The sequence below is a fragment of the Homo sapiens genome, chromosome 5, assembly GCF_000001405.40.
Source record: "Homo sapiens chromosome 5, GRCh38.p14 Primary Assembly".
Taxonomy (NCBI): domain Eukaryota; kingdom Metazoa; phylum Chordata; class Mammalia; order Primates; family Hominidae; genus Homo; species Homo sapiens.
The window spans coordinates 85,989,590-86,061,678 of record NC_000005.10 but is presented as its reverse complement, the minus strand read 5'-3'; the positions used below and the strand labels follow the sequence as shown (position 1 = coordinate 86,061,678).

Genomic DNA, 72,089 nt, shown 5'->3' with positions numbered 1-72,089 from the left:
CCTATGTCCTGAACGGTACTGCCTAGCTTTTATTCTACAATTTTTATGGTGTTAGGTCTTACATTTAAGTCTTTAATCTATCTCGAGTTAATTTTTGTATATGGTGTAAGGAAGGGATCCAATTTCAGTTTTCTACTTATGGCTACTTACGGCTAGCCAGTTTTCTCAGCACAATTTATTAAATAGGGAATCCTTTCCACATTTCTTGTTTTTGTCAGATTTGTCAAAGATCAGACAGTTATAGATATGTGGTGTTATTTCTAAGGCCTCTGTTCTATTCCATTGGTCTATATATCTGTTTTGGTACCAGTACCGTGCTCTTTTGGTTGCTGTAGCCTTGTAGTATAGTTTGAAGTCAGGTAGCACAATGCCTTCAGCTTTGTTCTTTTGGCTTAGGCTTGCCTTGACTTTGCAGGCTTTTTTTTGGTTCCATATGAATTTTAAGGTAGTTTTTTTCGAATTCTGTGAAGACAGTCAGTGGTAGCTTGATGGGGATAGCACTGAATCTACAAATTACTTTGGGCAGTATGGCCATTTTCATGATATTGATTCTTCCTATCCATGAGCATGGAATGTTCTTCCATTTGTCTGTGTCCTCTTTGATTTCATTGAGCAGTGGTTTGTAGTACTCCTTGAAGAGGTCCTTCCATCCCTTGTAAGTTGGATTCTTATTTTATTCTCTTTTAGTAATTGTGAATGGGAGTTCACTCATGATTTGGCTCTCTATTATTGGTGTATAGGAATGCTTGTGATTTTTGCACATTGATTTTATATCCTGAGACTTTGCTGAAGTTGCTTATCAGCTTAAGGAGGTTTTGGGCTGAGATGATGGGGTTTTCTAAATATACAATCATATAATCTGCAAACAGAGACAATTTGGCTTCCTCTTTTCCTAATTGAATATCATTTATTTCTTTCTCTTGCCTGATTGCCCTGGCCAGAACTTCCAACCCTATGTTGAATAGGAGTGGTGAGAGAGTGCATCCTTGTCTTGTGCCAGTTTTCAAAGGAAATGCTCACAGTTTTTGTCCATTTAGTGTGATACTGGCTGTGGGTTTGTCATAAATAGCTCCTGTTATTTTGAGATACATTCCATCAATACTTAGTTTATTGAGAGTTTTTAGCATGAAGGGCTGTTGAATTTTGTCAAAGGTATTTTCTGCATCTTTTGAGATAATCATGTGATTTTTGTTGTTGGTTCTGTTTACATGATGGATTATGTTTATTGATTTACATATGTTGAACAAGCCTTGCATCCCAGGGATGAAGCCAACTTGATCATGGTGGATAAGATTTTTGATGTGCTGATGGATTTGGTTTGCCAGTATTTTATTAAGGATTTTTGCTTCAATGTTCATCATGAATATTGGCTAGAGTTCCTTTTTTTGTTGTGTCTCCACCAGGGTTTGGTATCAGGATGATGCTAGCCTCATAAAATGAGTTAGGGAGGATTCCCTCTTTTTCTATTGATTGAAATAATTTCAGAAGGAATGGTACCAGCTCCTTTTTGTACCTCTGGTAGAATTCGGCTGTTAATTCGTCTGGTCCTGGACTTTTTTTGGTTGGTAGGCTATTAATTATTGCCTCAATTGAAACACTTTTTTCTAAGATAATAGAAGATTATAGAACATAGATGTGATCACTCCTTTCTGTGGTATAAGCTCTATAAAAGCAAAGACTATATTTGTCTGTTCAATGTTACTCCATTAGTAAGCTCAATTTTCTTGAAAATAATATATTATAAATAAACATTTCTTAGAATCTTGGGCAAATCAATGATTGAACTCAAAAATATTTCCTTGCTTAGAATACTTTTCTTTTATTTCAACTATTAGCAGGGTTGATTTTTTTGTTGTGTATGTGAGTACATTCTGAGCAAAAAACAAAAACAACAAACAAACAAACAAAACCCAGGGAAAAACTAAAAATTTTACTAGTTGCAAAAAAGTAAAAATTTTTGCAAAGCCTGACCTAGTCTCAGAAGTAAAAGACTTCCATCTCCATAGTAATCTACTAGTAGGACAGATCATCTTTGTGTAGTGTGGGAGGGAGCTACACAATGGTGTGAACACCAGAAAGTTGGCAGAATTGGGAGCCACCATGGTGGCTGTTTCATTACTACAGCTAAAAGTTTATTTCTATGCTAATTGTAAAAAGGATTTTTTTTTTTGCATTTTATATACTATCTTTTTTCTCATTGAGCTTGCATGATAGAAATTAGTCACTTAAAATGTATTAGTGCGGAAAAATCAAAATCTGTTGGTTGATTAGAAAAAAGAAAAAAAACTATGGTAGCTATCTGATACCCTTACAGCCAAGATATTTTTACATTTAAATTAACATCAGAAATAAAGTTATTGTATGCTATCATTTGATATGAAAACATTTACTGTGCTTACCCGAAATTGATTCTACTTGATGCTGACTATAAAATCATGCAAGAATCAACAGACACAGAAGCAACACCAAGGGACCCCATAGGAGTCATTATTGTCATCCTCCAGGGGCTTTTTTCCTCTTCTCAGAGGTGAAAGAAAGAACTAAGAGAAGTGCAGGAACCAACACAGTGGCCTCTTGACAATACTTTTCTTTCTGCCTTCATCCCCAGTATGTCAACATCCTCTCCTGTTTTTACCCAGCCCCATTCACACTTAGGGACTCTCCAAACCAAACCAAAACAAACCGAACCAAACCAAAACAAAAAACAACCTTCTCATTATCGATTTAGAATCCTTACACTGGGCGGATGTTGTTTTCTCCCATAACCTGTCCTGAGAAGTGCTGCTCCTCGAGCAGGAGTTTGTAACTTGCTCCCCTAACCTCATAAGTATGGAACGTCAGCATACAACAGATCTTATTCTTGCCACAGTAGAAGGAATCTTTTAGACATCTCTACTTGCAGCATATTTCTTACAAAAGGAAGTGTTATGAAATAATCTTTAGGTCTTTTTTTAAAATCCAAATATTTGGATTATATTTGCCGATTTCAGAACATAAAAATTTTAGCAACATTATCTTGATCAGAACCGCATTCCAATTTCTAAACATCAGACTTGCAAACTTTCCAGCACAACTCAGTCATTAATTGAGAACATTTTGCAATATAATTGGTCACCCAACTGATAATGTAAAATTAAAGATGATAACATGAATTTTAAATATTGGAGTAATATTTAGCATAATGCTTTGTGAGAGAACAACTATTGAAGTTAAAATCATTTTGGGGGTGGAAAATCATGTACATAAGATAATCAGCTTACTCAAAATCATTATTTCTATTCATATATATATGTATTTTGTAGAGAGAAAGGTTCATGGCTTTTCTCACATCTGTTCACACTGAATTAAGGTTTCAGGGTACAGGTTTTGGCATTTTCAGTTATTTTGTAACATATAAACTTCGAGTTATCCACGAAAACATAACTCCATTTATTCATGCTTAAAGTTACAAATCTTATCCTAACCTACCTCTGATATGTCTGTAAGTTTTCTTGAAACTAAAATTTTTTAAAAATTTAAAAATGATTCTATGTAATCAAATTCAAGTCTAGAGAGTTTCTTTTAATAGTAGCAATTTAAATGAATGTTGCCTCTCTCCAAACATGTTCTCCATTTTATATCTGTGTTTTTGAATTAAGATTATTATTGATTATTCTAATTTTCATATTTTAGTGCATACATTGAAAGAAAAAATCTTTCTTATTTTACATGACATAATTATGTGATAGAATGTTCCAGTTTCTTGCATCTGTCTCAAAAGACATGCAAAAGAACGGAGAGTATCATACTTCCCTTTGACTGATGGATTTTTGGCTTTCAATCTCCCTGATAAGCAACTGTGATATTCCAATGAGCTGATCAGGGAAACTTGTCATTTCAGTAATTTTCTAGAGACTGTCATGGACAGCAGACTCAAAAACAGGTTTACAATTAATGAAGCAGAAGGCTATCGTAAGGAAGAACCTGAGGAGCTACTTCAGTAGCTGTCATGGGCAAAAAATTCATATTGGATTGATTAGCCTGACTCTCATTCAGCTAGCAGAAGATTATGTAGTGAGATCGCCAGACAGTATTTGAAATGCTCATGCCTGTAAACTCCAGAGGGATACTGCTTATCTACATGTTCCACTCCTTAAAGCTAGTCTCTAAGGAAAAGAAAGTCATCTTAATGTCATATCTAGTACTTTATACAGTCCTCTATTTCATTAGAATAGGCTGATGTCACATCATTCAAAACAGTTTCTTCAAAGTCATTACATTCTGTAGGCATCTTTTTTTTTTCTCTAAGTTGGCCATTCATTCAGAGAAAATACTTAAAAGGAAGAATTAACAGTCTCTTCCAATCACTATCTCAAAGTGTTCTTGAATCAAAGTGATATTAACATAATATTGACATTGAATCTCTTTCATCAAATGCAAAGATGTATATAGTGAATATGAATTGAAAATATTCCATAATTAAAGTGTCATTGATTCCTTCATTAACAAAAACATGCTGAGTATTTCCCGAGCACTGGGGAGAATACACAGAACAAGGTAAATCTACTCATTTATTTTATTATGCTTGGAGTCTAATAAATAATATACCAAAAAGTTAACACTAAGGTATTAGTCAATTTTCACACTGCTATAATGAAATACCCAAGACTGGGTAATTTATAAAGGAAAGAGGTTTAACTGACTCACTGTTCCTCATGGCTGAGGAGGCCTCAGGAAACTTAAAATCCTGGTGGAAAGTGAAAGGGAAGCAGGCACCTTCTTCACAAGGCAGCAGGAAGAGAAGAGAATGTGTAGGAGGAAACTGTCAAACACTCATAAAACCATCAGATCTTGTGGCAACTCATTTACTATCACAAGAACAGCATGGGGGAATCTCACCCCATGATCCTATCACCTCCCTCACTCTACGTGTGGGGATTACAATTTGAGATAAAATTTGGGTAGGGACACAGAGCCAAACCATATCTAAAAACAACACACAGTTGAAAAAACAATTGTAGACTTCTGGTTTCTAGTCTGTCTTGTAGGAAGCTTGGAAGTCATCATTCCCATTTTGTGGTAAGAAAAAATCTGAACAAACTAAAAATTAACAACTCTTCTTAGGTCAACCAGAGAATTATGATGGTCAGACCAACTGGTATTCCAAAATTTGAGAGTTAAACTGGAGAAGACCGAGAATGCCAACTTTCTGGAGCAGGAGCCCAAGAGCAGAAACCATCCTGGGAAACGGTAACAGGGTAAAGTAAATGAAAACTCATTGACAAATCGTTGGAATGGGATTATAGAAGGAGAAGAGAGAAAGAAAGAGAGTGTTTGCAATACTAATGTCTGAGGATTTTCCAACATTAATGATAGACACAAAACAGCAGACAAAAGTAAGATAAAAATTTAAAAGTTTATGACTAAACATATTACACTCAAACTGCAGAAAATCAAAGAGACAATCCTAAAAGAAATGAGAAGGGAAAATATTAAATCGGGGAAAACCATATCTGTAGAGAAGCAACGATTAGAATGACATCAGATTTCTCTTTAGGAACCATATAAGCAAGAGACAGTAGAATGAAATACTTAAAGTTTTGAAAGAAAAAATATTAATCTAGATATCTCTAAACAGTGAAATTGTCTTTCAAAAATGTGGGGAAAATACAGACTTGCTCAAACAAACAAAAATTGAGAGACTTCATTGCCAGTAGACTTGTTTTGCCAGACATTTTAAAAGAAGTTATTCAGAAAGTGAGAAGATGAGATAGATATGCCTAATGAAGAGTGACAAAGAGGAAATAAATAACAGTAAAATACAATATTTTATTGTTCCTATTCTTAATTTATATAGGAAAATGTTCAAAATAATAATAGCAACAATGTACTCAGAGATTAAAACTTATGGATAAGTGAAATAAATCATAGCAATGTTATAGGAATTGGAAAAGGGGAATTGAGAATATTCTGTTATTAGGTATTGGCCCTACCCATGGCATATTATAGTGTTATTTAAAGGTTAACTTGGATTAGTAGTAAATATATATATCATATATAATATATATAGAAATATATAGTATATATAATATATATACTATATATTATATATACTATATATATACTATATATATACTATATATATAGTATATATATATATAGTATATATAATATATAGAAATATATAGAATATATATAATATATATAGAAATATATAGAATATATATAATATATAGAAATATATAGAATATATATAGAGAATATATATAGAAATATATAGAGAGAATATATATAGAAATATATATAGAGAATATATATAGAAATATATAGAGAGAATATATATATAATATAGAGAGAGAATATATAGAGAGAATATATATAGAAGGTATATATATAAAACAAGCCTAAAATCAACCCGTAAAATATTATAAAGAATTATAATTGATATCTTAAGAGAGAAGAAAATTTCAAATCATATAAAATACTCAATTAAATCCAAAGAAGGCAACAAAAGAGTAGGATATTAAATAAAACAACAACATGGGAGGGAGGCTGAGACACAAGAACTGTTTCAACCCAGGAGACAGAGGTTGCAGTGAACCAATATTGCACCACTGCACTCCAGCCTGTGTGACAAAATGAGACTGTCTCAAAAAAAAAAAAGAGATAACGACAACAAAGTGATGAAAATAATAAATTCAGTAGGTATTAATCTAAATACATGAAAAACCCCTTTAACATCAATAGTCTAAATATACCTATGGAAGATGGAGACATTCAAAGTAGATAAAACACCAAGACCCAACTACATGTTTTCCACAAGAAGCCTATTTTAATATTAAGATATGGATATATTAAAATCAGTGGGATAGAGACAGATATATCATGCTAACACTGCATGAAATTAAAAAGCTGAAATAAGGCTGGGCATGGTGACTCACGCCTGTAATCCCAGCACTTTGAGAGGCCGAGGCTGAGGCGAGTGGATCACGAGGTCAGGGGATAGAGACCATCCTGGCTAACATGGCGAAACCCCAACCCTACTAAAAATACAGAAAAATTAGCCGGGCATGGTGGTGGGCACCTGTAGTCCCAGCTACTTGGGAGGCTGAGGCAGGAGAATGGCGTGAACCCAGGAGGCGGAGCTTGCAGTGAGCCGAGATCATGCCACTGCATTCGATCCTGGGCGACAGAGCAAGACTCCGTTCCCTGCAAAAAAAAAAAAAAAAAAAAAAAAAAAAGCTGAAATAGCTATATTGATTTTAGATAAAATAGACTTCAGAGCATGAAAATTATCAACAATAAAGTGGGTCGTTACATAATGATAATGAAGTCAATTCCATAAGAAGACAAAATAATCTTTAATGAGTATGTGCCTAATGATAGTGTCAAAATATTTTGGCAAAAATATATTAAAATGCAAGAAGAAATGAACAAATGCACCAGTAAAGTTGGAGACCCCAAAATCCCCCATCAATAATTGACAGTGACAGAGCGAGACTCCGTCTCAAAAAATAATAATAATAATAATTGACAGCTACCACAGGCGGAAAAATCAGTAAATAAATAGTTGAATTGAACAAAATCACCAATCAACTGGATATTCAGTAGAATTAAACAAAACACTTCATCCAACGACAGCAAAATACACATTGTTGTCAAGCTCACATCAAACATTCATCAAGATAGATCACATTCTGTTGAACAAAATATACCTTAACAAATATAAAATAATGCATATCATATAAAGTAAGCTCATAGGTCACAAAAACTGTATATTTGAAAAGTGTAAAGACCAGTGATACTGGAGAACAATAGGTGGAAGGAAGAGGAATGAGGTGAGGCTATAGAACATAACAGAGCTAGATCAGTAGTGTCTTGCAGGCCATGTTAAAATATCAAGTACAAGCAGAAGTCATTGAAGAACTCTTACAGGGTACTGTCAAAATTTAATTTACATTTAAGAATATCACTGTGTTTAGAGACTTGAGTGGAGGAAAGAGACAGAGGAAGGCAGATAATCAGTTAGTTACTTGTATTTTAGAGATGGAATTGAGTGAGAGTTGAAAGTAGGAAACATCAAAGATTTCTGCTTGGTACTAGAATTTTTCTTAAAGCTGTTTTATTGGGTTGGTATATTGGAGGGTAAGCTAATGCTTATTTAGTATGTCATATAGTAAAGATATTTCTTAGTTGTTATATTATCATTTCAAAAATGATATTAATTTTTATTTGTATTTATGCATTAGGAAAATACATATTAGAAGTTAAGCAACTTTCCTAAGATCACTTATAAAGTGTCAGTTTGGCCTTTGACATGCATCATTGTCTTAGTTCCTTTAGTGTCATTATAATAGAATAATTGAGACTAGGTCGTTTATAAAGGAAAGAGGTTTAGCTTCTGGTGGCTGGGAAGTTCAAGGTTGGGCATCTGCATCTGTTGAGGGCTTCAGGGTGCAACAACTCAAAACAGAAAGCAGAAGGGGAGCTGTCCTCTGCAAAGATATCATATGGCAAGAAAACTAGAGGTGGGAGGGGGAGGTGCCAACCTTTTTTTTTTTTTTTTTCCCAACAATCAGCTCTTGCAGGAAATAAAAGAATAAGAAGTCACTCACCCCTTAGGGAGGCCATTAATCTATTCATGAGGGATCTGTCCCCATGACCCAAACACCTCCCACCATACCCTATCTGCCAGTGTTGCCACATTAGAGATCATATTTCAAAATGAAGTTTGCAGAGGACAAACATCCAAACCATAGCAATCACCCTGCCCCACCAGCTTTTAAAGCTTAGTGGGGTCCAGCTAGAAAGTCATATGAGTCCTTCCCACTTTCAGCAGTAGAACGTTGCCTCCTCATCATCAGCATCAAGAAATTCCTCCTAAGGACCTTGCTGACCTTCAAAGCACTTTCAACTAATTTATCAATCTCTGACTCATCTAATAAAATCTCCTGAAGAAGTAAGGACATTTACTAAAAAGGAAATGCTAATGTCGACTCAGTAACTTGTACTTTGGGACTTGAATCAGAAACTGCCCCCAAAGCAAAAAAGAATTTCTTTACAAAATGAAATAAAGAAGGAATTGTTTTACAAAACAAAATAAAAAATAAAACAGTAATAAAAGGAAAGGGGATGTTGCTCATCTAATTGACGTTAGAGAAAGGGGAAAATCTACAAAAATAAATTAGTTAAAATTACAATAAATTTTCTTTATTCTAATAGTATTTGTTATTTTAATAATGTAATTATATGATGAAATACTTTTTATTTTGTCTTTACTTTCCCGAAGTACAGCCAAATTGGTTATGACAATATTAATAGGTCTGGAGCAAGTTCACACTGGCAGACAAAATAGTTATAAGATATTTTATGTTTTCTAATATATTTCCATATGTAAACGTATCTAATGTCTGAATTTAAAATCATATAATCATATTTGGTTCTGAAAAGAAAATGGTTGTTACTATATGAAAGTAGTAAAATCTTATCTTTTGTTTTGTATATCCCTTTCTTCTTTTCTTTTCATCTCTGAAAAGTTATATGACATTTAGAGCATCATCACTGTCAATTAAAATTAATTTGAATTTCAGAATGTCATTTTACTTTTTGAAATAAATGGGGGCACTCAATTTCTGGATTACTGCTGTGAATTTTCTTGTAATTATCATACATGTCTGATTTTAATTAGAACATTCTGGCATTACAAAGTCTGATTTTGAGGAGACAGCGTAGAGTGGTGAGAAAAGCTTGATGTTTGAAATCAGATAAAACTGAGTTTGAATTCTAGCTGTAACTTTTTTGGCTAAATTCTCAGTTTGACAAAACTGCTTTGTCTCTCAGTCTCAATGTTCCTATCATCAATCTATCTTTTGCTGCCAGGATTAAAATAATTTTATATCCAAATTACTTAGAACAATTCCTGGCACATAGTAAGTTTCATGTTTTGAGTTAATGTTATTCCAGGAGGAATTAATCTTTAAAGAAAAAGAAAAAAATATTAAAAATGCCTAATTTTTCATTTATGTTTAATGTCTGCCATTTTTTCAATAAATATCTGTTTTAAAATAAATGATGAATACAAAGTCATGTGGTTTTTCAGAATTTATTCACAAAGCCAGTTTGGTAATAATAATTTTCCAGCTCTCATTTATCCTCTCTTTATGTCTGTATGTGAATCTCGTTTATGATCTTCTTCTATCTTTTATATTGTTATCTCCCATCAATCCTTATCTCTTACGTACTATTTTACTATCATTCAGACATATCAGAGCTGGGTTATTCTAAGTAAGTTAAGACAGCATTCAAGATATCACATGATTTGGTTTACAACTCATTTACTGAATTAGAAACTTCACTTTGCTTTCCAACTATTCCAACTAAATGTAACCAATTAACAACGTTTCCTCAGAAAAATGTAAGTAATAGGGAAGTAGCCTAGAATCCAGTTTGCCAATTATATTAAATCCAACGGTCACACATACAAAAAATACATATAGCTAAGGGTGCCATGCTACTATAGAAAATTTAGCAAAGGACTTGAAAATCCTGACACAAGGAAAATAAAGGAGATATTAATCACATTGTCTTATCAAAGAGATTTTTGACACTTTTTTTCCTAATTGTTCATTACTGATATTATTATTTCAAAATAGCAATGTTTGCAAATTTTCAGAACATGACAGGGAATGTTCATAGTATAAAGCTTTGTTCCTGAAAATAATCCTCAGAGTATCAACACTGAAGTATAAAATGAATCACAAACATAAATAGGTACAACATTCTAACTATGCAATCATCAAGTAACATATGTCACACTTGCCACAAGCTAGATAACATTCATTTGCATTATTAAACATGAAACACAACTTTTCTTGCTTTTAAATTTTGTTTCTCTTGCCTCTTTACAGTTTCTTTATTCCCATTCTGTATTCTTATTCTACTCTCTGCGATTTAGGCTGGTATTTCCTTTGTCATAGTGAGCCAATTCACTGGAAAGCAGAAAAAACTCTTTAACATGGTGACTTCTAAATAAGATATTATATTATAAAAATGGCCTTATTGTTTATCCCTTGAGTAACCAAAGATTTCACGTTGACTATTCCTTCAAGGATGACAGAACTCCAAGGCAAAACTATGCATTTTGTCAGACAGAAAGTCCCATCTACTTAAATATGATAAAGTATGTGGAATTTGCAGTTGATACTACCAGAATTTACAGTTAATACTACCATATTTTCCAATATACCATTTTCTAGTATATTGGAAAATTGAATCTGTAAATTATTTTTACTAGAAACAAAGCCAGATTTGTATAGAATAATTATTTAGTTTGAAAATAAAATCATCAAAATTTAAAAGCGAATAAATGTTAAAATGTTATTTATTATATAATTTTATGTAAATCTGAAAATACATGGAGCAGTTAGGTTGCTTTTAGCAAGTTGTAATGAAATACTAAATGAGGTATAGATTTCTTTATAATTCAATATAAATACCAATTTATCTTTTAATTACTACACGTTATCTCAGTTACCAGGCAAATGCAGTTCCCCTTGATAAATAACTATCAGCTTCAGTAAATATGTTATTCTTTAATTCACTTGTAACAAATAAAAGGATTTTTTCCATTTGAATTGATTAACAATGGTGAGAGTGAACCATGCCTTTGAAAACTCCATCTTTTATGTAGTGTAGCAGGTCCTTGTAAATAGTTATCATTATCTGGAAAAAAATTGCTATATTAAAAATGTGAATGAATTTAATTGTTAAAGTTGAGAACAGCTTTCATGTAAGTCAAAGATTCTATCCCTTGAAGACATCAATAAATATGCCAAAATTCATCAATGTTATACCTGACTTCAGGAAGAACATGTTGACGTAGATCTAATTTATTGCTTTACTAAGAGTGTCAGCTTTACTATAGACTGCTTGCATTTTTTAAAAAAATTATATTTATATTTATATTTTTTAATTTTTTTATTATTATTATACTTTAAGTTTTAGGGTACATGTGCACAATGTGCAGGTTAGTTACATATGTATACATGTGCCATGCTGGTGTGCTGCACCCATTAACTCGTCATTTACATTAGGTATATCTCCTAATGCTATCCCTCCCCACTCCCCCCACCCCACAACAGTCCCCAGAGTGTGATGTTCCCCTTCCTGTGTCCATGTGTTCTCATTGTTCAATTCCCACCTATGAGTGAGAACAGGCGGTGTTTGGTTTTTTGTCCTTGCGATAGTTTACTGAGAATGATGATTTCCAATTTCATCCATGTCCCTACAAAGGACATGCACTCATCATTTTTTATGGCTGCATGGTATTCCATGGTGTATATGTGCCACATTTTCTTAATCCAGTCTATCATTGTTGGACATTTGGGTTGGTTTCAAGTCTTTGCTATTGTGAATAGTGCCACAATAAACATACGTGTGCATGTGTCTTCATAGCAGCATGATTTATTGTCCTTTGGGTATATACCCAGTGATGGGATGGCTGGGTCAAATGGTATTTCTAGTTCTAGATCCCTGAGGAATCGCCACACTGACTTCCACCACGGTTGAACTAGTTTACAGTCCCACCAACAGTGTAAAAGTGTTCCTATTTCTCCACATCCTCTCCAGCACCTGTTGTTTCCTGACTTTTTAATGATTGCCATTCTAACTGGTGGGAGATGGTATCTCATTGCGGTTTTGATTTGCATTTCTCTGATGGCCAGTGATGGTGGGCATTGAATCTACAATGAACTCAAACAAATTTACAAGAAAAAAACAAACAACCCCATCAAAAAGTGGGCGAAGGACATGAACAGACACTTCTCAAAAGAAGACATTTATGCAGCCAAAAAACACATAGACCGTTTGCTTTAACAGGAATCAATTTTTTGTTTTGTTTCTTCCCTTTCAGAAGAAGTTTGTTAACTTTAAAGTTAGCGGAAGATGATTCAAGACAGTACTCCAAATAACTCCTAATTATATAACTTCACTTTATGTTATCATTTTATTATTTTAGGCTTTTTTATATAAAAGTAATACTTGATAAAAGTGACTTCTAATAATTGGTATATAAACGTGTGTTTAATTGCACTCTAAGATAATTGAGGAGAAAAGCAGTGATGCATTAATTGAGAGTTTAAGATCTGTTTTCTTCTCATGGAGATTAGACTGTATCAGTTCTCCTGGGAAGGTGATCCTGAAAGCTGAGAGTTGAGAAATAAAAAGATGTTTGCTTAGCTGTAATATTATTTAGGCCTTCTCAAACAGCATTTTTAATCATTTAATTTCCCCAAAAAACAGAGAGTATGAATCAGACTCTATATTTGCAAAGTAACATAGAAAATTGAGTTAATTATAAGTAAATTTAGAAAGAAAACAAAAGGTTTTTTCTATTCCAACTACCTAAATATTTGTTTTTAAAATGTGTATGGGATGTGTGTGTGTGTGTGTGTATGTGTTGGTCTTAAACAAACATCTTTATTTTGTTACTTAAATTTACAAAAGAAATGTCTTAACTCATATGTAACCTAAGTAATACAGTCAAATTTTTCTATTCAATCTACATATATTGTGTTGACTAAATGTGTGTATTATTACATTTGTACATGTGAATAAAATAAATCAGTTTTACAGTCTACCACCTTATCGATCATGAATACATAGAACATTTACTCACGTTATATTTGTAAATGTATTTTTAGACTTTATAAAACACATTTGACCTTTTAAAATCTTTTCTAATTTTCTTTACTTGCCTCTATAGAAACACTTAACAAGAAGACTTTTCTCTTTGAATCATATTTTTTGTTTGAAATAAGCATAGTGTTATCTTTTCTAATTTAATTTATGCACATTTTCAAGCTGTGTATCTTGAAAATTTTCATATTTATACTCTACTAACACATTTTCCAATGACAACCACATCGATATTTTAGATATTTTATGGAATAAATATTATTGAGTGTATTATTCATAGGGTTTATGCTCAACAGCACCCTATTTTGACAACAATTAATTTCCTTGAATCTAAGACCCATTTAATAAAAGAGATTACCAGAGAAGTACAGATACTTCTAATTATATTATGCTCAAAGCATTAAACTAATGAAAAACAACCACTCAGATAGCAGCTTGACTTTTGAATAAAATACATTAATCAAATTTGTGTTTCTAGAGTGAGACAGAAACTCAAACAGAGTATAGTACTTGGAGCTCTCTGATTCTAAATCTTTCTTCAATATGAGGTTCTCCTCACTGAGAGATAATGTAAAATTATGTCTTCTTCGTGAATATTTAAATCATCTTCAAAGCATATGTCTCTATTTAAATTCTATAGAATTACAAATATCTTATATATTTGTTAAGTTTTATAAGCAGTATAGATAAAGTTGTTTTATGCATAGGGAATAGTCTATAACAATTTCCTTAACAAAAATTTAAATTCTATCTAATAAACTTTATAATAAATATCTAAAATTGATTAAATAATTTGAAATGTTACCTGGTATTGAAAAAGAAAATATGATTCACAGTTCAAAGCCACATTAATTTTGTTGTGGGCAAGAAGGGGAGAGAGAAGTAGATTTGTATTTGTATTGCAAGTTATAGTGATTAAGTAGTTAATCCTGTGAATGTTGTATTTCATTCAATTCTCTAATGCAACATTCAGTAAGCACTTACTTTGTAGAAGCAATATGCTAAATGTTAACAAAAAAGATAATCAAATATAGCCATTGCATTTATTGTTTTGCCATAAAATGAAACACCTAAACAATAAATAATTAATAACAATTAATTAATATATGTACAGTTTATATAAAGTACTATAGAAACATAAAAAGAGATGTGCCTTTGTTTTGCATTGATAGGGCTAGAAAGATTTCGAGGAAAGTTACAAAGTGAAAGTTTTATTTTTGGATCATAAGGAATAAAGATAATTTGTTTTTTTTCTGGGTGGGGGACGGAGTCTCGCTCTGTCGCCCAGGCTGGAGTGCAGTGGCGCGATCTCGGCTCACTGCAAGCTCCACCTCCCGGGTACAAGCCATTCTCCTGCCTCAGCCTGCCGAGTAGCTGGGACTACAGGCGCCCGCCACCACGCCCCGCTAATTTTTTGTATTTTTAGTAGAGACGGGGTTTCACCGTGTTAGCCAGGATGGCCTCCATCTCCTGACCTTGTGATCCGCCCGCCTCGGCCACCCAAAGTGCTGGGATTACAGGCGTGAGCCACATCGCCCGGCTGGAATAAAGATAATTTTTACGATATTGAAAACAACAATGTCGCCAATGATGGCGGTAGGCTGGTGGAGATAATTCCACAAGAAAAAAATGACCATGAGATGAAATGTTGTTGTGATGTAAAAAGTTTATGAGTATGGGAATGACAGGGTGAAGTCTTTTCTGAAGAAAAATCTGTTGACATAGGAAAGAATATAAGGGAGTGGAAGGGCATGAAAACCATCAGATAATCTAAGGGCCTATTATTGCAAGACCTTCCACCTCCATAAATTCCACATCCTAAACATTTTTAAAAAGTAATCATAGTTCTATACCTACCAATATAGCTGAGGAAATTATCTAGAATTATTCTCTTTTTTTCAAAATATTATACTAATCTAAAACTAATCTAAATGTTATTATGCGCATCCTAACAGGTAACAGTGTCAACTAAGAACATTTTTTATGAAAAAGAGTGATTTCTTCACTGATTACGCCTGGACAAAAAATACCTATATAAATTATTAGTATTTTAAAATAATATAATGTGATAATACATTCGGTTACTAATGAATTTTCTACTCAAAATGTTAGAGCAGATTAAAAAAGTCTTCCTGAAGATCTTACAGTTTTATATTATAGTACTTTAAGGAATTATGGCATGGAAGATATATTTTAGAAAAATGTATAAATTACTAGAATCCAAATTTATTGGGTACGATTAAATCCAGTTGATACCCAAGGACATTTTATCTTAATGAACTTAAGTAATAACAGTTACTATCTTTTATCTAAAAGAAAAGGTTGAACAAATTTTCACCAAAATGAGTATGAAAATAATTAAGAGCCAATTTTTTAATGCTCATCTTTTGTTGTTGTTTTCTGATGGAATTATAGAAAACCATAACCATTGTGACTCTTGGATATATTGTATGCCAAGTTATGTATTATGGCATACATTAGGAAGAATTTCACAAAGCATTTTATGACAGTTGATTAGAAAATTAAAAGGAAGGCTATATGACCCATTTTCAATGGAAGAAAAAGGCCCAGGGATTTTTGATTCACCCTTTTTCCATCCACAGCAAAATTATGTACAACATAATATAAAGATACATACGTGGATATGCTATGCAATGTAAAAAAGCAAAGTGTTAGCCCGTAAGAATAGCTGATGAATGCCAGAAGTGAAGTCAATAACTGATTTATCTTATTCTACTGGAAAGACAATTACTTTAAGAAAAATATCTTTAAAATATCTGTGATTTCATTTAAGAGAATAACATTAGGCACAATTCCTGGAACTATGGTAGCCATATAAATTATTCCTATTCTTCACAATTTACAATCAATATCAATTGATAATGCATGCTGTGGTAAAAGATAATCTCTCCCTCCCTCTCTCTCTCTCTCTCAATATATATGTGTATATATATATATATGTATATATATATGACTACATATAAGAATATATATGAATATATATACACACATACCAGCATATCAGCACATCAGCTAAGATTATACATATGTATAATTGAGTTGTGTTTTGTTTTTCTAAGAGGTGTTTATCTTTCTTATCATTAAGGATTTTTTAAAAATTTTCTCTTAGGCAATGTTTTTTTCTTCTTTAAGTAATGTCATAGATGAATAACCCACTTACCAAATTCTGTCTACCATTTTAATGTAATTTATAATATTAGAGTCAAATCAATAAGAAGAACTAGATTTACGCACTTTGTTGGCAAATTTTATTTCATTTCTGCTTCTCCTTCTATGTTGAGAACAAAATTGAAGACCATAATTCTTTATAAATTCTTATTACTTTATTTCATTTTCTGGTCTGCTACTATGCTATTTATTTTTATTTATTTATTTATTTTTGGCTTTGTGCTTACTCTTAAATCTTGCTCCTATATTGGCAATTGTTAAAGGTGTTTTTTTTTCACCTTTACTTTTTCTTCAAGTCATTTTGCACTAAGGAACTTGCTACCCCTTCTTCAACTCTTCTAAGAATCTATATATTCTAAAATGATTAGTGCTCCATAGATCTCTCTAGAGTCATCTGAGGTTACATGAAACAGTTTATAAAATATGCATGATTATGAATGGAAACAACAAAAATAATCTCTCAAACTGTTAATCTTAGAGGAAAAAAATAACCCACAGAGGAGAATAGATATTTTAGTTTGGTGTTTATAAACAGTGGTCAGAAGTTCATAAAGACAATAGGGCATAGGCATCAAGAAAGAGCATTAACAGCCAGCTGTGTTTTCAGCAGAAATAGTGAAAATATGGAGGTGTACACAGCACAGTCAGCAATTCCCACACATGACCACAGGTAGGCAAGTTTGGGAAATACATGGTAGGGGTGGCCATAGTCTCAGAGGAATGATTGTACATTTGTCCTCTGAAGTTCTAGACCCACTACCAGGGAGACCTTTGATGACTATAGAGATCTGGACCTACTCTGCCCTGGGAAAAAATGAGGATAAGGGACAGCACATATGAGCCTCAGGGACTGGTGGAGTGGGCTGGCAGTCGTGGCACTTGGGACACAGGGTGATAACTACTACCTACCAGAAGAGAAATAATTTAATAGAATTATTTTTAGTGAGGGAAACAGCAAGACAACAAAAAACATTGCTGCAGGTCCACTCGTGTTGTTCTACTGTTTTTCCCCTTAATAATTATTCATTGAAATAATTTCTTAGAGACCAATATTACATCTTGTAATACAAGTCCAGTTATTGGAACCGCTGCTATTTATTTTTACAGCAAATACTTTGTCTTGATTCTCTAAAGATGACCTTCTTTGTATCCTTCAACTCATTATGAGCCAATTAGGTATTTTATGTCGTTATTCCTTCTATTTCTAGCAATTAGAAACAGAATTTATCACATAATCTAGAAACAAATCTTATTTCTTCCATTTCTAGTATTTAAAGAGAAAATTTGTCACAGAATCTATATCAGAGCTAAATTGCATGGCTCCATTTGTAAACATATCATTAAGATAGGGATTATAGAGCTAAAGGTATGTTTTAGGAAAATATCTAAATTCTGGATGATACCTAGATAGCCTAACATATTGTGCCCTTTAGGTAAGGCCCTCTTGATCATTTCTCCAAGCCCGCTCAATGACTTTGACCTGCAAAGTGTCAAGAACTTACTGTTCCAGGATGGAGCAAAGGTGGGACGAGAGAGTGAAATCTTTAGAAAACAGTTACCTCCTTATAAGCGTCAATATTTTAGAGAAGGAGAAGACTATCAAAAGAAACCTACCCTTGTGATCACAGGATTTTTATTTCATTTTTACCACAATCTCCTACTTCCTCTGAGATACAGAGGCATCCTAAGAGGAGCTGAATGTATTATCAGGAATTGGCTTGAACTGGATCTGGCATATTTGTGGTTTTCTCTATTCTGCAAAAGGTATGGACTCATGGTGCTCCCTCAGAGTACCCATCAACCATGTCTTCTCTTCTCTTCTGATTGTCAGCTCCCCCAACCCTTAATTGGAAATATCTCCACCAATAAACAAACTCCCCAGAATTTATAGGAAAAAAGATACTTGTTGATTTTAAAGAGATTTCATACGGGATTTAAAGTGCTTTCTTATAATTTATGTTAACAATGGCTGTTACTCTTCGCAAAATGACCTATAGTGTAATAACTTGAAATTATAATTACTGATTGAACAATAAAAATATTGGTTGGCACCTTGTATATAATAAATTGCTATATTGGGACGATATATTTTGTTTTGATCTTTTAAAAAGTCAAGTATAGGAAAAATATAACTACCTTGTGATGTATACTCATTCTTCTATATTATAAACTTTATTAAGTACCTATTACATGTGAGGCACGGTAATGAGTGTTGGAAATGCAAACACAATTAAGACAGGAATTTATCTTCTATTGGCAGATAAAAACTAATAATATGGTTTGATACATGTTATTGAAAATTATCTAGAAGTTAACACAGAAGGGCAAAGGCCAAAGCAAATATTGAATAGAATGGGTCACCAAGGGCATAATGTAAAAGTTGGGCCCTAGAAAATTGGGATTTCATAAACTAGAGGAATGAGAAAGAGCACATCTGGTAGTATGAACACAGTAACCACATTAAGACACAAAAGAACATGGCAGGCCTGTGTACCAATGACTCAGTTCCTATACGAGGAGCATGTTATTTTAAAAAATCAAAACTGAAAATAAAAATACAGTACTACATTAAAACTAATTCCAATTCTGGTCTTTTTAAGGACACAGTGTGGCCACATTAAACAAACAAACAAACATATATAGGCAGGAATCAGCTCCATGACAAGTGGAAAATTCTACAGAAATGACAGTGTAGGTGAAGGGAAAGGGCAAGATTTAGGAGATGTTTATAATAAAGAAATGATGGGGCCAGGCACGGTGGCTCACGCCTGTAATCCCAGCACTTTGGGAGGCCGAGGCAGGCAGATCACGAGGTCAGAAGATGGAGACTATCCTGGCTAGCACGGTGAAACCCTGTCTCTACTAAAAATACAAAAAGATTAGCCAGGCGTGGTGGTGGGTGCCTGTAGTCCCAGCTTCTCAGGAGGCTGAGGCCTCCTGAATGGCGTGAACCCGGGAGGCGGAGCTTGCAGCGAGCCGAGATGGCGCCACCACACTCCAGCGTGAGGGACAGAGTGAGACTCCGTCTCAAAAAAAAAAAAAAAAAAAAAAGAGAAATGATAGGACGTCATGTGTGAAGGGTAGTGATGAAAAGCAAGGAGTAGTTAGCTCCAAGCTGGATTGCTTTGTCTGGGTAAGTGATAATGTCACTAATTGAGTTAGGAAATACAGGACAAAAAACAAGTGCATACATTTTGAGAAGACTAAATGATAATCAGAATTTCTTGAAAATAACTATAAAGTTTTTTTTTCTGGTGAAAATCAGACAAAAGACAAAAATTAAGGAGTAGAAAATTCAAAAAAAAAATGTAAAAGGTAGTAGTGCGTGTGCTGTGATTGAGATCTTAAGAAGAGATGGGTCTTGATTTGGTATCCACCAGAAACCAGATGCAGAATCAAAAGCATTGGGGCAACAATCTTTCTGGGAAGTGACCCCAGGAAGTACTGGTGAGATGCCAGGGATATTGAGGCAAGGAGGGAGGAAAGGCCTATAAATTGTACATTATTGAACTCACTGCTAACAAGGGGGTTTTGATCAGCAGAGAACTGCCTTGAAAAATTGTGCACCCTTCAGAGGAAAGGCTGAGCATTTCTTTACAGACAATCATCTTCCCATTGGATGAGGGTTGACTCTCAGTGAATTAATCTCTACTTCATTACTTCTTGACTGAGCTTCAAGAAGAACCCTGAGGTACGAAAGCAGGGAGACACTTGGCAGAAGATTGAGATAGGAGTCAGAGTACATGAAATTAAACATCAGTTCCTAATAAACCTAAAATTTTCAAGGTGACCATGATAAACATTTGGAAATATCTCAAAATTGATTAATAGGCATATTTCAACTACAATGGATATCAATAATTTTTTGCACATTGATTTATTTGTAAACCGAATGAGGTGTTTTAGCTTATTATCATCAGTTGTTTTTTTCAAATGTATTCTACCGTCAATTCATTTTTCTCTTTTTTCTAGAGGCTCTTATATAGAATTGTCGTTTATCTTATTAATATGTATATATTTCATGTTTTCTTTATAAAATTCTTACATTTTTTATTCATTCTGTGAAGCTTCCTTGACAATATCTGCCTGATTTTTGCAACTACTATATTCACTCTGTAACTTGATTCACCTATTTACTTAATTTTTAAGTAAATAGGTTGGCAGATGAAATCCCCTGTCCTCTTTTCCTCCTAATGAGTTGGCATCTGTGTGTGTATTGAGGAAAAGCAAAGATATCCCCGAAAAGCCTAGTGTGGTATTCTGGGCTGAAAAAACTTGGGTTTCACATAATCTGGCAATTCTATCCCTCAAGGAATCTCTCTGTATGACTTTTCAGAGCAATGCTATTTATGTAAAGCTTACTCTCTAAGGTTGTAATGATTTACCTCACAGAGTGAAATAAAAAAGTGGGGGTGAGATGGGACCTGATTATTTGCACTCACCTCTTGTTTTCTGTTTCCCATCCCAGCCTGACTTTTGTTATGTCTTAGGTTATCTTGTTTTCTCTAACTGCAGATACATTGATTCCGAGCCAGGGCTCCTGGATTGTTTTGATTTTGTTTTTGTTTTGTGGTGCCCTTGGGGCTGGAAATGATCTTCCTGGGAAAATGTAAGAGAAGGAAAGGGTACAAGTTACAGTTAAAATGTCTGTCTCTGGCATCTGCCTTATTTCTACTTATGGCTGCTATTCCACCTCCCCAGACATCAGACCTACCCACTATATATCAGTTTTGTAAGATATTTCTCACAGGAATTAAGGGAAGTTCAGGGATACATCAACTTTCCTTTTCTTTCTGTTGAATCTCTTAAGCTGTTACATCTACTTAAAACATACTGAATTATGATAGATGTGAGTAGTTATGACTTTTATCCAGTCATCATTAAATTATAGAAAAATATTCCAATGCCTTTTTTCAAATACATGGCCTGTGACACTTGATTCTTGCTTTTCTCAGTCACCAGCAATTTATTTTAGGTCCTTATAAAAAGTTGAAATCAATTGAATATGGATTCTTTTTTTTAAAATTTATTTTGAGACAAGGTCTCACTCTGTTGCCCAGGCTGGGTGCAGTGGTGCAATCTTGGCTTACGATTGCAGCCTCAACTTCCTGGGCTCAAATGAACCTCCCACCTCAGCCTCCCAAGTAGCTGGAACTACAAGTGTGTGCCACGATTCCCAGTTAATTTTTGTAGAAACGGGGTTTCCTCGGACTAGTCTCAAACTCCTGGTCTCAAGTGATCTGCCTGCTTCAGCCTCCCAAAGTGCTGGGATTACAGGCATGAGTCAGCATGCCCGGCCGAACGTAGATTCTTAAAAGGTCTTGAAAGGTCATCTGTTCAGTAGCAGAACATATTCCTTTACCTGAAGAGTTCATTTGCTTTGATGACCTATCTTCAGAAACTTTCACATTGCTGATTACAAAATTTCTGTGAAAGTAAATAATTCATTGGATGAAACTTACACTACATCCTTTATTTTTAAGAGTGTGAATGTTGGATCAAATAATCTCATAGAAAATATTTATTATTATATTTTAAATATACTCTGATATCAGATATGTTTCCCTATTACTTCTATAGTAATCCCTAATCCCTATAAAATTAACAAAGATAAAAGCAGTCTACATTTATCTTCGACATGCTCAGGAGGTAAATAGACTTTTTGCTCATCACAAGTGCTTGCTGTCTTTCAAAGGTTTGAGGCTCTTCAGGGTTAAGGCAGAATGAAATCATGGAGGAAGAGTGATTACTTGAATTTTTATCCTTCTATTATATTAGATATATGACAAAAACCCTGGAAAACTTAGAGATACAAAGGAAAACGTAGAGGTAAAAAAGTCAAAGTGAAAAAACTATTTTTTTCTCTGCTTGCCTCTCATCTATAGTCAATTATGTGGATAAATAGGAAGAATTAGTAAAATTCCCTCTCCAGAGGAAGACAGCTGAATCTTAAGATTTTAATCAAGTCAGAAGCCTTCCCTTGAGTAACGAAGGGAGGCATGCAGAAGATTATGCAGCCTCTTTAATTGGCATAATAACCTACTTACTTCTACTCCTCCCATTCGATGTGGATCAGTAAAGGACCAAATGCTACATTTCCTGCATTATAACGGAGCCACTACAATTGAGGGAGTGTTTCCTTCCTCAAAATGAGCTTCCTATACTAGCCCTGAAAATGATTCTCTATTTTTTTTAAGGGTGACTTGCATTTAATGTAAGAGGCTTAAAAGACTTATAATTGGATCATTCCCAGTGGTGGAAAATTTCCTGGAAACTAGACCATGAGAATCTTTTCTTCATGTCAACTCTAGGACCTGAAACACTTCTCTCCTCCTGTTATTTTGAGATGCTTTAGGTCCACCTGATTCTTTTAGACTTATAAAAGGTTCCCAATACACCATATTTCATATTTGCAAGGAGATGTTAATAATCTATGTATTTGTGCCCCTTGATGATACCTACTTCCCTCTTTACTGCTAGATCATAATGACAAAGCTGAACCCATTCTTTGCTTAGATACCTAGAGTTGGGGAGGAAGGACCTTCCAGAGACTTTGGATTTGTCTCTCTTTGGTATGTCTAACTTCTCCATATCTTCACTGGCCCAAGGCTCATGAGCAGAAGGGGCTTGATCTGTGCAGTGCATTACTATTGCAGATTAGAGAGTGCAACTCTGAAGTGAGATGAAGGGATCATAAACATTTCAGTTTCATATATTTAGTTCAAGGAAAAAAACACTTGGAAAAACTTATATAATTGTTTTTAAATGTCAAGAGTTGTATTAAATGTTTGGAAAAATCACTTTTTTTTTTTTTTTACTTAACTCTGTGTCAAAACAACTATATCATTTCATGTGTTCTGCAGATTGCCTATCCTGAGGCTACTTGGGTTCCAGAAAGTTAATTTTATTATTATAGATCTTTTACCAATTCACTGTGACTCAAAGTGACTCCCCAGTTGCATACCTGAAGTCTTTTCTTTGCCTTTATTTTCATGTGTAAGTATGCTTTGTGCTAATGGTACCCCATGATACACAAAATAAATTATATCATACTTTGAATATAAAGAAACACCCTTATCTTAAATCTAATAAGATAACCCAAAACATGCAGCTATGTGTCCTTCCTACTGTGGCCCTGGTAGATAGACCAAGACATGCAGGTATATATCATTCCTACTTTGGCTCTTGAATTTATTTGAATATATCAGCATAGTTATTTAAAATGTTTAAATAAAGCTCATATTTTTAAAACAAAGCTATCCAATATAATTTTTTTTCAAAAATTCTCACAAATAAATATATTTTTAGCAGCAGGTTATTTTAAAATGTTTTATCTCTTAAGTCGATAGTAGTATTAGTGACATCATTTTGCATGCATAACGTTGAAACTCAACTTTTCTAGTTATAAAACTGTTACTTAGTGAATTGAAACACACAAGTATAAGGAGAATAAATTTGTGATCCAGAGCACCTGGAACACTTGAGAGCTCTTGAAGCATGCTAGTCAGCCTATTATAAACTTGTGAGGAAAAACATACTTAAGATTGCCATATACATTTCAATCCTGTTTGCCACAACACCTTTTCCTACCAAGCAATTTAAAATGAAATTATGTTAATTTTTCTTAAATTCAAATGCACTCAATTGAATAATTTTGTAGCACTTTGGTTAGTAGAATTATACAAATGTGTTTACTGAATGGAAAGTAAAAGTAATTAAACAATGAAATAGGATAGCAAAGGAAGTAGTGTTCAATCATCTTTTCTCAAGGTCTCTGTAGTGTAACAAAGAGCACCGAATTCTAGGATATTTTAAATATGCTTGAAACATGTAAAATTCCTAACAAACAATTCCTGGTTAACATAAAGAAAGAAAATTAAGCTAGATTGTTTTTTCTTGGTTTGTGTGTTTTGTGTTTTTTCTTTTTTTTTTTTTTTTACTTTAGGTTCCAGGATACATGTGCAGTGCAGAATGTGCAGGTTTGTTACATAGGTATACATGCGCCATGGTGGTTTGCTGCACCTATCGACCAGTCATTTAGGTGTTAAGCCCCACATGCATTAGGTATTTGTCTTAATGCTCTCCCTCCCTTACCCCCAATCCCCTGACAGGCTGGAGTGTGTGATATTCCCCTCCCTGTGTCCATGTGTTCTCATTGTTCAGCTCCCACTTACGAGTGAGAACACGTGATGTTTGGTTTTCTGTTCCTATGTTAGTTTGTTAAGGATGACGGCTTCCAGCTTCATCCATGTCCCTGCAAGGCACATGATCTCATTCATTTTTCCAGCTGCACAATATTCCATGGTGTATATGTGCCACATTTTCTTTATTCAGTCTATCACTGATGGGCATTTCCAAGTCTTTGCTATTGTAAATTGTTCTCCAATAAATATATGTGTGCATGTATCTTTATAGAAAAATAATTTATAATCCATTGGGTATAAACCCAGTAATGGGATTGCTGGGTAAAATGGTATTTCTGGCTCTAGATCTTGGAGGAATCACCACACTGTCTTCCACAATGGTTGAACTAATTTACACTCCTACCAACAGTGTAAATGCGTTCTTATTTCTTCACAGCCTTGTCTTCATCTATTGTTTCCAGACTTTTTAATAATCGCCATTCTGACTGGTGTGAGATAGTATCTCATTGGGGTTTTGATTTACATTTCTCTAATGATCAATGATGACGAGATTTTTTTCATGTTTGTTGGCCACATAAATATCTTCTTTTGAGACATGCCTGTTCATAGCCTTTTCCCACTTTTTGATGGGATTGTTTGTTTTTTTCTTTTAAATTTGTTTAAGTTCTTTGTAGATTCTTGATATTGGACCTGTGTCAGATGGATAGATTGCAAAAAAGTTCTCCCATTCTGTAGGTTGCTTGTTCACTCTGATGATAGTTTCTTCTGCGGTGCAGAAGCGCTTTAGTTTAATTAGATTCCATTTGTCAGTTTTGGCTTTTGTTACCATTGCTTCTTGGTGTTTAGTCATGAAGTCTTTGCCCATACCTATGTCCTCAATGATATTGCTTAGGTTTTCTTCTAGGGTGTTTATGGTTTTAGGTTTTACATTTAAGCCTTTAATCCATCTTGAATTAATTTTTGTATAAGGTGTAAGGAAGGGGTCCAGTTTCAGTTTTCTGCATATGGCTAGCCATTTTCCCCAACATCATTTATTAAATAGGGAATCCTTTCCCCATTGCTTATTTTTGTCAGGTTCATCAAAGATCAGATAGTTGTAGATGTGTGGTGTTATTTCTGAGACCTCTATTCTGTTCCACTGGTCTATACATCTGTTTTGGTACCAGAATCATGCTGTTTTGGTTACTATAGCCTTGTAGTATAGTTTGAAGTCAGGTAACATGAAGCCTCCAGCTTTGTCCTTTTTGCTTTGATAAACTGTTTCTTTGATAAATGTCTGTTTAGGTCCTGTTACCATTTTTTTAATGAAGTTGTTTTCTTTCTATTGAGTTGTTTGACTTCCTTATATATTTTTAATATTGGTCTCTTAATCTGATGTATCATTTACAGATATTTTCTCCCAGTCTGTGACTTGTCTCTACACTCTGTTAATTGTTACATTTGCTCTGCAGAAGTTTTCTCATTTGCCTATATTTGCTTCTGTTGCCTGTGTTTTTGGAGTCCTTTCCAAAAAATCATTGCCCAGACTAATGTTTTGGAGCTCTGTCCCTGTTTTCTTCTACTAGTTTTATAGTTTCAGGGATTTTTTTTCTCTAAGTTAAAATCTTTATCCATTTTGAGTTGATTTTTTGTATATGGTGTGATGTAAGGGTCCAGTTTGATTCTTCTGCATGTAAATATTGTTTTCTCAACGCCGTTCTTTGAAAAGGCTATCCTTTCCCCAGTGTGTTCTTGGTGCCTTTGTTGACAATCAGTTGATCATGGTTCTAGGTCAGTAGTTCCTTCAACAGAGCATTGGCATTTTTGTTTGTTTGTTTTCAAACATTGTTTTAAAACTGTCAACATTTTCATTTTTTAATTATTTGACTTTCTCTGTTGAGGTTTCTTATATTTCTGTGGAGACTTCTTATTTCTACGCAAGCATTCTTACTTGTTTGCTGTGTGAATATCTTTGTTTTATTTCATCAAAGGTGATTACAATAGCTACTTTTAAATCCCATCTTTAGTTACAATAAGAGGTTCATATTGGGGGTCAGATTCAGTTGTTTCTGTTTCCCTTGATAATATGTTCCATTTTCTTAGTTCATATTTCTATTAATTTTGAATCGTATTTCAGCCATTCTAAATCTAATGTTGTAGAGATTTGGGTTTCTATTATTTTTCTCTGACAAATATTTTCTTTCCTTTAGCAGGCAAGTACAAATCTTGGGTAGGACTGTATTTCAAACTCTTTTTCTTGGGCAGTAGCTCCAATCTTGGTTCAAATCTTTTGTTTTAAGTTGAGCATCTTTGTGTCTTTTCTGCATATGTTTGTTTCATGGTTCAGTCAGAGATCAGAGTAAATAGGATGCGATTTCTTCTTTGTTTTTGTTTGTTAGTTTTTGTTTTTCCCTTCTAGGATCCTCTTCTCTTCAGTGGCCACAGTAGTGGCTGAAAATGCTTGATTGTCTCAGTCAGAGAGTGACATTTTTTTTTTCTCAGTATTTGTCTCTACTGCTGACACACATTTCACTCTTTAGTCCCAAGCTTAAAATCACCAATATCAGGAATTTACTTCATACTGCTTTTCCCCTCTCCTCCTCTGAGTATGTAGTCCCCATGAGAATCTATGCACTTTTCTTTATTTTCCAGTGATTTCAGGTAGTTTTTTGTATTACTTCCAGGCTTTCTAGTCAGGGTTTCCACAGGAAAGCAGGGTCTTAGTTACTACTGAAGTGTGGTCTACTTAGTAATTATTGAAACCATAACTCTATTTCTTTAACATAAACATATCATAATTACAAATAACTAGAGCCTGCAATATTCAATCTCAATTGTCAAGTTCCTATTCATTATTATAACATTCCATTTCTTCCCACATAAAGATTATCTTCAGTAAATATAACAAAAATACAAAATAATATATTCCTAGAATATCATTTCATTCTAAAAGGTTCTATTTTATTGACTAGTGACATCTACACTGATATTCTTATAATTTGTTTTTTAATGTTAATATAGTATTATGGCAAATGCCTGAGTCTAATCCAGATTTAGTTTTATTAATCTTGTTATTAATATTATCATTATTCTAGAATTAATTTGAGATGGAGCAATACACTTACTTCTATTTTATAAAGTCTCTAAGAATTTTGCCAGTTAAGGGAAATACATGGTGGTAATGATGATTGATTGATTTCATGTATGTCCATAATGATGAATCCCTAGAAATATCAGGTAATGAGATACATATTTTATGTGCATTAACTCAGACACTACAAAACCCTATGAGTTAGCTATTATTCAGCATATAGATAAGCAAACTGGTCATAGGAAAGTTAAGTTACTTGTCAAAGGTCTCATAGCTATTAAACATCACCACAAGTATTTGAGAACAGACAGTTTGTTGCTAGGATTGTACGTACTTTTTAAAAATTAATATATTGTTTACAATATTTAGGACTATTTTCATTTAATAAATTTTTATTATGTGTGTGTGTCTCCTTTACTCCACATTCTATTAATTAACAGCCATGGCAACATTTAAAAAAACACTAGTATTGGTATCACTCATCACATTGGTAAAAACAAAACTGTCCTCCATGTCTGAGATTATGACATCTTAATTTTTTGTCAACAAAATTTCAAATAGTATTATTGATTTATAATTTTGGAATGTGACACAGAGTCTGATAACTTTGTCTGATTTAATTGCTGCCTTGAAGAGAAATAACATGGATTTATTATGACTGGCAATGACCAATGAAATATTAATATGTCTGTTGTTTTTTTCCTCTTGAATGAGAGATTTTTGTAACCTGTAGGAGGGAAAATGAAAAAGGATAGACCATAAGAATATAACAGATGACATGTCTGTTTTGAAGTACAGTTTGCACAGCAGTAAAATGGAAAAAAGAAAGAAGAAAGAAAGAAAGAAAGAAAGAGAAAGAAAGAAAGAAAGAAAGAAAGAAAGAAAGAAAGAAAGAAAGAAAGAAAGTAAAAGAAAGAGAAAGAAAGCAAGCCACATCAGTACCTTTCTCTACCTAGGCATTACTAGAAGGTGCTGCATAGCCTCTGGTTAGACAGTTTTTGTCTGGGTTTTCAGTGCTCCTCACTGTGACAAAGAGGGAAAGAATTCAAAGGCTTCGTACATCTTAACTTCACATGATTAGATAGAGAACCCTCAAAGATTTGGACAATGAATAACTTGCTTCCAGCAATAGACAGAAAGGCAAGAATAAAGACATTAATTTGAACTAGAAATGGAGGTTGGAACTAACAATTCTCTCATGAGTAAAGGCATAATATATACATGATGAACTTTAAAAGAAACTAGACTTTTTAACAATGTGCTCCTAGCAACGCTCAACAGAAGATTATACTGATGTTAATTTTCTCTTCCCACTAAGTGAGCTCTCTGGGAACATATATTGCTGGGTAAATCTATGCAGAGATCCCAGGAAATAGGAGCCAGTTTTTTCTTACCAATTCCCACTTTTCAGCCTAGGCTTTCAGGTCAAGTCTGTTCCATTAAGTTATATAGTCCAGAGATGCCCCTATTCATAAACTTAGGAAAGAGGCAGTCTCTCAAAGATGCCTTATTCCGGGGCTGGCTGTGGCTCTCGCCTGTAATCCCAGCACTTTGGGAGGCCGAGGCAGGTGGATCACCTGAGGTCAGGAGTTGAAGACCAGCCTGGCCAACCTGGTGAAACCCTGTTTCTACTAAAAATACAAAAATTAGCTGGGTGTGGTGGCGGGTGCCTGTAATCCCAGCTACTCTGGAGACTGAGGCAGGAGAATCACTTGAACCCGGGAAGCATAGGTTGCAGTGAGCCGAGATCACGCCATTGCACTCCATCCTGGGTAACAGAGAGAGACTCCGTCTCAAAAAAAAAAAAAAAAAAAAAGAAAGAAAGAAGAAAGAAAGAAAGGAAAGAAAGAAAGAAAGAAAGAAAGAAAGAAAGAAAGAAAGAAAAGAAAGAAAGAAGAAAGAAAGAGGAAAGAAAGAGAAAGAGAAAGAAAGAAAGAAAGAGAAAGATAGAGAAAGAAAGAAGAAAAAGAGAAAGGAGAGAAAGAGAGAGAGAGAAAGAAGAAAGAAAAAGAAAGAAAGAAAGAAAAAGAAAGAAGCCTTATTCTATTCTCCCTTTCTTTATCATCCTCACCCTCACAAACCCAACACGTACCTGTAGGTCCCAGGCTATAGTTTGGCATATGGCCAGATGCCTCTCTAAACTTAATTTTGAAAATATTTTTTTTGGTCTCCATTTTCAGAAGAAAATGTCTCTTTGGCAACTTTTCTACCAATAAGCATACAGAAATAAAGTTACAAGTCTATATGGATTAAAATATTTACTTTCTTTTCTTTTGTCTGATCAATACCAGGTTTATTGCTAAAGGATTAGCATTAGTCATAGATTTTGGGGGGTGAAAATAGTTATTTCATCTGTACCTATACAACACAAACAGAATATATATACACTCATTATGTTGGGCAGTTGCCAGAAGTTCTCACTTTGAAAGAGGCACTATTACGTAGGGTTCACTGAGAGGATGGGCTTTATTTTCTAGACGTTCTGAGTTCAGATTTCACGTTCACTCTGTAATGGCTGGGGGCTTCAGTAAAATACTTAATCTCCCTAAGCCAGTTTTTTCATCTGTAAAACGGAGCTAATAATAACAGTCTTACCTTGTGTAAATGGCACAGAATTATTATGGTAAGTCCCTGGCACAGTGCCAGAAAAAAATATGTGTTGGAGAAAGTGAGAGGTAGTTTTACTGATTAAACTGATTTACTTTCTACAGAAAAGAGATGTGTTCTTACTGTCTGTGGCACAGGGGCCCTTTAATAAGAGTTTTCTTGCAGTCGTTTGTGGAATATAGGATAGATCTCATCAGTAGGGGTAATGATTTGGAAAATGATTTTTGACAATGAAGGTAAAGATATCTGTATAAGATACGGTGTTTTGCTAAAAGTTCATAAGTATTCCAAGTGGCAGAAATTATTTTTATATTTGTGCCACATCTGTCCTTTGAAATACCAAACGTCCACTTTTAATCTTTTTTTTAAAAATCATTTTAGCCTTTCTTTACTAAATTTCCAGGATACAATTTTTTATTTAAAAATGAACTAATGGGCTTAAGGAGCTTAAAAATGAACAAAGAAATACAGTATGATCAAAATTTGCCTCTTCAGTAAATTTCAATATATTTCCCCTTCACTAGTTGTGCATCATATAATGAGTAAGAGACGTAAGTGATTGTTATAGCAAGATCAAGATAGACACAAGATTTCATAGGCTGAGATAGTGCTAACATCTTGAAAATAACCTAAATTTCTAAATTAACACAATCCAAATTCCCATCTTTATTAATGAATTAATATGAACCACAAAAGCCAACAGATTTTGGGAACAAGACCATTTTTTTTTCTTATCCAGCCACATCATACCTATGTTACTTCAAAAGTTGCCTATTGCTTTCCATCTGCATCTCCTGAACTGGCAGATAGTGCCACATCCAAAATGACCTGACCATACAGCTGTCTTGTGAGACCTATCCTGGGAAACTTCTTAAGCTAATACTTATGTATAGTATTTTTTTTTCTGAACACATTAAATTTTTTAATTTCCACTTATCATTTGGAGTTTTAATCACACGAATTTTCCCAGGTCACTCTGTCCTTTAGTGTAGTGGTCCACTCCTGGAAACTATGTTCTCCCTTTACAGAGCTGATTCCCATTGACATTCGCTGCTTCTATTTCCATGCTATACAATTATTGCTTGGAAAATGAAGACTCATTACATTTTGCATAAGATTTATTGTATATCTTTCATCTTGCAAATTTCTGGTCTAAACATGCAAACACAAAGAAAGTTAGTTGAACAAGTGAATGATTCTACCCTTCAATGATTTTTTATCCACACGAAAGTTTCTTATGATACTCCACATGGAAATTATTTCAGATATTTATGTAATCACATATTTTTTCTTCCCGAACATTAGGAAAACTTTACATATACTCTGGGTATATGTATACTCCTTATTTCTATAAGGAGCTACTGAGATCTTTTCCATAAAATGACATAATTTAGTGTTCCATTTTAGAAATGTCACATTGGCTGGCTATTAAAAATAGTCTCCAAGGGCCACAGCTGGGAAACCAGATAAGAGGTTATTGCAATGGTCCTGTCAAGAGATTAGAGGGGTGTGGGAAATGGTGATAATTGTAAGAAGGGCAAAAGGGTCAAATTCTGGATAGTCCTCTAAGGTGTATTTTCATGTAAGTTAGTATGAGATATGAAAAAGGGGGGCTTTTGAATTATTTGCCTAATAATTTATTTGCAATAAATTATTATTATTTGACTAATAAATGATCAGATAGAGTTGCCATTGAGAGAGAAAAAATGCAGAGAAAAACATTTGAAGGACTGAATAATCAAGAATTCAGTTTAGGGCATATATATTTGGTAACACTGATTAGGCATCAAAATGGGGAAAACTACTATTCTTCTTTATAACCAGTTTAAATCTATTTCCTTAAAAATTCTGCTGAGAGTTTCATTTCTTCAGGTTGTAAACAAAATAGAAGTCTAAAACTTTAGGTCATTAATAGGTGAACAATTATTCTACAGTTTTGAAAAGACTGAAAATTCATTGATCACCTACATAGAGTTCTGAACAGTATTAAGTGATCACAGGTGCCCAGGTCCACTCTATATTTATAAAACTTAACCTAATTAGCAACTTATTAGAAACCTAAGAAAATGGCCTTCATACAAGTTTCTAAGAAATAAATATAAAAATGTTCTTATTAAAAGTAAATATATATACATATGTGTGTACACACGTTTGTATGTGTACATGCATATGTCCCATATTAAATAATATTTCCATCTACCAAACTAATATCAAAACACTCATAGTATCAAGTTCTCAAGGGATAAGAAAAAAATTATATCACCCACTGAAAATGAATATGTCAGTATGTCATAATTTTTAAAAAACAATACATTTGAATCACTAACAATATAAAATGTTTCTGACTACATATATAATGTTTATTTATTATTTATTATGTTGAAAAATTGAAGTTAACAACATTAAATTAGAAGAAAATGTTTAAATTATTATCTACATTATGGATAATATGTGCACAATAATGACAATTTTCTTCAAAGATTTTATTGGCATAGTAAAATTTTTAGAATATAATTAAATATAAAATATAAATACAGAATAATCTCAATTTTTAAAAAAGTAGCTCATTTGGTCTACTTTTACAATTCATATATAAATGCATAGGGATTCCTTTTATAACGTGTATATAAATGGCTAAGTGGTTTGTGTGTGTGTGTGTGTGTGTGTGTAAAGACTGGGAGGTAATAACAGCAAAATCTATCATTAATTATGATTAATATTTGGGTGATAGGAAGATAATCTATTATTTCCTTGTTTACAGTTTTCTGTGATTTACAAAGAGCATATATGAATTTAATAATCAGAAAAGGTAAGTGGACTTAGTTTTTTAAATGTCTGAATAGAAGCCTCAAAATATTTTATACAAAACTGGTCTTCTGAAGGTGTTAAAGTAATGGATTCCTAAAGAAGACTAATAGAAATAGAAAAATTTGGATTTGCTTCAACCATTTCCAGATTAGTTCTTGCTAATAATTTACAGCAGTTTTAAGGCATGGAAGTATATCATCTATAATTCTCCAACATTATAGCCATCTCCCAGTCCTTAGCATATAATTAGAGCCAAAATCTGGTTCAAATGGTGAAACGGTGTGTATTTAAATGTGTTTTGGTTTAAAACAAAGGAAAAAAGAAAATCTACATATTTAATTCTAGATTCCTCGATGGCATGTTTTGCAATTCTTTCCAATTTGAAAAAGATGGCAATACCAAGAAAATATGAGTGAAATTTTTTATTTTCCAGATTACACATGAATACATATTTTAGAATATTAAATATAAATACAAACTCTAGAACACTAACATAAATATAAATGCAAAATAGTACGTGCATTACCTACTCTTTATAATGCAACAAATTTCAATGATCATTATACATTAAATAATTTTTATTCAAATTCACAGTAAAGTAGCTTCTCATGAGGAAAAATACCTCTGTAAGAAAGAAAATATTCTGTTTTCGTGCTTGAGATATACCAAGTTGTATGTGTTATATACTATGCGACTTATGTAAATTCCATAAATAAATTTTGCAAAGAGAACAAGATTTTACAAATTATATTATCAACTATATGTATACATTTATCATTAAATTTATTTTTTCAAATATCCATGCATGACTCTTCTGTGGTAGACCATTATGTTCTTTAAATGAAACTTTAATATACTTAAAATATTTACAAACTTAATATATACCAAAAATAACTAAAATTATTCTTGAGTAATTAAAACAAAAATGATGACTATATGATCCTATTACCTTGAGATGAAGAAGACTATCATCCTGTTCACTGTACAGAAATAACTGAATGGGAAGACATCAATCTAGATTAGTTACAGTAACATTTCAATTTAATACAATCTAAGAGTCTGATATACTTTCTCTCCTTTTTATGTTTTTTCTTGCAGAGTATGATCACTCTGTTCTTTCATTTTTTTAATTTTCTCTTTTGGTTATCATATTTTCCCTCCCAGATACCTCTTATTTTGAATGTTTTCACCAGAATTTATGTTTGTTTTCAACTATTATTAATTGGCTGTTTCATTATTATGATGTTTATCTTAGTTATCATATCTTTTCTTCATTAGTTTTCTCTTTACTGTCAATTATATCTGAAGCCTTCACAAAATATTTTGCCTAGTATCTTAATTCCAATAGGTAGTGTCTATTTGAAGCCAAAGAGAGAATAGTTTTAAACATGAATTTCCTATATATATTTTTACATAATCAAGAATAGTAATGACCTGATTCCAGCAGGCCTAATAGCTTTGGTAGAAGGTAAAGATAGTTTTGTAAGATCCTAGATATATTGTCTGTTTTGGGATAAAGTAACATAAAATAATAAATGTGTAGTCATTACATGTAAAGAAATGTTCTTTACAAGTGTTAAATGATAGAAAACCAAATTAGCATAAATAGTTTTGCACAGAAACTATATTTTAAAGAGTATTCTTCCTTTATTTTTGTCAATATTCAAAGGCCTATACTAACTTTAGGAAATCATTGAAATGAAGATGACAGCAACAAATCTATAATTTGGTAAATTATTAATTATAAGGGTAAACTTTGTCCACATAATGACCAATCAGTTGATTAAATTAGTCTCAACAAACAACCCATCTTTTCAGAAAAAATAAAATTGTATAAAATAGAGATCCTCTGAGTGAAGTACATATTTAGTTTATCGAAGTATTGATTCAGGTATTCAGGTTGCCTGTTTGATATATTCTAAATGGAGACTGCATTTTTTAAAAGATTTAAATAAGTTTGTTTGCCTGTTTCACTTTGGGAAGTTTGTCAAAGTCTATACATTTTTATAAATCTTAATCTTTTACATTCTTATCGATAAAAGTATTATTTCCTTCATATGACTTTTATAGCATTATTTTCAAACCGTAAAAAGGAATACCTGAGAATTTCAAATACAAAATGTTTTTTAGTGAATATATTCATCCTTAACCTAAATACAGTGCACAATATTCTCTTAGAACACTGAAATATTCCTGATCTGTAACTTATCGCTGCAAAATAAAATAATTTCTTTATTTGTGAATGGTCATGGTGGTTTGATTGCAAAGCAATAGATTTTAGAATGGCTACTGTTTTATTTGAAAAAGAGATACATTTATAAATAGTTTATTTTTAAAACATAAAACATCCATCGTATAAAAAACACAGTTTCATAAAGAAAATACAAAACTATTTTTATTGAATAATATATTATTGCTGGCTGGCTTTATTATTTTCTCAGTTTATGCACTTTAAGTGGTAAGTACCAAAGGTAGGCTCTCTTTATAATATTGAGTTAAAACATATGAAGAGAATCTACATTCTTTAATCACGACCCTGTCAAAGCTGTGTAAGTTTGAATGTTGAGAGATGGAGTCATGTATTTTCTGAATGTAAAGTACTTGCAAGGGGTGAAGAAAAGGATCCAGAATACCTAAAACAATTTTCAAAAAAGAAGTACAAAGTATACTTCAACCACCTGGTTGCAAGACTCAAAGATCATTAAGGTTGTATGATATGACAATAAAAAGCAAATAAATAAATTGAACAAAAATAGCAAATCCAGAAATAAAACCACGCATATAGAGTCAATAATTTTTTACATTCACTAAAATTCAATGAGGAACAACAACAACAACAAAGCCTGGACATCCATATGGAAAAATGAGCAACGACCTCATACAATATGAAGAAAAACAAAGCCAGTGGCATGATTAAAAACATCCAAAGCAAAGAGATATTATAAAAAATGAATGAAAGGGAATTTAAACTCTTCTATTTATTTGAGAAAATATATGGAAGAGAATGGGACAATTTGAGAAGATTAAAATGTTAAATTTTGAGACAATGTTCTTATGTATATTTCAAGTTTAGTAGAAACCCTTGTGGGTCAGATATCTTAATTTTAGAAAATCAAAAATAATTTTATTGACTTTTTAATTTTTCTATTGCTATATAATTGTACATATTTTGAGGGCATAAGTAGTATTTTGATACATGTATATAATGTGCAATGATATCTCAAATATTTATCATTTCTTTATATTGGGAACATTGTAATTCTTTTTTTAGCAATTTTGAAAAATACTATAAATTATTGTTAACTATAATTTATGCTTTCAATCTAACAATATTTTTCTACCTTTTAACCAACTTCTCTTTAACCCCTTCCTGTTTAGAATTGTGAAAATTCTTATACATGAGTAACATTTTAAAGTAATAATTTACAGCCAACACATTTTTAGAATGTATATCTATTCATTGGAAAGTGAAGGCAATATTGTACCTTAATAATTCATTGAATTTTGACAACATTTTTAATCTTATAAGAGATAGTAATTTTATTTTATTTTTAATGTTCATACTTTATTTTGGTGGCCATCTCGTTCTAAGTTCATAATGATTTTTTTAAGAATATCATTTAAAACAATAACTCTTCTCTAAAGATGCTACATCATGCTCCATGGATGGGTAACTGCTTAAACTTGTGATATATACACACACATGCAATATATATATACACACATACACAAATATTTTATATATAAATACTATATATATATTTCCACACTGTATATATACCCCATAAATATACTATATATACACACGATATTTATATATACATATTTATACATATATAATACATTCAGATAAACACAAACTATATATACTATTTGTTCCTAACATAGAGTTTGGTAGTATATATATTATTGGTTTCTATATTAAGCAATACTGGCTTCTTTTGTATAATAGAATGAAAAAATTGTCACTCATTTCTTTTTAGTGCCATGGGTAATGACCCAAAAGGGAACTGCTGAGAAGGGTAGACTTAGATGTTGTAGTCAGATTGGGGCATAATAGGAAGTAAAAACCAAACAGAAGGAAAAACTAAACTAAAGAGCTTCTGCGCAGCAAAAGAAACTATCATCAGAGTGAACATGCAACCTACAGAATGGGAGAAAAATTTTGCAATTTATTTATCTGACATAGGGCTAATATCCAGAATCTACAAGGAACTTAAACACATTTACAAGAAGAAAACAAACAACCCCATCAAAAAGTAGGTGAAGGATATGAACAGACACTTCTCAAAACAAGACATTTATGTGGCCAACGAACATATGAAAAAATGCTCATCACATTGGTCGTTAGAGAAATGCAAATCAACACCACAAGGAGATACCATTTCATGCCAGTTAGAATGGCGATCATTAAAAAGTCAGGAAACAACGGATGCTGGAGAGGATGTGGAGAAATAGAAACGCTTTTACACTGTTGGTGGGAGTGTAAATTTGTTCAACCATTGTAGAAGACAGTGTGGCAATTCCTCAAGGATCTAGAACCAGAAATACCATGTGACCCAACAATTCCATTGCTGGGTATATACCCAAAGGATTATAAATCATTCTACTATAAAGACACATGCACATGTATGTTTATTGGGGCACTATTCACAATAGCAAAGACTTAGAACCAACCCAAATGCGCATCAATGATAGACTGGATAAAGAAAATGTGGCTCATATACACCAGGGAATACTATGCAGCCATAAAAAAGGATGCATTCCGCAGGACGAGGTGGCTCAAGCCTGTAATCCCAGCACTTTGGGAGGCCAAGCGGGGCGGATCACGAGGTCAGGAGATCCAGACCACCCTGGCTAACACGGTGAAACCCCGTCTGTACTAAAAATACAAAAAATTAGGCAGGCACAGTGGCGGGCGCCTGTAGTCCCAGCTACTCGGGAGGCTAGGGCAGGAGAATGGCGCGAAGCCGGGAGGCAGAGCTTGCAATGAGCCGAGATCGTGCCACTGCACTCCAGCCTGGGCGACAGAACGAGACTCCGTCTCAAAAAATGAATAAATAAATAAATAAATAATGAGTTCATGGCTTCTGCAGGGACATGGATGAAGCTGGAAACCATCATTCTCAGCTAACTATCACAAGAACAGAAAACCAAGCACCGCATGTTCTCACTCATGCGTGGGAGTTGAACAATGAGAGCACATGGACACAGGGAGGGGAACATCACACACTAGGGCCTGTTGAGGGTTGGGGAGCTAGGAGAGGGATAGCATTAGAAGAAATACCTAATGTAGATGATGGGTTGATGGGTGCAGCAAACCACCATGGGACGTGTATGTCTATGTAACAAAACTGCATGTTCTGCACATGTACCCCAGAACTTAAAGTAATATAATAAATAAATAAGAAAAAAAGTCCCCTCCAAAAAATTTTAGTAAGCTGAGTTTAGCAGTAAATATAATTAAAATTATAAAACACTTACTAAGAGGAATCAAAGAGTGGGATGATATAATGGAACACTCAAAATTACTAAGATGTCAATTATTTCCAAATTAATCTAAAGATTAAAAAGCAATACCAGTTAAAATCCAATCAATCATTTCCTTGAAATTATCAAGCGTATACTAAAATTTATACAAAAATGCAAAGGATACAGAATAACTAAAACATTTTTCAAAAAAGTACAGAATTAGCATACATAACACTACATGGTTGCAAGGCTCAAAAATTATTAAGGCTGTATGATATAATCATAAAAAACAAATAAATAAATGGAACAAAATAGCAAATCCAGAAATAAAACCACTCATATACAGTCAATAATTTTTGCACACATTTAGTAAAATTCAAGAGGAACAAAAAAATCTGACAATATGAAAATAATAATTTATGAAGAATAAACCTAAATATCTCTACTACTTTCTAGCATGCCAAGATATTTTAGGCAGGACACAAAAAGATAAAACAAAAGAAAAATATATATAAATTGTACTTTGTCATCATTAAAAACTTGACCAATAAACACACTCAGCTAAGAACGTGAAAAAGCAAGTCTTAAAGTTTTCTGAGTTGTTGAAATGCGTTAGAGCAGCATGGCTGTACCCAGACAACCCTGGCATTGGGGTTAAAAGCTTCATTAAAAAAGTCTGTACTCGAGCTTGATTAAAAAAGAACAGAGACACCCTCTTTAGTGACCACAGAAGGTTATAAAACGTGCATTAATTCAGTAGTGTGGCTTTATAGTATAAACCTTATGCCAATAGTTTGCATTTTATCAGAACATTGCGACCTTCATTTCAACTCAAGTGATTATTAGAAAAACGGAAGAAATATCAATAGCTGAGCTTAAATTTCTCACTACCATGATGAAAACAAAATTATGTATTTCTTGAACGTTGGTGCTGGCAATATGATATTCACGCCTTCTGCAAAATATATAGTCCCCTACACACATATTTTAAACAAATTATTCCTGGTTTTTGCCATGAGCAAAAGACGCAAAACTTTCACAAACATTCACATAGACTTTCTTTGGAGTTCATTTTAACTCCATGTCAACAGCATAGAAAATATTGAGTAAGACGAATGACTTAATCCACAAGGTAGTCTGTGGATACCATGGATATTTCTCAGAGCAGAACCATCACAAATGTATTGTAATTTTATTTTAAAAGAAAACAATTTCTAACCCTTGTTTTAAGTAGAAACAAAATGTAAATAGCCCTATTAACAAAATATGGATTTTGATTTTCAGAAAGATATAAATGGCTGATAGTAATAGCTTTCCAAATAACATATTTTTTTCCACTGGGTAAATTCATCAGGCAAGTAAAAAAAGAACATACAGTTTTCTGAAATGGGAGAAAAGATAATAGGTAAACTTTGGAGAAGTCGAAAAAAGAGTTACTGATTTTTAGTTACTTCTAGACTGTCCTTGTACATTGTTAAATAAATAATTAAAATATTGATCCAAGAAATACTAGCAAGAAGCACAAATTAGCCATTAAATAATTTACCTTCCTTTGTAAACAATTAGCGATTAGCTCAGAAAATATTATCTCTGTACATAATACTGCAGAACAGTTCTCTGGGTGGCGGTGGACCCACCTAGTTTTCCCCCATTTCTTGTTCATGGTTCTCAAATAACTCTAGAATGTGCTGAGAATTCATTATTCTGAGATAGGGTAGAACTGCTTAAAACAGCTCATACCTTGTTATTGTTCCTTCAAGGAAACATGGCATGTTGAGTTAGGAAGGAACTGCCCAGGACAGCCTGAGTTTCGTTCCTCTCTCCCCTGGAAGCAGGATATTTATCAAGGCTTTGCCCACTAATTCTCATGGCCCCCAGGTGGCCCCAGGCCTTTGGGGGTCCTTTATCTATGGTGCAAGTGGGGCACATGCAATCAAGGCTTCATCTACCTAGGACAGCTTTTGGATCTATGGAGGACCAACTCACTATGGATTCTAGACTCCTTTTATTGCTGCCTAACTGTAAGCAATAAATCCACTTCTTCTAACTTGTTATATATGAGTATGTTCTGTATCACTGGACTCAGACAGATTGGTAACCAGTGCACAGTAAGCCTGCTTCACAAATCTGTGGTTTGTGAAATAAGACAAATAAATATCACAAGTAAATTTTGTTTTTTCCTACGCTCTCTACTGCTACGTAGTGACACGTAAAATGATTTATATGTAAAGTTTTATGTAAATGTTTATAAATAAAGTTTGTAAGTACAAACTTTACATTAATATTGGACTTAACAGATTTAATCATATTAGAATTACTGCAAGAGGTGAGTAAGGCAAATACATTAGAAAATACACAAATTACTCTCTTTAAAAGTTTTCCTATATAACTATCCTTTAATTGGCTTCTGTATCTTTTCATATGAATATTAATGTATATTTCTACTAGAGTAACTTAAAATATTTGGATTATTGCTTTTGTCCATATAATAAAATCTAGGGAACTAGCAATCTCATCAAGATTTGTATGCACCCATCAAGTGACTTCGAAATCTTTTTTCCTCCACCTTTCTCTCAAACCGCACATACATTTCAGAAAAAAATAAAAATACTCAACTTTGCTTCTGGTTAGGATGCATATGTGAAAAACCAACTATCCTACTATTACAATGAAAGAATACCATGTAATTCATGCAATCAGAACTTTAATAAAACCTATCAGAGAGCTAAAGAAAAAGAAATCTAAAAGACAAGTGCTTTGAGCATTTCTTAGGTGAGCAGAGCCTAGCCTATTTTTATTCGTGGTGACAGAGGTGGATGAAGAAGCTAATCTCCCATAGAAGAAACAAAGGAATAAGTAGAGAAGGACACTCTGTTAGAGAGAGTATCCTAAACAAAAGCTAGATCTTAAAGTTCACCAAATCACCCCCATGAGATTTTACTAATTGTGCATTGGTGCTGAGCAGGGAAGTTGGAAGGGCTCCTGTCTTCTTAGGATGGCTAGGTCCCAAATACTGATAGTACAAGTGTCCTTATCCCACCCTGAGATGCAGGATCTCAGTATAGAACTGACACTTTAAAAAGTTGCATTTCAGCTCTGGCTCAATTCAATTCTTAGTTTTATTAAAGAGAACAAACCCTCACTCTAGCCATCTGGGGAAAAAAAGAGCAAAGCCTTTCATGAGAAAATATACTATTCTCAACTGTTATTTTATGCAAAGTGCCTGGCATCTTACACAGATGTGTGTGTGTGTGTGCATGCGTGCATGTGTGTGACTATGAATTAGCAGGAAAGTGTGGACTATAGTCAAATAAAAAAACTGACAATAAAAGATGACACAAAAATTGTCCAGATTACCCAGAGAATGGCAGAACTTACAGGAAAAATTAAGCTACTGAATAAAAGAATATGTACAGAATTTCAGCATAAAAACAAAAGCTTTAATAAATGAACCGAATAAAAATTCTAGAACTAAAATTCTGCAATATTTGATCTTAAAAATATTAGATGGGTGTAACAACAGATAAAAAAGAAGAAAAGATAAGTGATTCATCAGTAGGTTAATATAAATTAGCTAAATTGAAGAACAGACATTTTTAGAAAAAGAATGGAGACTCTAAGTCATATGAAAAGATGTTCAAGATATCTAACATATATGGAAATGGATTTCTAGAAAAAGAGAAGAAAAAGCATTTAAAATTACAATGTCTGAATATTTTCTGAAATTAGTGAATAGTATTTACCCACAGATCCAAGACCGCGACACCCAAGAAAAGCATAACATTTCAGTAAAATCTGCTGAAATGCAAAGATAATCAGAGAAACCTTCAAAGCAGCTAGAAACAATAAATATTACAATCAGACACATAATAATAAGAATAATGTCAAATTTTCATTAGAAACATTGAAAGCTAGGAGGTGATAAAAGCATCATTAAAATATGGAAAAGAAAAAAGCATAAGAAAAAAAATTATAGGCTAGATTCCCAATACAAAGAAAAAGCACTTAAAGAAAATAAAGACATAGGCAGACAAAACCTGTATACTTGTACAAGAATTGTTGAAGTTCTTCAGGTTAAAGTAGAACAAAACCAAATTAAAGTATGAATTTACATTTCTATAAAAAAAGAAAAAGATCCTTGAAGAGAGTAAAAGTGTGGACAAAATGAATAACAATGTATTGTGTGGTTAATAATTTAAAAGTATAATATATGAGAAAATATCACAAACAGTGGAAGAAAAGTTGAATGAAAGCACAGTATTATAAAGTTATGATTTTCATTTTGAAGAAGTATAATTTAAGTAAATTTAAATTTTGATAAATTAATATTGCATATTTTAACCTCCGTAGTAATCAGACACACACACACACACAAATGCAAATATCCAAGAAAAGAATAATTTATAAAATAGAACACTACTTAGGAATAAAAAAATGAACAAACTCCTGATGCAGTCAGCAATGTGGAAGAATCTTAAAAACACAATGTTGCTGAAAAGAAGTCAGGCATAGAAAACACACTGTAGGATTGATTATATGTATATGAAGTTCCAGAATATATGGAATTTACAGTGAAATAAGTCAAAAAACGTTGGTAAGGAAAATTAGAAGTGGGCACAGAAAACTGCCTGGTTATGGAAATGTTTTATATATTTACCTCTTATTTTACATTGGTATATAAATATAAAATACATCAAGCTGTATTCTTAAATAAGGCCTCACTATTGTGCGAGCATTCATTATATTTTCCACATTTTATGCTTTATATTTTTTCAGTGTTCTTTCTGCCTAATCCCCACTTTCCTGCCATATTTATCTTTTAACCTCATAATCAAGGTCCAGATATGTATTATATATTGTTTTCTGTCATCTTTCCCATGAAGATTCATCTATAACAATTTGCCTATAACTTCTTAAATTATTGATTTTACAATAAATATGCCTATACAAATATCAGATAGTATTGAGATAACTATTTTCTAAAGTTTTGTTTTGTGTCCACAGTTAAACACTTACGTGTACTTTGCAAACAGAAACCACAATCCTACATCATGTATCGAACATTCCCTGAAGCCATACTCATTTTATGTACAATATTCTCTTATACATTGAATTTTATTTTAACCTATTCTGTTACATTCTATTACATGTTTATTTTAATAAAAACATAATCCTGGTGGCAGTGAGTTTTATGACCCACAATATGGCAAGAAATGCAATAAAAAAACATAACTCTAGAGACGTTTCTTATTCATTTCAGTTTCCCTCCCAAAATGTATCTCAAGGGCAGAGCAAGATGGCTGAATAAAAGCCTACATCATTCTTTCCTCCCAAACCCCCACAGGAACATCACATTTTAACAACAACCTGCACACAGGAAAGCACCAGTATAAGAACTAAAAATCAGATGAGCAATCACAGTACCTTGTTCTAACTTCATATCATTGAAAGAGGCATTGAGGATGGTGGGAGAAAATGTCTTGAACTGCCAATGCCACCTCTCCCACACCCCCTGGCAGCAGCTGTGCAGCATGAAGAGAGAATCTGTGCACTTGAGAGATGGAGAGTACAGTGACTGGAGGACATCATATTGAACTCAGTGCTGCCATAGCGGAGAGTAAAGCCTTATTGGGTTCAGTCAGTGCCCATACACAGAGGGAACATTTAGATCAGATCTAGTCAGACAGGATTGCCCATCCCATGTTTTGGAGCTTGAGAATCTCAGCAATCCTCGCCACAGTGAGTCAAAATGCTCTGGGGTCTGAGGTAAACTTGAAAGACAATCTAGGACACAAGAACTACAATTCCTAGGCAACTCCTATTGCTGGGCTGGAGTCAGAGCCAGAGAACTAGGGTGGCACATGATCTATGGTGACACCAGTCAGGGCATCTAATGGAGTGCTTCAGTCACTCCTCCTCCAAACCCAGGCAGTGCAGCTCAGAGCAATGAAAGTGTCTCCTCCCTTCTGCTTAAGAAGAGGAGAGCGAAGACTAAAGAGGATTTTGTCTTGCATCTTGGATACCGGATCAGACACAGTAGAGTAGGGGACTGGGCAGTGTTGTGGGGCTGCCATGACTAGTTAACAGACAACATTTCTAGACACACCTTGGGCCAAAAGAGAACCTATTGCCTTGAAGGGAAGGAGTCATCACCTACTGACTAAATAGCCCTTGGGCCCTCAGTAACCACCACTGATACCCAGGTAGTAAGTCATGGGCCTTGGGCTCTGAGATGTGCTGCCAACAGGTGTGACCCAGCATATTCCTAGCCATGGCGGCTGTGGTGAAAGACTCCTGTTTGAGAAAAGCAGAAGAAAAAGTAAAAGGGACTTTGTTTTGCATCTTACGTACCAGCAAGGCCACTGGGGTAGAGCACTAAGCAGGCTCTTTGGGTCCCCAAGTCCAGGCCCAGGCTCTTGGACAGCATTTCTAGACCTGCCTTAGGCCAGAGGGGAGCTCATTGCCCTGAAGGACAAGTCTTAGGCTTGGCAGAATTCACCACAAGCTGACTGAAGAGACTATGGGCTATAAATGAACATCAACAATGGCCTGGCAGAACCACCTCCTCCCCCAGCCCTTGGCTGGTGGTGGAGGAGGCTCCTCTTCCTGTGGAAAGGGGAGGGAAAAGCAGGAATGACTTTATATTTTGGTTTGAGTGCCAGCTTAGCTGAAGTAGAAAACAACATCAGGCAAGTTTCTAAGATTTTTGACTATAAAACCTGGCTCTCAGGCAGCATCACCGGACCTTCCTGCAGCCTGGGGGATCTTGCCACCCAGAAGAGAAGGTGACAAACTTGGCTGGCTTTACCACCTGCTGACTGTAAAGCCCTAGACCCTTGAGTGAACATAGATGGTAGCCAGGGAGTGGTTACAGCAGGCTTTGGGAAGAAACAGGGCTCTGCTGGCTTCAGGTCTGAGCCAGTGCAGTCACAGTGCTGGTGGTCACAGGAGTGCTTGCATTACCACACCTCCAACTCCAGGAAGCTCAGCACAGACAGACTTTGCTTGTTTGGGAGAAAGTCAGGGAAAAGAACAAGAATCTCTTCTTGGTAATCCAGAGAATTCTGGATCTTATTCAGGACCACAGAAGCACTAAGTACCTATACAAGTCTGCAAAAATGACAGTGGTCTTGGGCTTGGTGCCCAAGTCTCTTCAAGTGCCTGGAAAGACTTATCAAGAAGGACAGGCACACACAAGCCCAGATGGTGAAGAATAAGATAAGCACCTAACTTTTCAGTGTCCAGACACAGATGAACATCTACAAGCATCAAGATCATCCAGGCAATCATGACTTCACCAAATGAAACAGAGAAAGTCACCAGGGACCAATCCTAGAGAAATAGAGAAATATGGCCTTCAAGACAGAAAATTCAAAATAGCTGGAGGAAACTCAGAGAAATTCAAAATAACAGAGAAATTAAATAGGAATTCTGTCATACAAAGTTAGCAAAGAGATTGAAATAATTTTAAAGACTCAAGCAGATTCCAGAGTCAAAAAATGCAATTGGCATGCTGAAGAATTTATCAGAGTCAATAGCAGAAATGATCAAGCAGGAAAAATAATAAATGAGCTTGAAGGTAGGCTATATGAAAATAAATAGAGGAGATAACAGAAAAAAATAAAAAATAATGAAGCACGCCTGTCACATCTGGAAGATAGCCTCAAAAGGGCAAATCCAAGAGTTACTGGCATTAAAGAGTTATTTATCTACTACTATTTACTAAAATAACTAAAGAGTTATTTATCTACTACAAGAGTTATTTATCTACTAAAAGTAGAGGAAGAGATAAGGGTAGAAAGTTTATTCAAAGAGAAAATGTCAGAGAACTTCTCAAACCTAGATAAATGTATCAACATTCAAGTACAAGGTTATAGAACACCAAGCAGATTTATTTCAAAGAAGACTACCTTAAGGCATCTAATAATCAAACTCCAAAGGTGAAGAATAAAGAACGAATCCTAAAACAACAAGAGAAAAGAAACATATAACATAAAATGCATCTCCAATACATCAAGTCTGTTATTGATGGGCATTTAGATTGACTCCATGTCTTTTCTATTGTGAATAGTGTCACATGTGTGAATAGACATTTCTTCAAAGAAGACACACAATTGGAAAACAGGCACATGAAAAAGTGCTCAATATCATTGATCATATGAGGAGGCAAATCAAAACTACAATGAGATATCATCTTACCCCAGTTAAAATGACTTATATCCAAAAGTCAGGCAATAACAAAGGCTGCAGAGGATGTGGAGGAAAGGGGCCCTTGTACACTGTTGGTGGGAATGTTAATTAGTACAACCACAATGGAAAACAGTTTGAAGATTCCTCAGAAAACTAAAAATAGACTTACAAGATAATTTAGCAATCCCACTGCTGGGTATATACCCAAAAGAAAGGAAATCAGTATATTGAAGAGATGTTGACTCCCATGTTAGCTTCAGCACTGTTCACAATAGCCAAGATTTGGAAGTAACCTAAGTGTCCATCAACAGATAAATGGATAAAGAAAATATGGCACTTACAAACAATTGAGTACTATTCTGCCATAAAAATGAATGAGATCCTGTCATTTGCAACAATATGGATGGAACCAAGGTTATTATGTTATGTAAAATAAGCCAGGCAGAGAAAGACAAATATCTCATGTTTTCACTTATTTGTGGGATGTAAAATTTATAACAATCAAACACATGGAGATAGAGAGTAAAAGAATGGTTATTTAAGGCTTGAAAGGGCAGTGGGGGCTAGGGGGTAAGTGGGGACAGTTAATAGGTACCCAAAAGAATAGAAAGAATGAACGATACATAGTATTTGACAGCACAACAAGGGCAACTATAGTCAAAATAATTTACATGTACATTATAAAATTACTAGGAGTATAATTGGATTGTTTGTAATACAAAGGAGAAATGCTTGATGGAGTGCACACTTCACTTTTGAGATGTAATTATTACACATGCATTCCTGTATCAAAATAGCTCATGTATCCCATAGATATATACAGCTATTATGTACGCACAAAACTTCAAAAAATTAAGAAGTATCTCATTCATTTGAGTAAAAGAATTAATCAAGAAATGAATAAAAGAAAAGATTCATCATCTCTAAATTTTAAATATAAGTAGATTTATAATCAAGAATAAAAATTAGATTAATTCATATCACTATTTCTGCATTCTAATTAAACAACCCTAAACCATTTTACTAATGTGATAAAATGTTATTTATTCAAAGCACAAATAATAAAGCCAAATACTGTATATATACAAGACAAGTTCATGAATAGTCAGGAGCTAATTTATTATACTTTTTGTTTTATATCTATTGTGGTAAAAGCACAACATCAGAGCCACTCTCTTAACGGATTACTTAGCATACAATACAATATTGTTATCTACAGGCACAATATTGTACAGCAGATCTCTAGAACTTACTCATCATGAATACCTGAAACTTTATATCTGTTAATTAGTAACTCTCCATTTGCCCTTCCCCCAGACTTCTGACAACTCCCATTTTACTTTTTGCTTAGGTGAGTTTGGTTATATTTGTTACTTCATGTAAATGCAATGGTGTAGTATTTGTCCTTGCATGATTGGCTTATTTCATTTAGTATAATGTTTTCCGGCTTTATCCATATTGGCTCATAATGTAGGATTTTCTTTTTTTTTTTAAGTTGAATGATATTCCATTGTATGTATATACCACATTTTGTTTTGTCCATTCCTCTTTTGATGCACATTTAGCTTGTTTCCACAACAACCAAAATTACTATTACAGAGAGTACTGCTGCAATGTACATGGAAATGCTAATATATTTTTGAGATCCTGATTTCAATTCTTCTGAATAAATACTGAGAAGTGGGATTGCTGGATCATATAGTGGTTCTATTTTTAAGCTTTAGAGGCATCTCCATGTTTTTTTCATAACAGCTACACCATTTTGAATTCCCCCCAACTGTGTACAAGGGTTCCAAAAATGTTTACTTAATTATCTGATCAATCTTTTTGCTTCCACTAAATTAATTTGGATCACTGTAATTTTTAAAAAAGCATAAAATTCAAGGAAATGAAAATTGACAAAAATGTACCAAAACAATTTGGTAGGTTTGGATGAATTGTTTTTCCAAGCCCTCATAGATTGCTTTTCCAAAGTTTTGTGTATTATTATTATTTTTATTTTTGAGACTGGATCTCTATCACCCATGCTGGGATGCAATGGTGTGATCACAGCTCACTGCAGCCTAGACTTCCCAGACCCCAGCAATCCTCCTACCTCAGCCTCTGGAGTAGCTGGGACTACATGGATGTACCACCATGCCCAAATTTTTTTTTTTATTTTTTTGTAGAGAAGGGGGTCTCCCTGTTTTGCCCAGGCTGGGCTTGAACTCCTAGGCTCAGGCAATCCTCCTTTTTTGGCCTCCCAAAGTGCTGGGATTAAGGCTTCACTAGACCCAAAAATTATTTTTAAGAGAGGATAGAACATTCAAATGGCATGCAAAAAGATGGTAGCTAGTATTATATAGTAGTACATTTGCTACTACTGGCTATAAAAATACTTGTCAGCAAATAAAATGATTTTATATTTTGACTTTTTACTATTAAGATATGTGCCATTTAATTCTATTTAGCTAAGTCATCATGATATATAAATGTACATTAGTTTCAGTGACAGACTCCGCATGGTCAATTATCCTAATTAGTTACCCTCTTCAAGAATTCTCCCAGCAAAGGTGGTCAGCTAGCATTGCTACACTTCAAAGAAAGCTATCAAATGACTTAACTATTTGTGTTCCTCTAACGCTTTATAATGTACTCTGATTAAATACCAAAGCCCTTAAGTAAATCTACAAGGTTCTTCAAAATAGCCTACCTCAACCCATCACTCTTCTCCCTTCCCTTCTGCTCTCACCAGAGAGGCTCCAACCTGAGAGGGCCTCCTGTCGCTCCTCCAAAACAGATGAAGCAGGTGTCTACCTTAGGGTCTTTCACTTACTGTTTCTTCTGTTCCCGCTGCTTTACCCCAAAATGTCTGCAAGACCCCATTCTGTCTGGGTCTTTATTCAAATGTAAACACAAGGAGGTCTTTTGGTTTCTCATTTAAACATTTTCAACTGACCTTCCTTTTTGTATTCCCTTTTCTTGCTTTTTGTTCTTAATGGCTGTTATCACCTTTGTTGCCTGTTATCACCTTTAATATACTATTTGCCTTCCTTTTCTCATTCCCTTTTCTTGCTTTTTGTTCTTAATGGCCCTAATCATCTTTAGTATAGTATTTAAGGTATTCATGCAGACTTTTAAAATTGTTAGTCTTTCCTCTTAGAGTGTAATTTCTATGAGTAAAGATTCTTTTTATTGATAGTTATATTTTCAATTTATAGAACAGAGCATGACTCAGAGTAGGTGCTTAATTAATATTTATTGCATGAGTAAATGATCCATAATATAGCTTTTGGTAAGTGCCATAATGAATGTTGGAAATAGGTATAGGGTTGCCAGATAAAATATAGGACAACCAATTACATTTGAATTTCAGCTAAGAAAGATAACGTGTTACTTTTGTGTAACTATTTTCCCAATTAATGCACAAGCCATATATATATTCTTTAAAAATTGTTTATTTGAAATTTATATTTCATTATTTGTATATCTGTTTGCTAAATCTGGCAAACCTAAATAACTATCACTGGTGAAACGAGTAGTTTTTTTAATTCGGTATCATAAATTCTTATTAATGAAATTGGTGATATTCAAGATAAATAGCATAAAATAAAGTATATTTTGTCTTTGCATGATAGAGTATGAGGATCTAGTGAAACAAGTAACCTAATTTAAAACTTTTTTTTTTTTTTTGCAGATGGCATTCTAGATTTAATCTCTAATAAACCTAATTTCAATGGTGGGACATTTAATGCAAATTTTCATCAGAAAGGAAAGGGATGGAGGAAAGTTTACCAAGCAAATGGAAAATAGAAACAAATGGGTTATAATCGTAATTTCTGACAAAACAGACTTTAAACCAACAAAGACCAAAAAAAGACAAAGAAAGACATTACATAATGGTAAAGCGTTCAATTCAGCAAGAAGAGCTAACTATCCTAAATATATATGCACCCAATACAGGAACACCCAGATTCATAATGCAGATTCTTAGGGACTTTCAAGGACACTTAGACTTCCACACAATAATAGTGGGAGACTTTAACATCCCCCTGACAATATTAGATAGATCACCAAGACAGAAAACTAACAAAGATATTCAGGACCTGAACTCAGCTCTTGATCAGGTGGACCTGATAAATATCTACAGAACTCTTCACCCCAAAACAACAGGATATACATTCTTCTCATCGCCACATGGCACTTACTCTAAAATTGATCACATAATCAGAAGTAAAACACTCCTCAGCAAATCCAAAAAAAAAAAAAATGAAACATAGCAGTCTCTCAGACCACAGCACAATCAAACTATAACTCAAGATTAAGAAATTCACTGAAAACCATACTGCTACATGGAAATTCAGCAATCTTCTCCCTGAGTTACTTTTGGGTAAATAATGAAATTGAGGAAGAAATCAAGAAGTTTATTGAAACTAATGAGAAGAAAGATACAACATAGCAGAATCTCTGGGATGCAGCTAAAGCAGCGTTAAGAGGGAAATTTATAGCACTAAATACCCACATCAAAAAGCTAGAAAGATCTAAAGTTAGTAACCTAACCTCACAGCTAAAAAACTAGAGAACGAACAGCAAACAAACCCTACAGCTAGCAGAAAATAAGAAATGACCAAGATCAGAGCTGAACTTAAGGAGACAGAGACATGACAAATCCTTCAAAATGTCAACAAATCCAGGAGCTGTATATTTTTTGAAAAAAATAATAAAATAGATCATTAGCTAGACTAATAGAGAAGAAAAGAGAGATGATTCAAATAAACACAATCAGAAATGATCAGGAGGATATTAACATTGACTCCCCAGAAATACAACCATCAGAGAATACTATAAACATCTCTATGCACATAAACTAGAAAATCTAAAAGAAATGGATACATTCCTGAACACATACACCCTCACAAGTCTGAATCAAGAAGAAACTGAATCCCTAAATAGAGAAATAATAAGCTCTGAAATACACGCAGTAATAAATAGTCTAGCAAAAAAAAAAAAGCCCAGGACAAGACAAATTTACAGCTTAGTAATACCAGAGGTACAAAGAAAAGCTGGTACCATTCCTACTGAAACTATTTCAAAATATTGAAAAGGGAGGATTCCTCCCTAGCTCATTCTACGAGGCCAGCATGATCCTGACACAAAAACATGGCAGAGATACAGCAAAAAAGAAAACTTCTGACCAATACCTTTGATAAACATTGGTGCAAAAATCCTAAACAAATGCCAGGCACTGTGGTTCATGCCTGTAATCCCAGCACTTTGGGAGGCTGAGGTGGGTGGACCACCTGAGGTCAGGAGTTTGAGACCAGCCTGGCCAACATGATGGAATCCCATCTCTACTAAAAATAAGGAAATTAACTGGGCGTGGTAGCAGGCACCTGTAGTCCCAGCTACTTGGGAAGGCGAGGCAGAAGAATCACTTGAACTCGGGAGGCGGAGGTTGCAGTGAGTTGAGATCATGCCACTGCATTCCAGCCTAGGCAACAGAGTGAGACACTATCTGAAAAAAAAAAAATTAAAGCAAACAAAACATCCTAAACAAAGTATTGGCAAACCGAAACCAGCAGCTCATCAAAAAGCTTATCCACCACAACCTAGCTGGCTTCATCTCTGGGATGCAAGGCTGATTCAACATACACAAATCAATAAATGTGATTCATTACATAAACAGAACTAAAAACAAAACCACAAAGTTATCTAAATAGCTGGAGAAAAGGCCTTTGATAAAAGTCAACATTTGTTCATGTTAAAACTCTTAATAAAGTAGGTATTGAAGGAACATACCTCAAAATAGTAAGACCCACAGCCAATATCATACTGAATGGGTGAAGCTGGAAGCATTCCCCTTGAAAATCAACAGGAGACAAGGGTGCCCTCTCTCATAGCTCCTATTCAGCACAGTATTGGAATTTCTGGCCAGGGCAATAAGGCAACAGAAAGAAATAGAGTAGTCAAATAGGAAGAGAGGAAGTCAAACTATCTTTGTGTGCAGATGACATAATCCTGTATCTAGAAAACACCATCGTCTCAGCCCAAAAGCTTCTTAAGCTGATAAGCAACTTGGCAAAGTCTCAGAACACAAAGGCAATGTGCAAAAATTGTTAGCATTCTGATACACCAACAACAGGCAAGCAAAGAGCCAAATCAAGAACGCAATCCCATTCACAATTGCCACAAAAAGAATAAAATACCTAAGGATACACCTAACAGGGGAAGTGAAGGATCTCAAGGAGAACTACAAACCACCACTCAAAGAAATTCGAGATGACACAAACAAATGGAAAAATATTCCACATTAATGGATAGGAAGAATCAATATCATAAAAATGGCCATACTGCCCAAAGCAGTTTATAGATTTAATGCTATTCCCATTAAACTACCATTGACATTCTTCACAGAATTAGCAAAGGGCTATTTTTAAGTTCATAGGAGCCAAAAAAAAAAAAAAAAAAAAAAAGCCCAAATAGCCAAGGCAATCCTAAGCCAAAGAACAAAGCTGGGGGCATCGCACTATCCAACTTCAAACTATACTGCATGGCTACAGTAACCAAAACAACACAATACTGATACAAGAACAGACACATAGGCAAATGGGACTGAATATAGAACCCAGAAATAAGACTGCACACCTACCACCATCTGATCTTTGACAAACCTGACAAAAACAAGCAATGGAGAAAGGATTCCTTATTTAATAAATGATGCTGGGAGAACTGGCTGGCCGTATGCAGAAAATGGAAACTGGACCCCTTCCTTAAACCACATACAAAAATCAACTCAAGATGGATTAAAGACTGAAATGAAACCCAAAACTATAAAAACTCTAGAAGAAAACCTAGGCAATACCATTTAGGACATAGGCATGGGCAAAGATTTCATAACGAAGCTGCCAAAAGTATTTGCAACAAAAGCAAAAATTGATAAATGGGATCTAATTAAACTAAAGAGCTTCTGTACTGCAAATGAATCTATCAACAGAGTAAACAGACAACCTACAGAATGGGAGAAAATTTTTGCAATCTACCCATCTGAAAAATGTCTAATATCCATCATCTATAAGAAATTTAAAGAAATTTGCAGAAAACAAAACCCATTAGAAAGTGGACAGAGGACATGACCAGACACTTCTCAAAAGAATACACACATGCACCCAACAAACATATGAAAAAAAATCTCAACATCATTGATCATTAGAGAAATGCAAATCAAAATCACAATGAGGTACCATCTCACACCAGTCTGAATGGCAATTATTAAAAATTCAAAAAACAACAGGTACTGGTGCGGTTGTGGTAAAAAAGGAGCACTTTTACACTGTTGGTGAGGGTGTAAATTAGTTCAACCATTGCTGGGTATATACCCAAAGGAAGATAAATCATTCTATTATAGACACATTCATGAGTATGTTCTTTGTAGCACTACTCCCAATAGCAAAGATATCAAATTAACTTAAATGCCATTCAATGATAGACTGGATAAAGAAAATGTGGTACATATACACTATGGAATACCATACAGCCATAAAAATGAATGAGATTAGGTTCTTTGCAAGGACATGGATGGAGTTGGAGGCCGTTATCTTTAGCAAACTAATTCAGAAACAGAAAACCAAATACCTCGTGTTCTCACTTTTACGTGGGAGCTAAATGATGAGAACACATGGACACATTGTGAGGAACAACACACACTGGGGCCTATCGGAAGGCAGGGGGTGGGAAGATGGAGAGGATCAGGAAGAATTGCTAATGGATGCTGGACTTAATACCTGAGTGATGAGATTATCTGTGTAGCAAATCACCACGGGACATGTTTACCTATGTAACAAACCTGCACATCCTGCACAATTACCTCTGAACTTAAAAGCTGGAAATAAAATAAAATGTATTTTTGTAGCTGACATTATAAATTTAATCCCTAATAGACCTAATTTCAATGATTGGACATTTAATGAAAATTTTAATCAGAAAATTGAAAATAGTAGACAGCTAGGACTTCGTGAACTTCTACCAAAAATGTTGTATGACTATATTTATAGTGTGTTCCTGCTTCTCACCCCCCCCGCCGACACATGCTAAAGTTTGTATGTGCATGTGTTGCAAAATTGTCAGGAAATTGCTCTGTGAATAAGACTGTGGTGGAAAAGCAATAATACTTACCTGTATCTAATTATTGTAGTAAACTAGAAAAACCTAATGGCTCTGTTTGACCTAATTATTTTGGGTCATTTTACAATGAAAAAGAATCACAGTTCATCACTATCAAGGTGATTGTGGAAAATGCATTAAATTTATAACATTAAATTACATTATATAATACATAAACTATATCTAAGTAAAGTTCAGAATTTGCTTTACCAATTTGGGAATAAATGCTTATTTGTCAGAAATAAAGTAAATTAATTATATTTGCATATATTTCTCATCTCAATTCAAGAATATGTGTTTTTTTCTGTCAATAATCAAATGTTCTCTTTCACAGTGTATGAGAAAGGAAAAACAGTAATTTCTATACAACTACACAAACTCATATAGACCTCACAAATTGAGAGTGGAACCAAGATGGAATATGCTTCTGTGTACTACTTTAATTTAATTTTTAATATGTACTTCTGCTTGTAGTCAGATGAAAAAAATGCATTAAAAATGGCTTTTCATCTTTCTAGAATTTTCTTCCTCTCCTGAATAGAAGCCCCAAAGCAAAAATATTTGTAAAACACAAGAAGTTAAGTAGCTATATACTTTCAACCTTATCAACTGTTTGGCTCTAGGTATAAAGGTAAGATATTTCATTCTTTTAAACGAAAGCACCACGTTTGAATATTCAGGTCTATCTTAAGGCTAAATTTTGAATTTGGAATATACTTTCTGATTCATTTTTTAAACTAGGAACATCTTATATTTGGTCTACATCTAGACTTTACTTTTCAAATGCATAAAGTACCAAAATTCTGTAATTTACCTATATATCATGTTCCATTATTAACTCTTATCCCAATACAACAGCCATGCAGGACAGCATTTTCTATTGTAGGTCTTCATACTTGTCATGGTTTTCAAAATAGTTTTTGGTGGTATATGAATATATACATGTATGTTAATATGTTAATACCTGGCACTATAAAACTATGTCATAGACCTGTCCTATAGACCTGTCCTTTAGACCTGAAATTGCCTACTAAAGTGGGCTATAAGGTGAAAGTATCCTGTCTCAAAATAAATCCCTTTATTGCTGCAAATACTGGAATGAGAATTCACTGAGCTTAGAATGCACAACTCTTGAAATAGTTTAGTGTCACTGCTTTGGTGTAGTTTTTGTGTATTCATATTAATTTTACCTTAACTAAACTGTGATTGTCTAGATGAGTGTTTCCCAAATAGGCCTTTAATTGACATTTGAACAATTTTGCTCTTTCTGTGTACCATTTGTACTTTTACTTACTTAACATGTTTATGTTCAATGCACATACGGAAAAAATATGTCTAGTCCATGAAGCCAGGGATTTCGTTTCAGGGACAGTATTGGCAAGTATGAGGCAAAATTTAAAAATTTAAAAAGCAGATTGATTAAGTCTACTAACAAGTTAAATAATGAAGAATAAAGATGCTATATACTAAATGCAAAATTGTTCAAATGGTTATTAGAAGCCTGTTTGGGAAACACTTATATAGACAATCAGAATTTAGCTAAGATAAAATAAGTACGGATACGGTAAACCCACACTAAAGCAGTGCCCCTAAACTCTTTTAAGAGCTTTGCATTTTGTAAGATTCAGTGTATTTTTATTCTAGCATTTGCAGCAATAAAGGAACTTATTTTGAGGGATTATGCTTTCACATAATAGGCAAACTTAGTGGGCAGTTTCATGTCTAAAAGACTAGTTTATGCTATAGTTTTGTAATATCATGCCTTGGTACAATAGACCATCAACAAATAGTGAAAGGAGATGTTACTTTGAAGGAGAATTTACATGTACAAGATGCAATATTGCATTAAATGTTCTCTAAGGTCTAAATTTAATTCAGCTGATACAAAATAAGGCAAAAGGTAAAAACTGTTAATACTACAAAACCAAATTAATTGTCAACAATTTCAGTGTCCCAAATAAAATATCTTTCTTCTATAAAATATGGCAATTATAATTTATTTAAGTAGCCTATCCCTATGAAATACTAGGTTAAAAGTTAACAATGATTACCATATAGCTTGGAAATTCTTTTCAACATAAAATTATCAGCTCTGACTTGTAAAAAATTATGGATTCTAAATTCTTACCTATTGTTAATCTTCATATCCTATAAATTAGTGCTATCCAGTACATAGCATTTATTACCAATGTGCTGTCTTCTAATAATATACTTGATAATTTATTTGTTGATAACTTGAAAATTAAGTTATCACGATCATACAATATTACTTCAGATTATTACATAATCTAACTATGAACCTAGGGCAAATGAAACTAAAGGATATCAATGTAGATTTTGGAACAAATTTATCATTATATCAAGAGGTCTTATATTAATTAGGTATCAGGAGCATTCTAGTTAGTTCAATCATAGTTAAACTAGAAAATAAGCTAGAAAAATAAAGGAAAATAATGTATTACAAACAAAAATGTCACAATGGGAAAAAGATGACATTGAATTTGTCCTTAGGAAATGCTTATATTTAAAAAGAATGTATTGCTGTAGTGTAGTCTTTTGTTTATTCTAACACTGTAATGTTATTCTCTAACTCCCATAGAGTTAATTACAGACCAGTTTATTATTATTAGATATTTATAATCCCTCAGTAATGTTTTCAAATCTCTTGCTTTTTCTATCTCCAGATCACTGCTTCAAAGCTCAGCAGAATTTTTAATCACTTCCTTATAATAAAGAAACAATTTAAACACACAGGCTAATATTGCCTGTAGAGAGAAACCTGGAGTCACAAATGATAAACACATAATATGCAACCATTAAGTGACTGTGCTTCAGTTATCCTTCTCAGTCTAGCATAGTTACAGCCAGATTTCTTATTTCAGCTTTCATTTATAAAGAGGCACTCAAACTTAAAAATCGTACTGTATTTCATCAGTTATTTCCTGAGACATTCAAAAGCAAATACTCAATGTGTGCCTACTACTGAATATTTTAGAAAAGGAGATAGGAGAATACAAAAGAAAGAAAGATATACAGTTGACCGTTAAGCAATGTGGTGTGAGTGGGTTTTAGGGCCACTGACCATCCCCGCCATACAGTTGAAAATTCACGTATGACTTTTGACTCTCCAAAATCTTAATAATTAATAGCCTACTGTTGACTGGAAGCCTCATCAGTAATATAAACAGCCAGTTAGCACATACTTTATATGCTATATGTAATATATACTGTATTTTTACAATAATGTAAGGCAGAAAAAATAAGAAAGAGAAAATATATTATCTATTAAGTAGAAGTGGATCATCATAAAAGTCTTCATTCTCATCGACTTCATATTGGATAGGCTAAAGAGGAGGAAGAAGAGGAAAGGTTGGTTTTGCTGTCTCAGTGTTGGCAGAGACAGAAGAAAATCTGCATATTAATGAACCATGTAGTTCAAACTCATGTTGTTTGAGTCAACTGTAGTTACAAACTTCAACAAGTTTATATCTCATGAGTACTATACAACATAAAACTATGGAAACAATTTAAGGATTCTCTCTCTCTCTCTCTATCTCTCTCCCTGACTTCCCTCCGTCCTTCCCTCACTACACACACACACACACACACACACACACACACAGACATACAGTCACAAAATATATTTTCAGTGTGGGTATAAATTGATATCAACATTCTAAAACCATTTATCATGAGACTTAAACAATGTTTTATCATTTGACCTGTAAGTTGTCCTTTTGTGAAACTATACAATATATTTGTAGCAAAAAATGTATGAGCTAAATTATTTACCACAGCATGTTTCATAAAACAAATAGAAAAGAATCAGCCTATAACAGTATGCAAAAAAAGGGATGACTCTAATGACTTTATTCAACAGACAAAGTAGCAATAAGCAAGAGAGTACATATTTGTGATTCCAGTTATAGGAAGATTGTAAATAAAAAAAACTAATCTATACTAACAGTAGTCAGAATAGTGGTTATTTGTCTGGAAAAGAAATGACTGGAAACAGGCTGGAACAAACTTTTATATGCTGGGACTGTTCTAAATCCTGATATGTTTGATGGTTACCTGAATGTTTGCAAATATAAAAATTCATTCAAATGATGGTTAATATTTGCACATTTTAACATTATTCAGGATAGATATAAAATATGAAAATATCTAAATGTTCACAAATGAATGAATTAAAATATGGTGTTTTATGCATATTACACATACATATTTTCAATGTATAAAATGAAATATTGTTCAGATTTATAATGGAAGGAAATCCTGCAATATGCAACAACATGGATGAATCTTGAGGACATCATTGTAAGTGAAGTAAGCCAGTCATAGAAGAACAAATACTGCATGATTCCACCTATATGAGTTATCTAAAATAGGCAAACTCATAGAAGCCAAAAATAGTAGAAGGATTGCCAGGGGCTAAGGGTAGGGGAAATGAGGAGTTGCTAAGGGTATAAAATTTCATTTGTGAACAATGAATAAATCCTAGAGATCTGCTGTACAACATTGTGCCTATAGAAAACAATACTGTATTGTATACTTAAAAATCTGTTGAAAGTAGGCCAATAATGGTGGCTCATCGCTTAATCCCAGCACTTTGGGAGGACAAGACAGGCAGATCACTTGAGGCCAGGAATTCAAGACCTGCGTGGCCAACATGGCGAAACCCTTTTCTCTACTAAAAATACAAAAATTAGCCAGGCGTGGTGGTGCATACCTGTTGTCTACTAAAAATACAAAAATTAGCCAGGCATGGTGGTGCGTGCCTGTAGTCCCAGCTATTTGGAAGGCTGAGGTATGAGAATTGCTTGAGCCTGGGAGATGGAGGTTACTGTGAGCCGAGATCACGCCATTGCACTCCAGCTTGGGAAACAGAGTGGGAGTCTGTCACACACACAAAAAAAAAATGTATATATATATATATATATATATATATATATATATATATATATAATATACATATATATAAATAGATCGATAGATATCTGTTGAGAGTATAACTCATGTTAAATGTTCTTAGCACAATGAAATTTTTAAAAGATTTGTACATTTTAGTGCATAAATGTTGTTTCTCAATTTTTTTTAACATATAGCCCCTAAAGTGTTAAAATACTCTTGGTGAGATTCATTTTTTATATCATTATCTACTTTATGCCCTAATACAATAATATTAAAACACAGGTTGATAAATGTACTTTATGCATAGTTAGTTCTATGAGTTGAATTATTTTTATTTAAAAACAGAATGAATATTAAATACCATATTGAAAACTTTTTTATAGTTGCTGGATAGCAGTCCTTTGTCAGATGCATAGTTTGTGAATATTTTCACTTCCTCTTTGAAGAAGCTCTTTAGTTTAGTTTAATTAGATTCCACATGTCAATTTTTGTTTTTGTTGCTATTACTTTTGGTAACATGACCAAAAATTATTTGTCAAGGTGGAAATCCAGAAGGATGTTTCCTACGTTTTCTTCTAAGGTTTTCGTAGTTTGATGTCTTACATTTAAATCTTTACCTTGAGTTAATGTTTTAAATCTCTATTTATTTATTTATTTTACTTTAAGTTCCAGGATACATGTGCAGAATGTGCAGGTTTGTTACATAGGTATGCATGTGCCATAGTGGTTTGCTGCTGCACCTATCAACCTGTCATCTATGTTTTAATCCCTACATGCATTAGGCATTTATCCTAATGCGCTCCCTTTCCTTGCCCCCGACACCTCCATAGGCCCTGATGTGTGTTGTTCCCCTCCCTGTGTCCATGTGTTCTCATTGTTCAACTTCCACTTATGAATGAGAACATGCTGTGTTTGGTTTTCTGTTCCTGTGTGAGTTTGCTGAGAATGATGGCTTCCAGCTTGATCCATGTCCCTGCAAAGGACATGATCTCATTCCTTTTTATGGCTGCACAGTATTCCATGGTGTATATGTGCCACATTTTCTTTATCAGTCTATCTTTGATGGGCATTTGAGTTGGTTACAAATCTTTGCTATTGTAAATAGTGCTGTAATAAACATGCATGTGGATGTGTTTTTATAGTAGAATGATTTATAATCCACTGGGTATATACCCAGTAATGGGATTGCTGGGCCAAATGGTATTTCTGGTTCTAGATCCTTGAGGAATCGCACACTGTCTTCTACAATGGTTGAACTTTATCTTGAGTTAATTTTTGTATATGATCCAGTTTCTTTATTCTGCATATGGCCAACCAGTTATCTCAGCACCATTTATTAACTAGGTAGTCCTTTTCCCATTGCTTTTGTCCAACTTGTTAAAAACCAGATAGTCATAGGTGTACAGCTTTATTACTGAGTTTTCTATTCTGTTCCACTGGTCTATGTACCTGCTTTTGTAACTGTACCATGCTGTTTTGGTTACTACAGCATTATAGTATAGTTTGAAATTGGATAATGTGATGCCTTCAGCTTTGTTCTTTTTCCTTAGGATTTCTTTGGCTATTCTGGCTTTTTTTTTGGGGGGGGGTTCATATATATTTTAGAATAGTTTTAGTCTAACTGATTGAAGAATGATGTTGATAGTTTGATAGGAATAGTATTGAATCTGTACATCACTTGGAGCAAGACGGCCATTTTAATCATATCGATTCTTCCAGTCGATCAGATGGAATATATTTTCATTTATTTGTGTCATCTCTGACTTCTTTCAGTAGTGTTTTGTTGTTTGTGTTTTAGAGTTCTTTCACCTCCTTGGTTAACTGTATCCCTAAGTATTTTGTTTTCTTTGGGGCTATTGTAAATGGGATTTGTTCTTGATTTGACTCAGTCTGGATGTTATTGGTGTATAGAAATGCTACTGATTTTCGTACATTGATTTCTTATCCTGAAACTAAAGTCATTTATCAGATATTGGTGTCTTTTGGCAGAGTCTTTGGGGTTTTCTAAGTATAGAATTACATAATCAGCAAAGAGAGATAGTTCTTGTCTTCTTTTTCTATTTGGATGCTGTTTATTTCTTTCTCTTGCTTGATTGCTGTGGTTGGGACTTCCAGTATTATGTTGAATAGGAGTGGTGAGAGTGGGCATCCTTTTCCTGTTTCAGTTCTCAAGTGAATGGTACCAGCTTTAGTTCATTCAGTATAATGTTGGCTGTGGGTTTGCCATAGATGGCTCTTATTATTTTGAAGTATGTTCCTTTAGTGCCTAGTCTGTTAAGGGTTTTTATCATGATGGAATGTTGGATTTTATCAAAAGCCTGGTCTGGTTCTATTGAGATGATCACATAACTTTTGCCTTGAATTCTGTTTATGTGTTGAATCACATTTATTGATTGGTGTGTTGAATCAGCTTTGCATTCCAGGAATAAAGCCTACTTAATCGTGGTGTATTAACTTTTTGATGTTCTGCTGGATTCTGTTTGCTGGGATTTTGTTGAGGATTTTTGTGTCTAAGGTCATTAGGAATATTAGACTGAAGCTTTCTTTTTCTATTGTATTTCTGCCAGAGCTTGGCATCATGCTGATTTTGGCTTCTTGAATGAGTTACAGAGGAGTCCTTCCGCCTTGATTTTTTGGAATATGTTCAGTTGGCACATATTTCTTGGAACAAGTTTTCTTTGTATGTCTGGTAGAATTCAGCTATTAATTCATCTGATCCAGGGCTTTCTTTGGCTAATAGGTTTTTTATTACTAGTTTGAATTTGGAACTCAAAATTAGTCTGTTTGATGTTTCAGTTTATTCCTAATATAATATTGGGATATTTGGTGTTTCCAGTAATTTATCCATTTCCTCTAGATATTCTAATTTGTGTGCATACAGTTCTTCATAGCACTCTCTGAGGCTCTTTTGTATTTCTGTGGGATCAGCTATAATGTCATCTTTGTCATTTTTTATTGTATTTCATTGTATCTTCTCTTTTTTTGTTGTTAATCTACCTAGCAGTCTATCAATCTTGATTTTTTTTGAGAACCAGCTCTTTGTTTCATTGATCTCTCATATGAATTTTTACATCCCAATTTTCTCCAGCATTTTTCTAATTTTAGTTATTTCTTTTCTTCTCCTAGCTTTGGGTTTGAATTTTCCTTTTTTTTTTTTTTTTTGGTTCTTTTAGTTTCCTTTAGTTTGTTTGTTTTTGTTTTTGTTTTTTGTTTTTTTTTCCTTTGGAGATGGAGTCTCACTCACTCATTAGGCTGGAGTCCATGGCACGATCTCGGCTCACTGCAACGTTTGCCTTCCTGGTTCAAGCGATTCTCCTGCCTCAGCCTCCCAAGTAGCTGGGACTACAGGTGCATGTCACCATGCCTAACTAATTTTTGTATTTTTAGTAGAGATAGGGTTTCATGATGTTGGTCAGGATGGCCTCAATCTCTTGACCTCATAACCTTTACATTTTATACTACCTTTAGTTAGACTATTAATTTGAAATCTTTCTAACTTCTGGATGAAGGTGATTAGTGCTGTAAAAATTCCTCTTAAGACTGCTTTTAGTTACATCCCAGAGGTTTTGGCAAGTTGTGTGCCCATTTTCATTAATTTCAAAAAAGTTTTTATTTCTACCTTAATTTTGATGTTCACTGACAAGTTATTCAGAAGCAAGTTGATTAATTTCCATGAATTTGTGTAGTTTTGAGTGATCTTCTTGATATTGATTTCGATTTTTATTAAATTGTGGTCTGAGATTATACTTGATGTATTTCGATTTTGTTTTAATTTATTGAGAGTTACTTTATGGTCATAAGCATGTGATCAAACTTAGGGTATGTTCTTGTGTAGATATGAAAGATGTATATTCTGTGGTTTTGGGGTGAAGTGTTCTGTATATACTCCCTATACTCTTGGCTTTTCTTTTTATTTTTCTCCAAAGATTTGTTCAAATCATGTTGATTTACTAGAAATTTTCATCTCTCTCAGGGGAAAAGGCACTTCCTGGTTGCATCTAATTGGCCATCTTCTCCTCTCTCTCTCTATTAAATATTTTGCTTTAACTAAATACTTCATTAACTAGTAATATTACATCTTTTTTATTATATAACACTCTTAAGCAGTTTCTTCTCTCAAATATATATATTGTTCATATATTTCTAATCATTTTCTTACCAATGTTTTTTTTTTCAAATAAACACAGGTTTTGAATACCTTTAAGGTCTTGTTATTTCTTCATTACTATTGTTACATATATTCAATATATAGAAATATATCACTGTTATACATTTTCAATTATCAGTATAATTTTCCATTAAATTTCATGATATTAAATATATGCCACCCAATTTACAGTGTTGAGTACTACTAGAAACCAAATATATAACAGTGCATGGGTGTTTATTTTAACAGTAATAAGCTCCAGATTAGGTGGATCCATCTCTTCTTTTAAAATACTGTTACAGCTATTTAATAAAAAGAAATGATCTAACTAGCTAAGATTCCAGTGTATAATTTAGGACAACAAAAATTAATGCAGAATGTAACACAGTTACAAAATAAAACGTTTTAATTAAATTTTTTTCTTAAAGATCACCATTCATAAATCAATGTCTTAAATATTATCTTAAATATTTAATTTGTAATTTTTTTCTCCAAAGTTTATTTTGTCTTTATTTTCTGCAATTGAAAATATAATTTTCATCAACCTTAATTTAACTGGTGTTTCCTGTCAAAATCCCTTTTACTACAACAGACAGTATACATCAGAGCAGGAAGATAGGAATAATAGAATTGAAGAACCGATATTTAGGTTTCACTGACATTTCGGGTGGGGGATAGGTGAGAGTATGTAAGGTAAAAAAAATCACATTGAAGACATACATTCAAATATCTCCACAAGGACTTTTGAAATTCTCCTCTATAATTTGCTTAAACTTGACTCCAGAGACATGGACTAATTTTTTTAACTTTACTTTTTATAATATTGCTACTATCTTTTTTCAGTAATTCAGAATTATTAATATCATTATGTCCAATTCATTGCATAAGAAGCTACCCTAGAGGGATTTTTTTTTATTCTACATATTCTGTTCAGTTAGAACATTGGTCATGTGAAGTAGATTCCCTAAACATTGCTGGAATTGGTCTAAGAGTTTCTGTAGTTGTTGGAGCAAGGAATTGCCCATATTTCTGCAAACCCAGGTCTCCGCACATCAGCTACAGTTTCTATTATTGTATTCCTCAGAGAAGCACTTTCAACCTCAGAAGATTTGGAATTTAATCTAGAAATGGTAATATATTACTGACTATTATTAAGTTATAGTAAACATTTTTGTGTTCAGGAGATATTTATAAACATTTTGGCTTTGTATTCACTTATAATTTTTAAGATGATTTGACCTAAGTGACAGCTTCACTACATCAAAATAAAATGTATAATTGAATAACTACTTTAGGCATAGTGCTCTACATTATAAGAGCACTAAATTTTATTCAACATCACAGTATTTAAGCGACTAATATTCACGGTATACATATATTTAATTTTTGAAAAAATATTATGTACTTCAATGGAAAACTGTGATTTGTCTAGAGAATACCTCTTGAGATTATCTAATCTAGCCTTTCATTGCCTTTGTACAAGTTTCTAATTCTGTATATAGTAAATAAATTACAGACATTCAAATATGTTCTATGCAGTAGAAATTTAATAGACTCCCCTCTCTGATGTGCAAAAATCAGTTTGCCTTCAACCAAACGGGCATTTCAATATTCTTGATCTATAAATGTAACTCTTCTTTAGATTCTTCTTGAACAAGTTACATAATCTATGTGGTTCCCTCATTGATTAATGAGTAGAATATAGCTTTTAACATTCATTCATTTTTTATATCTGTATGAGTCATGATATTACCTTGTTCTAAAGTTATGTTTAACATTTCTTGTTTTTGTTATTTACTACTTAACAAAATTGTGTTTGTTAATCCATCTAATAAAAGTATTTGAAATGGAAACCAAACTTAGTAAATGTATAAATGCAGTTTGAAATGTTTTAATGTATTTATGTTTTCAAGTGTGAACAAACATTATCAAAGACCTATTGAAATTTTCTAGACTTATAAATAGAATAGATGATATAGTATAAGTTTAAAATTTATAGATTTAATTATATTTTAAAATTCATGATATTAATTAGAAATAATTATATATCTAAACCTTTTAAATCATGAGCAAAGAAAATTTATGGTTGATTTAAAATACAGTACTCTCCGCTGGGCGCAGTGCCTCGCACCTATAATCCCAGCACTTTGGGAGGCTGAGGGGGTGGATCACCTGAGGTCAGGAGTTTGAGACCAGCCTGGCCAAACTCGTGGTGAAACCCTGTCTCTACTGAAAACACAAAAATTAGCAGGGCATGGTGGCGGGTGCCTGTAATCCCAGCTACTCAAGAGGCTGAGGCAGGAGAATTGCTTGAACCTGGGAGGCAGAGGTTGCAGTGAGACGAGATCGGGCCATTGTACTCCAGCCTGGGAAATGAGAGTGAAACTCAGTCTCAAAAAATAAAATAAATAAAATAAAATAAAATAAAATAAAATAAAATAAAATAAAATAAAATAAAATAAAATAAAAAAGTAAAATAAAATAAAATAAAATAAAATAATATTCTCACTATCTAATCAGCAAGTAAACGAGAATAATTCCTTCCACCCTCAAGTTTCCTGTCTAGAAAAGTAAACAAAGTTACCCACTATACTTCAAACATAAAATTGTCTGTCTTCCTTCCTTTCTTCTATGCTTTCTTCTTTCATTATCTTGTTTTTTTCCTTACTTCTTCCCTTCATTCTTGCCTTCTTTCTCCCCCTCCTCTTCTTTCTTTTTTTCTCCCTCACTAATCTCAGGCAAAGAAATAGAGGCATCTAACTTTCTGCCTTAACAAATTATGTTTACTCGTATGAAATGTAATGTTCACTGTATATGAACTATGTTTGATTCATGGTGCATTTTGAGCCCAAACACGTTATCTGACCCCACGATGTTGAATTTGATTCTGCATTTTTCTCCAGTGAAAAAAATCAATAAAAATCCCTGCAGAAAATTTATAAATAAAGGCATTTTAAAACATTTACTTATTACTTACATTTCAGGAAAGGTTAAGTAATCACAATCATAACTTATAGAAATTTCTATAACATTTAGTTTTAATAAATATTAATATACTCAAGCCTGACCTCAAAGAAATGTGAGTTTTGTGTTTGTTTTGTGCATGCATAGTCAAATCTATAAATATATATTTACGTTTATATCCATTAGTATAACTATGACAGAAACTATACACCAATATAATGAGTCAGTCAGAATATATTAGAATATTATAGTCATAATCAGTGCAAGCAGAGAAACAAAGGGAATATTTTTTTTAAAAAAAATTAGGTATGTTTTATCTATTAAAAAGATGAACACATTATATATTCAAGTGGAAACTTTAATAAAATACAAATAATGAAAATATTTGTGGTCTTTTCTTCTATTACTAATATATTTTTAAAAATTACCTGATTTAATTTATAATATCAATTTAAAAAATATTAAAACATCACACTTCCCACCCCTAATTTTTAAGTTCAATTTTATTCCAAAATTTTAAAAATATGTACTTACATGTAATCATCATATCATCACAAATTATTCTCCAAATAACAAAGCCTTTCTTGTGTATGTCCCAGAAGACGAGAATAGAGCCTGTCCTCTTCATTCCCATTCCCCAAGGCATTACCCCAGGCCTCACACATATTGTTCATTAATGTTTTGTTAAATTAATGAATATAAACTAAATATATGAAGTGTTGAATCCAAAGAGGAAGTCATTGAGGAGCAATATTTATATTATTTCATAGTTTCCGAGACATAGAAGAAAATTAGCATAACATAAAATGTTTTATTTTGTTTTATTGACAGTGTATACATTTGAAGCAAACAGTCTAACACACTATTGGTATATTGCATATGATTACTAGAAATGGCCAGAGAAAGTAAGTGTGTACATTAAATATCTCCAGGCCAAACTTCAGAAAACAATGATAATTATTTTTAGACAATTTATGTATAGAAATTACCCTCCCAAACAGAAACATGTTCCCCATTCAGGAATTCTTGGGTTGATGTGATTAAAGTTCTAATGCCAGTGAACCAAAAGATAAAAAGAAAAAATTAATACAGAATACTACATGGATGCTTAGATTTTATTTATCTCCATACTGCATTCATCTCAAGAGTATAGCAGTGATATGAATCTATTGAAGGGCTGTAATGTGTGTGGCACTGTATAATGGTTATAATCACTTGGAAATTCCCTGAAGCTTATCTCCATGTACCCTATTAACCTTTGAGGCTGAGATAAAAAGGAAAAAATATATGATTCAGAGGAGTCTTTATTAGCTGTATTGGTCAGGTTTCTTGAAATAAATAGAAACACTGTCATACATGCGCGCGCACACACACACACACACACACACATATATATATATATATATATAGAGAGAGAGAGAGAGAGAAATTTATTATAAGGAATTGGCTCACATGATTAAAGAGGTTGGTAAGTCCAATTTACAGGGTAGGCCAGCAGCTGCGGAGTCAAGCACAGGCAATGTTCCAGGTTGAATTCCCGCAGGCAGGAAAAGCCAATATTGTAGATGAAGTTCAAAGGCAGTCCATTGGAGAATTCTCCATTATTTGGGAGAGGATTAATCATTTGTTCTATTCAGGCCTTCATCTGATTGGACGAGATCCAGTCATGTTATAGAAGGCAATCTTTTTTATTCTACCAATTAAAATATTAATACCATTCAAAACCACCCTCACAGAAACACCCAGGATAATATTTTACCAAACATCTGAGCACCATGTGACTTGCTCAACTTGACATATACATCTAACCATCACATTAGTTAGAAAGGGAAAATGCAAGAATAACCTGCCCATGTTCTCTGAGATAAGGTGGACATTTAAGATAAAAGGCAGAGGTAAGGCAAAGGGATCATATACAGGGGTTCATATTTCTAGATCTCAGAAACATAATTTGAAAAATCTTTAGAAATATCCTGTCAATTGTTACTGATCAGAATGTATTAATAGAATAAACTAAAAAGTCATGGTCATCACGATATAAGCATAAAAGGCGTGTGGTATAATTTAATATTTTCCTAATAAAAACACTAAACAAGCTAAGAATAAACGGGTGTGTATATTATTCCATTTTCATACTGCTATGAAGAAATACCTAACACTGGGTAATATACACAGAAAAAGAGATTTAACGGACTCAGAGTTCCACATGGCTGGGGATGCCTCACAATCATGGTTGAAGGCAAAAGAGGAGGAAAGGCATGTCTTATATGGTGACAGGTAAGTGAGCTTGTGCAGGGGAACTGCCCTTTATAAAACCATCAGATCTCATGAGACTTAATCACTATCATAAGAATAGAATGGGAAAAACTCAGACCCATGATTCAGTTACCCCCCCCCACCCCCTTTCCTGGTGTCTCTCTCATGACATGTGGGGATTGTGAGGCTACAATTCAAGAAGAGATTTGATTCTCATGAGAATCGTGAGATTCTGCCCCTGGCTCCACCAAAATCTCATGTTCTCACACTTCAAAACCAACCATGCCTTCCCAATGGTACCCCCAAATATTAACTTATTTCAGCATTAATTTAAAAGTTCACAGTCCAAAGTCTCATCTGAGACAAGGTAAGTCCCATTCACCTATGAGCCTATAAAATCAAAAGTGAATTAATTACTTCCTAGATACAATGGGGATACAGGCATTGGGTAAATACACCCCTTCCAAATTGGAAAAATTGGCCAAAATGAAGGGGCTACAGGCCCCACACAAGTCTGAAATTCAGTGGGGTATCAAATATTAGAGCTCCAAAATGATCTCCTTTGACTCCGTGTCTCACATCCAGGTCACGCTGATGCAAGAAGTGGGTTCCCATAATCTTGGGGAGCTCTACCCCTGTGGCTTTGTAGGGTACAGCACAGATCCTGGCTGCATTCACAGGCTAGCATTGAGTGTTTGTGGCTTTTTCCAGGCCCGTGGTGCAAGCAGTGGGTGGATCTACCATTCTGGGGTCTGGAGTATGGTGACCCTCTTCTCAAAGCTCCACTAGGCAGCGCTCTAGTGGGAACTCTTTATGGGGGCTTCTACATCACATTTTCCTTGCACACTGCCCTAGCAGAGCTTCCCAATGAGGGCTCCACCCATGCAGCACACCTCTGCCAGGACATCCAGGAGCTTCCATACTTTCTCTGAAATCTAGGTGGATGTTCTCAAACTTCAGTTATTGATTTCTGTGTATCTGCAGACCCAACACCATTTGTAAGGCTTGGGGCTTGCACCCTCTGAAGTAATGGTGATAGCTACACATTGGCCTTTTTTAGCTATGGCTGGGACTCCAAGTCCCAAGACTGTACAAAGCAGCAAGGCCCTGGGCCCAGCCCAGGAAACCATTCTTTCTTCCTAGGCCTCCAGGCCTGTGATGGGAGGGGCTTCTGTGAAGACTTCTGACATGCCTTGGAGACATGTTCCCCATTGCCTTGGATATTAACATTTGGCTCCTCATTACTTATGCAAATTTCTGCAGCTGGTTTGAATTTCTCCTCAGAAAATGGGTTTTTTCTTTTCTATTGCATCATCAGGCTGCAAATTTTCCAAACCTTTATGCTCTGCTTCCCTTTTAAACATGAGTTCCAATTCCAAACCATATTTTTGTGAATGAAGAAAACAGAATGCTTTTACAAGCACTTAAATCACCTAATGAACACTTTGCTGCTTAGAAATTTCTTCCACCAGATACTCTAAATCATCTCTCTAAAGTCCAAAGTTCCACAGATCTCTGTGGCAGGGGCAAAATGCTGCCAATCTCTTTGCTAAAACATCTCAAGAATTACTTTTTCTCCAGTTCCCAATAAGCTACTCATCTCCATCTGAGACCACCTCAGCCTGATCTTCATTTTCCATATCACTATAAGCATTTTGGTCAAAACCATTAAACAAGTCTCTAGGAAGCTCCAAACTTTCCCACATCTTTGTGTCTTCTTTTGAGTTCTCCAAACTGTTTCAGGCTCTGCCTGTTTCCCAGTTCCAAAGTTGCCTTCACTTTTTCATGTATCTTAATAACCGTACCCAACTCTACCTGTACCAATATACTGTATTAGTTCATTTTCATACTGTTATAAATAAATACCCAAAACTTGTTAATTAATAAAGAAAAAGAGATTCATTGAACTCATGGTTTCACATGGCTGGGGAGGCCTTACAATCATGGTGGAAGGTGAAGAAGAAGCAAAGGCACATCTTACATGGCAGCAGGCAATAAAGCATGTCCAGGAGAACTGCCATTTATAAACCATCAGAGCTTGTGAGACGTATTCACTGTCACAAGAACAACGTGGGAAAAACTCACCCTCATGATTCAATTACCTCCCACTTGGTCCCTCCCACAACACATGGGGATTCTGGGAGCCACAATTCAAGATGCAATTTCGGTGGGGATACAGCCAAACCATGTTGGTGTGTCTTCAACCTGGTAAAAATCATATATAAAATGGCCACAGTTAACATTATGTTAATGAAGAATGACTGACAGCTTTCCTCCTAAGATCAATAATACAACATATTATTTACTCTTGTCACCTCTATTCAATATCATACCGGAGCTTACACCCAGAACAATTAGGCAATAATAAATCCTCACATTTACGGTCAACTAATTTTTGACAAGGATGCCACGACACTTCACTGTTGGAAATATTAGCCTTTTCAACAAATAGTCCTCGGCCAACTAGTTATCAGTATGTAAAAGAATACACTTGGAATCCTACCTCACACAACAT

At 33.9% G+C, this 72,089-nt stretch overlaps 1 long non-coding RNA gene across 1 annotated transcript; it reads left to right on the top strand.

The window, feature by feature from the left end:
• The first annotated feature begins 30,572 nt into the window (after positions 1–30,572).
• LOC105379063 (uncharacterized) lies at positions 30,573–52,413 on the top strand. The gene is made up of 3 exons (XR_948533.3): positions 30,573–30,700; positions 33,446–33,493; positions 50,831–52,413. It is a non-coding gene; the product is annotated as an uncharacterized LOC105379063 (long non-coding RNA).
• Positions 52,414–72,089: the final 19,676 nt, after the last annotated feature.